Source organism: Triticum urartu, chromosome 3A, assembly GCF_056163025.1.
Source record: "Triticum urartu cultivar PI428250 chromosome 3A, HENAU_Tu73, whole genome shotgun sequence".
Classification (NCBI taxonomy): Eukaryota; Viridiplantae; Streptophyta; class Magnoliopsida; order Poales; family Poaceae; genus Triticum; species Triticum urartu.
Window position 1 is genome coordinate 602,019,747 of NC_141875.1, and position 70,206 is coordinate 602,089,952.

The following is a 70,206-nucleotide window of genomic DNA, read 5'->3' on the forward strand; positions in this document are numbered from 1 at the left end:
GGCTCCGCCTTTGGATTTGGCGACGTGTGGCCCGTTACCAGGCGCACAAACATCGCCGCCTCCCAAACTCCGGCTGCTGGGATGGTGTTGGTGTTCGCGAGCAGCGCCCCGGGTCCTTTCTGCGACCGGTCCGCTGCTCGCCCGCGTCGGGACGGGCTGTCCGGCTTCCGACTGGCCAACTGCCACCGTCGTCTTCTTCTTGGGCGCCATGATGATGAAGAAGCGCCGAACTAACTGCTAAAGCCGATTCTCACAACTGCGCCCCCCTACCTGGCGTGCGAAAGATGTCGGTGGGAACGACACCTATGGGATCACAAGAATCCCTACTGTGGTTAGCGGGGCGCGGGGTCGTGAGAAGAGCGGATCAAACAGATAGCACACGGTTCGTTTATCCAGGTTCGGGCCGCGAGGATGCGTAAAACCCTACTCCTGCTTTGGTGGATTGTATATCTGTGTTCTTGAGCTAGCTATGGGGCGTGAGGAGCTCCAAAAAGCCGAATCCTTCTCCTGGTCGCCTCGGGCCTCCTTTTATAGAAAAAGGGGTTGCCACAGTGGCACACAGGAGGTGGAAAGGGTACAGTGATGCGAGGTTATCCCTCGCATTACATGACAAGGCGCATTTAATGCGTCTTGCTTAGGTGTCCTTGCTTTATCAGGGACGGGGGAGAGACTTGTCTCGCCCGTCGCCGCTCCTCCTTGTGTAGACACGCGCCCTGGCCAGCGATGCCTGCGATGCCACGTAGGTAGGCAGGCAGCTGAGGTGGCGCAGTGGTGGGTCTTCACGAAGATCTGCATGCCGCCACGCAGGTGCCTGCCCAGCTGGTTGGGTCGGCAGCTGCATGCATGCGGTGGTGGAGGTTCAGTCGGCGTGGGCCTAATGGTGGCCCTGCGGGTGTCCTCGGTAAGGGCCTTGCCGGTGCCCCGGCAAGGGTCTTGCCGAGGCGCCTGCTGTCATCCCCGACAAGGCGCTTGCCGGGGGCCTTGTGGTCTTCCTCGGCTGGGATCCCGCCAAGGGTTGTCGTCTCCTTAGTGCGTATCTGATCTTGAATGTCTTCACAAAGATATGCATGCCGCCACGGGGATGTCTCCCGAATCCTTGCCCTTTGGGGCCAGTGGACTCAAGGGTGATTTACTCCATAGGCGTGGGACGAGTCGCCGCGGCAAGGGTCTTGCCGGGGCTGCTAGAACTGTCTCCCGGCAAGGATCTTGCCGGGGGGTCCACTTCGTCCCCTTTGCTCTTCGTGGTCTTGGCCTTGGCGTCATTCTAGTTCTCTTGAGCTTTGGTCTTACCCTGGCTCACCTCCCTTGCCTTGCTTGGTGTGGTGGTGCCCGTGGCTCAGACTGCCCGTGCACAGTTATAGGGGTACAAAAAGTGTACCCCTCTTTTTGTACACCGACATTCGGATACCAAAGATGCCAACGGCAGACAACGTCGTAACAGACCAAAGCACCGCAATAACGGCAATAACACCGAGGATACGGCAATCAATGCCGGATTCAGAGGCTCTAGATCCGGTCAGTGGAAAAAGGCATTTAAAAGAAGTACTCCGGCTCCGTCCAGTTTGGATCGCATACTGGATCGCTCGTGTCAAATCCACGGCACCCCCGACAAGCCAGCCAATCACACCAACAGAGAATCCTGGGTGTTCAAGCAGGCCGGCAAGTTAAATGCCAAAAACAAGGACAAGGGGATGCATAGTGATGACGAGGAGGAGCCTCGGCCGGCGAACACGGGAGGACAAAAGGGGTTCCCCCCACAAGTGAATACGGTGAACATGATATACGCAACCCACATTCCCAAGAGGGAGCGGAAGCATGCACTAAGGGACGTCTATGCGATGGAGCCCGTCGCCCCAAAGTTCAACCCATGGTCTGCTTGCCCGATCACCTTTGATCGCAGGGATCACCCCACTAGTATCTGTCATGGCGGATCAGCCGCACTGGTCCTAGACCCCATCATCGACGGACTTCATCTCACTCGAGTCCTTATGGACGGCGGCAGTAGCCTGAACCTTCTCTATCAGGATACAGTGCGAAAAATGGGTATCGATCCCTTGAGGATCAAACCCACCAAAACCTCCTTTAAGGGTGTCATCCCAGGTGTAGAGGCCCATTGCACGGGCTCAATCACACTAGAAGTAGTCTTCGGATCACCGGACAACTTCCGAAGCAAGGAGTTAATCTTCGACATCGTCCCGTTTCACAGTGGCTGTCATGCACTGCTCGGACGAACTGCATTTGCAAAATTCAATGCAGTACCGCATTACGCATACCTCAAGCTCAAGATGCCAGGACCTCGGGGGGTCATAACAGTGAATGGAAACACAGAACGCTCGCTCCGCACGGAAGAGCACACTGCGGCCCTCGCAGCAGAAGCACAAAGCAGCCTTTCAAGGCAAACCACTAATTCGGTGATGCAGCCCCCGAACTCCTTCAAGCGTGTCCGGAGTAAACTGGAACATGATTGCCTGGCACGTTCAGAGCTCTCCTAGCAATTCAGCCCCCGTCCCAGTCCCAGTCAAGCGACGAAATCCGTGCTGCGCGTACATAATTACGCACTGAAAATACCATGGACATAGGCGGGGGCACGATCAGGGCACGTCCCGCAATGCGGCTTAACTGCCCTCGGGGCTGTATATCTTTATAATTTCTTTTCTCTTTCAGGGCCTAACTCTCTGGAAGTCCTTTCCGGAAGTATGATTGTCGGACACATTACGGGAAGGAACAACCAAGGCTGCAAGAAGCTAAGATGTACACGGGAACCCCCAGGTGGTCTCTCATAATAATACCCGCTTTCTATACACAGCTTGCCCTTGGATAGGACATTTCGAATAGTCCTACTTTCTGCTTATTGCACTACCTGTACCAGTACGCTTCGACGTATTATTTAAATAACAATGCATAGCATAAGTATATTATTGCATTATTCATTCTTTTTTTCTTCCTTTATGTCCATTTGCGACAATCCACACCCGACAATTCGCGTACGGTCAGTACGCCAGGGGCTTTCGTTTACCCCATAATACGGCGCAAGAAGTCCGAACACTTTCGAAAGTGCGGCACCCCGAACTTATAGCATTATATGCATCAGCTCTGAATCATGTCTTGGGTCAATAGTTGGGTTTGCCCGGCTCCCATGCTTTGGTACCTTACATTTCGCTATATCGGCTAAGGTAGCGGTGGGAGAACTACTGCGATTGTGTCCGGGTTCTTCCGGACGAGCACCTCAGTAGAGAAAGCCAAAAACTGACTGTCATGATAAGGCGAGAGACTGGTCGCTGTTCGAGAGGTCTCAAGTCCTTAAAGACTTTTTCCGCTTCGGGCGAGGAGTCGGCCTTGTCTGGCTTAGGCGTGTATAGCGCCCTAAATTCGGCCTTACGAATACCAGGGGCTTCGCCAAAATTTAAAATTGTAGACTTCTATGGTTAAGTGAGAGTGATAAAGCATTATAGTCCGATTGCCTGGTTCATTGCGCTGGACACCTCCCTTGAAGGACCCAAAATTGGGGTAAAGAGTGCTCAGGTTTATCTCGAACACCCCAGTACTAGTTACATGGGGGCAGAAGCCGACGACTGGCCAACTCTCAGATTTTATAAACGGCCGCACAGAAGGTAATATTTTAAATTAAAAAAGCGTCGCATGGCACAAATGAACTCGTTTCATATTACAGGATCACATGAGCATGTTCATTCAAAAATTACATCCTTGGCACATTCATCCGCCACAAGGCGGGAACCCTTCAGGACACTCTCATAGTACATCTCGGGGCAGCGATGCTCCTTGCCCTCCGGCGGCCCCTCCTTCACCAGCTTCACGGCATCCAGCTTCGCCCAGTGCACCTTTGCCGGGGAAAAAGCCCTGCGCGCACCCTCGATGCAGACGGACAGCTTTATGACTTCAAGCCGTGGGCAGGCGTCGACGAGCCGCCTTACCAGACTAAAGTAGCTGCCGGACAGGGGCTCGCCAGGCCACATCCGGACTATAAGGCCCCTCATGGCTTGTTCGGCCGCCTTGTGAAGCTCGACCAACTGCTTCAGCTGGTCGCTCAAGGGCACGGGGTGTTCGGTCCCAGTATACTGAGACCAGAAGAACTTCTCCGTCGAGCTCCCCTCCTCATCTCGGTAAAACTCCGCGACATCCAGTACACTGCGGGGAAGATCTGCAAACGCTTCGGAAGAGCTCCGAACTCGGGTAAGAAAAAGGAAAGTCTCCTTCACGTGCTTGCTTTGCATAATGAATGCCTTACCCGCTGATATCTTCTTCACCGCATCAATCTCCTGGAGGACCTTGTGGGCTTCAGCCTTGGCACTCCGGGCGCTTTCAAGCGCCTGCGCGAGCTCGGGCTCTTGCGTCTTAGAGTCAAGCTCCAAGGACTCGTGTTTTTTGGCGAGAGCCTCGAGCTCCTGCTGCACCTCATCCACTCGGGCTTCTTGTTTCTCCCGCTCAATGCGCTCCTTGGCCTCTTTGTCTTCTGTAAGGGCATATTTATCCCTAAGGTGTTTTGGTGATTGATGACAACGCGTTTGCGGACTAATCGTGTGCCTTGAGTATCCCAGACATTTCATCGCTAGGCACAAGACGGTTGGGTGCCCCTCGAAGACTGTTGAAGACGGCGTCTTTTCTACGTTTCTTTTTGGTGGATTTGAGTCGTAGGAAAGCCGTACTATTAAGAGGGGGTCCATGTTGGAAAGGGTTGGGTGGAATCATCACGTACACGCCTCCTTCTTGTCCCCTCCTTTTTCCCTTGGAGCTTCTTCCGCTTTCTCGCCTCCCTGGTTCTGGCTGCTATGTTGGGTCACGGTAGTACTGCTCCAAGGAAAGTGGTAGTATCGTAGGCACCAGCGGTAGTACCGTGCGGTGGCGCGGTAGTACCGCAGGTGCCCACGGTAGTACTGCTCCCCTGGAGCTGCACTACCACTGCCCACCAAGCTAGTACCGCTCCTTAGCGGTAGTAGGGGCGGATGTAATTTTTTACATCTGCACCTACCGCGGTAGTACCGCTTTCACTCCGCGGTAGTACCGCGCTATGCTGTCAGGCAGTAGTACCGCCCCTCGGCAGTACTACTGTGTCGGGTTTTTGCTTCTTCCGTTTCTTTGCAGAAGTAGTCACGGATGTTTCCTCCCCCTGGCTAGGAGATTTCTGCCTTGCGGTAGTACCGCATGGAGGCACGGTAGTACCGCATGCTCGGAAGTACCGCCCTTAGATCCTGCACGTCAGATCTGACCTTGCTGTCGCTGGGGTTGCGGCTGTACCGCGAGCCTATACGGTAGTACCGCATGGCCGTGCGGTAGTACCGCTTGGTAGCAAGCGGTAGTACCGCTGGCCTGGCGCGATAGTACCGCTGGCCGCGGGCTGGTTGGTGGGTAACGGTTGGATCTTTGTCCTACCTATATAAGGAGTCCCCTTCTTCCCCGTTGACTTATCTCTTCCAACCCTAAGCTCCATTATTGCTCTAAGCTCCATTTTAGCCCGATCTCACTCCCTAGCCAATCAAACTTGTTGATTTGTTCGGGAGTGGTTGAGAAGGCCTCGATCCACACTTCCACCAAGATAAATTTGATTCCCCCCACTAATCCCTTGCGGATCTTGTTACTCTTGGGTGTTTGAGCATCCTAGATGGTTGAGGTCACCGCGAAGCCATAGTCCATTGTGGTGAAGCTTCGTGGTATCGTTGGGAGCCTCCAATTGAGTTGTGGAGATTGCCCCAACCTTGTTTGTAAAGGTTCGGTCGCCGCCTCCAAGGGCACCAATAGTGGAATCGCGGCATCTCGCATTGTGTGAGGGCGTGAGGAGAATACGGTGGCCCTAGTGGCTTCTTGGGGAGCATTGTGCCTCCACACCGCTCCAACGGAGACGTACTTCCTCTCAAAGGGAAGGAACTTCGGCAACACATCCTCGTCTCCACCGTCTCCACTCTTGGTTATCTCGTGCCTTTACTTGTGCAAGATTATTTGTATCATATCACTTGCTTGCTTGTGTTCCTATCCTTGTTGCATCATATAGGTTGCTCACCTAGTTGCATATCTAGGCAACCTACTTTGATGCAAAGTTTAAATTGTTAAAGAAAAGCTAAAAATTGTTAGTTGCCTATTCACCCCCCTCTAGTCAACCATATCGATCCTTTCATCTTTGGCCTCGGACAGCGCCTTCTTCAGGGCCGCCACTTCGGTCGTGGCCCCTGACAAATTCATGATGATCCTATTATTTTACAACCGAACTTATTTTTAAAAGCATAGACAAGGTATTGCTTACCTTTGCTCTCCTCGAGCTGCCTCTTGGTAAGGCTGAGCTCGTTCTCGGACCGCTCCAGGCCCTGCTTTAGTGCAGAGACCTCCGCAGTACGTGCGGCAGCGGCCAGCAGTGAAGCCTGCACATACACATAGATATATTCTGATTATGACTCCTGAGTCATCATTTGATCCTCTATTCAACCTTTCTTCTCGAACACCGAACAGAGCATCAGGGGCTACTATCTATGCGGTAATACTTTCTTATACTTTGATTGCTTACCTCAAAGCCTGTTAGGAGGCTGGCGCAAGCTTCGGTCAGTCCGTTTTTGGCGGACTGAACCTTCTCGATCACCGCACTCATGATAGTGCGGTGCTCCTCGTCGATGGAGGCGCTGCAAAGTGCTTCCAGTAAGTTGTCCGGTGCCTCTGGATGGACAGAGGACACCGGCACGGGCGGCTGGCCCCCCTTAATGGGGGATCACCCGCCGGAGTCCGGAACCACCGAAGATTCCGGTGCAGTGTTCGGCTGGGGGCCGAACCTGGAGCCCATGGGAGTCCGGCTCCCTTTGCGCCCAGGGTCCGGAAGGTCGCCTCGAGGCGCCCCCAGGACTGCCTCCCCTTGGCCCGGTGCCTGTTGAGACAACACCTCGACGTTGTCTGCAGGGCAAGGGGTGGAGGCGGTCGAAAGAGAACCGTTGTTCATATCCGACGAGTCCAACGAACCGCTCGACGAAGATACATCGAGATGAGCTCGGGACGGACTGCATAATCATGTTCAGCATGAGAAGAAGCAATGCAATAAAACATACCATGAATTGCTATGGTGTCCGGATACTTACGACTTCGCCAGGGGCTTGACCCTGAGTAGCCACTCGTCGCCGTTGTAGGCGGCCGTCGTGGAGCAGTCCGGAGGGAGGGTCCTGCCCTTCTTGGACCCTTCGGCCTCCCCGGTTGGGTCGGCCTTCCTTTTCTTGTCTCCCCCGGCTGGGGGGAGAACTTTCCTCTTCCTCCTCCTCATTTTCGTGGGAGGAGGGCGCGTCGGAGTTATCGGACGATGAGTCCGATACAACCTTGCGCGGTTGCGCCGGAGACCCTTTCGGGTCCCCGCGGCCTTCTTCTTGGCCTTCTTCACCGGCACCTCGTAAGGTGCCGGAACCAGCATCTCCGTTAGGAGAGCGTCTGCAGGATCCTCTGGCAGAGGGGCGGGGCAATCGATCTGCTCCGCTGTCTTCACCCAGTCCTGTTAAAGGCATGGAAGGCTTAGATCCCGCATATGATTAAACTGGGGCAAATGGATACCCTGTGAAATATAAAAACTTACCGGATTGGTGCGGCGCTTTGCGCTGAGTCCGCGGTCCTCGGTGAGGGAAGGAGGTACCTCGGCGCCCTTGAAAAGCACCCTCCAGACATCCTCGTGCGTCGTGTCATAGAGCTCTCGCAGCGTCTGGTGCTTGGCCGGGTCGAACTCCCACAAGTTGAATACCCGTTGTTGACACGGGAGAATCCGGCGGAAGAGCATGACCTGGACCATGTTGACGAGCTTGATTTTATTGCTCATCATGTTCTTGATGCAGATCTGGAGTCCGGTCAGCTCTACCGAGGAACCCCAGGACAAGCCCTTCTCTTTCCAGGAGGTGAGCCGTGTGGGGATTCTGGATCGGAATTCGGGGGCCGTCACCCAGTTGGTGTCGCGCAGCTCGGTGATGTAGAACCACCCCGATTGCCACCCCTTTATGGTCTCCACATAGGAGCCTTCAAGCCAGGTGACATTAGGCATCTTTCCCACCATGGCGCCTCCGCACTCCGCTTGCTGGTCGACCACCACCTTCGGTTTGACATTGAAGGTCTTCAGCCACAGGCCGAAATGGGGCTTGATGCGGAAGAAGGCCTCGCACATGACGATAAACGCCGAGATGTTGAGGATTAAATTGGGGGCCAGATCATGAAAATCCAGCCCATAGTAGAAGATGAGCCCGCGGACAAATGGGTGGAGAGGAAATCCTAGTCCGCGGACAAAGTGGTTAAGAAAAACTACCCTCTCATGGGGTTCGGGCGTTGGGATGATCTGCCCTGCATCTGGCAGCCGGTGCGCGATATCCGCGGCCAGATATCCGGCTTCCCGTAACTTTTTGATGTTCTCCTCCGTCACCATCCACTTGCCTCCTACTCCGGACATACTTGGAGTGGTTTGAGAAGAGGAACGCGAGCTTGGGCGCTAGAGCTCGAGTGTGTGGGAATGGATAAGCGAGGAAGAAGAAGGCGTGGGTGAAAAGAGTGAATCTTTGTCCCTTTATAAGGGCAGAGGGGGCGATGCGCCTCCCCACTTGCCTGGTAAAATCGCTTATTCCCCAAGCGCCGTAATTAATGGCACGGTTGGGTTACCCACGTCCGTATTGATGAGAATCCCGTAATAAGGGGAACACGATCTCTGCTTTGATAAGACGTGTCAAGAAAACCGCCTCGCGATATGTGCGGTGCTGGTTGAGAAAAACGGTTCGAATAATGACCGGGCTAGGGCGTAATGTCATGCTATCAAAACGTGTCAGCAGAGTAGATTTGTGGAAATATTATTCTCTCTACGGTGGTATGTGGAACTTGTTTTGCAGAACCGGACACTATCCTTGTGTTCAAAATCTTCCATGGAGTATTCGGAGGAGGAACCCGCCTTGCAATGCCGAAGACAATACTGCGCGCCGGACTCATCGTCATTGAAGTCTGGTTCAGGGGCTACTGAGGGAGTCCTGGATTAGGGGGTCTCCGGACAGCCGGACTATATCCTTTGGCCGGACTATTGGACTATGAAGATACAAGATTGAAGAGTTAGTCCCGTGTCCGTACGGGACTCTCCTTGGTGTGGAAGGCAAGCTAGGCAATACGGATATGTAGATCTCCTCCCTTGTAACCGACTCTGTGTAACCCTAGCCCCCTCTGATGTCTATATAAACCGGAGGGTTTAGTCCGTAGGACAACATACAATCATACCATAGGCTAGCTTCTAGGGTTTAGCCACTACGATCTCATGGTAGATCAACTCTTGTAATACTCATATCATCAAGAACAATCAAGCAGGACGTAGGGTATTACCTCCATCAAGAGGGCCCGAACCTGGGTAAACATCGTGTCCCCTGCCTCTTGTCACCATCCGCCTTAGACGCACAGTTCGGGACCCCCTACCCGAGATCCGCCGGTTTTGACACCGACAGTTTTAGTCCTTTAACTTCTAAAGGATCGGCTAGAGATAGCCTTATGACTTGTTTATTTCAGTTCTTCACAATGTGATACTCTATATGTGCAACTATTTGCCGTGCAGTTCAATTTCATCAATAACAGTTTCAACAATACCACTATGAATTACGATATTTGGTTGTTGTCAAGGATATTGCAGTTAACATGCTTTTTTGTTTTTTTAACAATAACTAGTGTACTTTAGACCTGCACAATACCAATTTGAATGACTATTTGCTTGTTTTTAAATGTTATGCCTGATGCAGTTAACACACCTTTCCACTTCTTGTTTTGCTTAACTAGCGTGCTTAAGCCTGCACACTGAAGTTATCATTTGTAGATTATGTTGTCTACCATGGATATATTTGGTTGATGTTTAGCATGTTGTGCTTAACATGCCTTTATATGTACTCATGCAGGACAATATTGAGAACAATGTTGTTTTCCATTAAGGTTAGTTTCATCGCATTGCTTATATGTACTCACTGTTCAGAATATCGGTAGTTGGTACCATATAGCCTGGGGTTGATAAGGGATTAATCGTCGAATCGGACATTTCACTAAATATATTTGTAACCCATTTATCAGTAGGTTAACTAGGGTCATATTTAATATATCTGAGGCTACATAGCAACATGCATTATACTGAATGACTAAATATGCAATCCCAGGCTACATAGCAACAAGGAAGAGTGTTACCTTAATGTTATGATGATGTCTACATATACATGTAATAAAATCTTATATAATGGGGTGAAGGGAGTGTTGTAGTACATCATTTTTCAATTGTTGTTTAACTTATAATATTAACTTGGTGCTTTTAGGTACATACTCTCTCGTTCCAACACTCCTTCCATCCCATTAGTACAAAGTTAGTACAAAGCTGAGTCATCTATTTTAAAACGGAGGGGGTATATCATTGCCAAAGTTCCACACTTCGACCCTTTCTGGGGCAATGAGATATTCATGAACCAACATCAAGTGAGGAAACTGATAACGATTGTTATTAAAATGGGTCCAAAGACGTCAATCGAACTATTTGTTTATACTTTATGCAAGACAACAGTGAACTGCAAGATGGTAAGTAAGAACCCTGTAGCTTCTTTTTACTGCCTGTAATGAGTTGTGTTAGATGACAATGTCTGAATCTTTTTTTTTTGCAATGGATCCTGAAGCAGTTTACTCAAGATTACCTCTCAAACTACATGATTGGCGGCCGACCATCACAAGGGGTTGGACTAGAGTCTTGCATGCCTTCTGCATCCAGGAGCGCACAATAAGGCCATTTCGATTCACCTTGTTCAGCAATCGGAATGTCTGTCGCCTCTTTCTTTACCATCAGTAATAGTACAAGTATAGAACACTGGTTCATCATTCTTTATTTGGTGCTTATGTAATTCTTAAACATATGTACCTGTGAATCGAATAATGCATTGGTTGTTTGAACCTGGTGGATATGAATAAAGCTATAGCCTACTTTCAAGTTTAAATTAGGTACAATTTTAAATAGCAACAATTAAATTAAGGCGAAATTACGGTGTGCGGGTCATTACGGTGCACACGGTTAATATAGCACAGCGTGTGTGATATACATCATAATCTGACATGGTTCACGGAGAGGAAACGTGTGTAACAATGCACACAGTTGCCGTTTGCAAAGCGTGTGTGATGTCAGACACTATCACATACGGGGCGGGAAAACTAAATGTGTGTGATTGTCTACCTATCGTACACGATTTATAATCATGAACTGTTTGTGATGTGCCAGGCATCGTAAAACTCTCGTGCCTGGAATCTGCCTGAAAAACTCCCGTGCCTGGAATCTGCCTGGTTTTAGGTAAAACCACAAAACTCCGACTGCAACGGCAATGCGAGCACAAATGAGTAGCAAGGATGAAGCATTTGGAATATTCGAGATATCGGAAATGGTTATATAGGGACAACTGTATGCATCAAGGCTCCCTATCCCCGATGGTTTCTGGGTCGTGTGGGGAGGACCCCCCTATCGCCGTCACTCACTAGGCGACGGTTCCAAATGCCCTCGCGAAAAGGGGTTAAAAACCGTTTGTATAGCACCGACGCGTACTAGTGCAGTTCTATTAATTACCATCACATGTTAAGATTTTAAGGTGTATTAAATCACTACATGCAAGGATGAAGAAAAAAATTCACCAATGCATGTAGTTCTTGGCAATTTAGTGGTCATGCATGGATGTGGTGTAATTAATACATCGGTATACACAACTTTTTGAGAAAACGAAAATACAAATTAAGTACTTTTGCAAACTATGAAACTAATTCCACCATTCATCATCTACCTTGTTTGAAGAGATTTTCAAATTAAGCCCTGTAAATCGGAAAGGAGGGAGTATCAAACATTGATTTCTTTACATAGATTTTGGTCTTTAAAGATTGATTGAGGATCACAGTGATTGATTCATTTACATAACAAAATTACTAAATTTGGTAGATAAAAATCGGATAAAATAAATTAGTGGGCTAAAAACTAGTTTAAATAAATTGGTGGGATACAGAAAACCGGTGGGGGGGGGGGGTTTAACCGGAATGGAGGCGACCCTACCAACTCACCATGGCATCAGGTCTGTGCCGATTCTAGTAGTATGCCGAGGAAAAATAAACCTATTGGTCATACAAAATATGAAACATAAAAAAAGGAAACCAAAAAAATGAAAGAAAAAAACGCACGCACGCGTCAAATGGATCGGCCAACTTTGATTATAGTTGATGTTTTGGTAAGATTTGATTTGATTTGGGTATGAGAAGTGGAAGGTGAGGAAAGTTTGGAGTTAGTTGGGATTTTTTTAGATTTGATTTGAATGAGTTAATGCATGAAGTTGTTTTGAGAAAGTGGTCGATTTTGATTGAGTTAATACACGCGTCAAATGGGCCTGCCAAAATTGGTTGCACTTAGCGAAATGACATCTGTAAGACGCTCATGTGCGTAATATAGAGTTTGCCGAGGGGTTAGTGGGAGTGAGGCGAGACTACCAACTCCCCCTTTAGGAGTAGAGATATGAGATATTTAGAGGGCAATCTTAATCAATAGCGCATGATCTGTCTTTTTTTCTTATTGGTGTTGATCCGGTGCGGATCCGGATTGGAAATGAACACTCAACAAGACCAGATTGGAGAGACCAAAGAAACCATATATAACCATGCATGCACGCCTCGCCAAAATCTTGCAGGGAAAAAACTGATTTCTCATCTTATGTCGAAAGAAAGACGTGTTAGAATGGACCACATTCAAAAGCCTTGTGATTGTGTGAGCATTGAGACCGCCGTCGGCGAGGATGGAAAGAAGGATACGTTTTTTAGGGGTATAATGATTCTTGATTCAACCAAGTTCAATGGAATTGTTATAATGTCATGTGGTTGAAAGGATCACACATGTCTTCCTACGCCTAGAGACAAAAATTACCTATACTATCAGCCTTAAAATATCAAGACCTTCTCTTGTACATAGAATCACACTCCAAGAATTCTAACTAACTAGCTCGAATTTCCTTGATGATGACCGCATGCTCCCACCTTAATTTGACTCATGTGGTTGGAAGAAGGATAAGTGGCAGCATAGATGAGATAGCATGTGTTGAAATAAAAGACGTGAATCTATTGGGGCCTTGAGTCATGGTATTGGATCTATTCAGTAAGGTTATTGTGAAATCACTAATTAAAAGTATTCTTTGCAAAGGTTACTTCCACCTTCCCTTGTTGCGACAAATGTCACATTGTATGTGCGTCATTTGTTGCAACATGTGAGTTTTCTTTTTTTTCATAGATTTGCTTATTAAGACCTTTTATCTCTCAAATCGTGCATCCGAATCTCAAACAGTTTTCACCATTAGATCACCTGTGTCAAAATCTTCAAACCTAGATCTCATTTGACAGGTTTTGATGAACTTTTTTTCACGAAAAAGACTGAACGAAAAAACCCGAACCGGAAGCACGTTTTTCCCTTTCCGAAGAGGCACAATCGTGTCTCTCGCGGAAGCAAATTTGTGCCTCTACGAGAAGTAAATCCGTGCCTCTCGCGGAAGGAAAATAACATGTTTTCTTTTTTCCTTTCCGAGAGGTACGACCATGCCTCTCGCGGAAGCAAATCTGTGCCTCCACGAGAAGCGAAAGCAAATCCGCGCCACCACGAAAAGTAAATTCGTGCCTCTCGCTAAAGAAGAAAAACACGTGTTTTTCCTTTTCCGAGAGGCACGGTCGTGCATCTCGCGAAAGTGCCTCCACTAGAAGTAAATCTATACCTCTCACGGAAGGAAAAAAAGAAAAAAAAATCATTTTTACGGAAGCAAATCTGTGCCTTCACAAGAAGTAAATCCATGCCTCTCGTGAAAGGAAAAGAAAAAGAAAACATATTTTTTCACTTTTCAAAAGACACGACTGTGCCTCTCGTGGAAGCAAATCTGTCACAAGAAGTAAATATGTGCCTCCCGCGAAAGAAAAAATGCATTTTTTCACACAAATTATTATTTTTTTATTTTTTTGGTTCTAAAAGCTAAGAAAAACCATGAAAAAACCGAGAAGTCAAAAGAAACAGAAAACAATTATCTAAAAGCCAAAAAAACACGTAAAAATAAAAAATAAAATCCAAAGGAGCGACCAGAGCGCGTCAAAGTGGCGCGCTCCCAGCCCGCCCCCAGTGCCCCTTTTTTTTTTGAGGGGAGGTCTTCTGAAGGAATACTCCTTTTTTTGACACATATGGTAAGCAATCTAAACAATTCAAAAAAAAATTAGGTTTTTTTAAGTTAGCTGCTCTCAGGTTATTGGGTTGAAAGGCGTGCGAAATTTTTGTCTCACATTGCAATGGTTATTGAGTCGAAGGCCCATTAACAAGTACTCCGTCTCTAAAGAAATATAAAAGTACCGGCCGGGCCGAAGCGAGCGAGCAACACCCAAATTCCAGTTACTCTTTTGGTCTTTCCATCGTCTTCCTTAGCCGGCGACTTGCGCGCAGGTTTTCCTCCCTTCCTCGGCGACTTGAGGAGTGTCCAGGTTTCCCCTCCCTCCCTCCCCTCTTTCTTTCTGGCCCTGGATTCGTTTTCGTCGCGTCTTACACGGCTCGCATCTGAATACCGATGGGTCCGAAATTTTTGCAGTAAATCGATTGTTCCAAAATCGTATTGTCAGATAGTGTACTCAGATCGACTGGTATTTTGGGAGCGGCGGCCCTCAGATTAGGTTTTGCACCCAACGTTGAGTACTGGAGTAGTTGTTTGAGATGGGCTTCTCCTAGCAATTACCATTGTACTGTATTCTTCAGGGTCAGTAAAGAAAAACTACTAGTGTTATTAATGTGCACTCTCCTGCTAGCATGCTCTGATGCACTACGGGCATTTGACCCTGCTCAAAGAAAAGTTCATCCTAATGGATTGGATTGGATTGGATGTTAATCAAACTACCGGCAACAAATGTTCAGATGAACCAATTAGTTATGCAAAAAGTTGATTATTTAGAATAATACTCCGTGCTAAGGCAAGCCTCCTTTTTTGCTGGGCTTTTCATGATAACATGATTATTGTAGATCTAACAATTTTACTCCGGTGATGAAAACAAGTGCCCCCGTGGTTTGTGGGCAGGGACCAAGGATTGATCGTCGTTCCATAAAACCTTTTAAGATGACAAGATCCAAGGATATTCAGCTTCACCATCTACCTACAGTAAGTTAATTTCTTGCATCTTTGTTAATGGGCCTTCTTTTTTCAGGCAAGGGTAATAATACTTGTTCCTCACACATTAATTAAGGTAGAAAGAACTGAGACTTGAACATGGGTGCATTACATGGTATTTTTTTGGTGGCTTAACCACATTGATGAGAGCCACTGATTTGTTTTCCAATTCCTTCCGCAGGATGTACTGCGTCGTATACTATCACAATTGACAATGAAAGAAGCCATGCGAATGAGCATACTATCTAAGAAGTGGAGAAGGCTTTGGAAATGCTACCCAAAGTTAGTATTCACCAGAGCCACGATGTGTCGCAGTAACGCCACGACAGGCCCTGCAAAACCCTGGCGGACAAGGTTTATCAGGGGGGTCAACAGCATCCAGCGACAGCTCAAGTCATCCAACCTGAATAAGTTTGTGGTCAAGTTTGCGCTTCGCAAAAGGCACACACCTCACATTGATAGATGGGTCAATTTCTGTGCCTCGTCGATGGCGAAGCATGTTGTTCTCGATTTATGTCCAGGGCCGAAAGGCAGTACCGACACAGATGACAAGTACAGTTTCCCGCTGCATCTTCTCGGCGCCTCGGGTGGTTCTTGCGTGAAGTCTCTTAGTCTGGGGTTCGTCTATTTAGCACTGCCTCCTGATCACCGTGGATTTGCAAACCTTAAGAAGCTCTCTCTGGAAATAGTTCATGTCACAGGGGATCTCGGGCGCCTGCTCCCAAAATGCGCTGTTCTTGAGTGGCTAAGCCTCACCAGGTGTAGACTGGACGAGCTAAGCATAGGTGAGGAACTGAGCAGGCTCCGTTGTTTGCAGGTCAAGTACTGTATGCTGCAGAAGCTGCATGTCCGAGCTCCAAACCTCGCCATGTTTGTGTTCGCTGGTCGTGTGATACCTATATTGCTTGGTGAATCTGTGAAGATTTCAGAGGCGACGGTCGACTTGGTCACATCCTCGGACTGCTTCAATTACGTCTTCACTGATCTTGTCGATGCTCTTTCGCATATTCCGTCCCTCTCCATAGGCTTCCGAATTGAAACCAAGGTTTGTTCGTTAAATACTGGAAGGTGCCTGCCTTCGTGATCCAGCTTCCATTTCTTTGTGCTTTATGAGCAAGCCATTGGCTCATTCTTGTTTCACTGCTGCCATGCTTGTCTTACAGGTGATAAATTTTGTGAAAAATCGGACCATGCTCACAAATCTGAGACGTCTGGTCCTGAAAATCGATATTGTTGGGTCGCCGGAAGTCACTGGTGGGATTCTTCGTTTGGCCTATCTGTTGGAGTTAGCCCCTGCTTTGGAAGAGTTAGTACTCCATGTAAGTGATCTCACATTACCATGGAAAATTCTAAAATGATCTTGGGTGCATTTGGTCAGAAAACAAATGGAAGTTTGGATATTTTTGTGTGTGGAATAGATAATGCTAGATGTATAGTATTGAGGAACTGTCGGTGCATGTGCAATGTTTTGTGCAAATATTGGCAGGGGGCAATTTCGGTCCTAGATTTACTACCTGCATCGGCGAATTACTTTATATACATATTTGTGTTGCACGCCAATGTGCTGCAACTTGATGAGTTTTTCACATTGGAAATGCATGGTATTCATATTTTCTTAGTAATAGATAGAAGTGGATGGTTAGTCGATAATTCTCTGAGGCTGGGTTCATCTACTCCCTGTGAACAGTAAAATCATTAGAAATGGCCAAAATAATCCTGATTTTTTTTGTGGTGCAAGATGATTGAGTGCGTGATACCCGTGCCAAATTTTGTGAAGTTCGGACATTTGAAGAGCCCGTGGCAAAAAAGACAAAATGACCTCCGAACAATGTAGAATTCAAACTTTGTCAGAGGCCTGATTTTTTTTTCCTGAGAGCTCTTCAAATCTCGAAACCATATCAAATTTGGCACAGACATCACGCACTCAAGCATGTTTCACCACAAAAAAAAAGAAATTTATATATTTTTTATATATTTCTAATGAATTTCATGTTCACTCCTGGGCATCTAAGCCGGGGAGCCAAAACGCTGCTTCTCTGGTTAGTATATTATATTATTTCCATGCTCGAATCTCAACAAGGTATCATATTGTGAGATTCTTTTGTCTAGATGAACCTAGATTCACCGTCAGATTTCTCAAAAATATATCCATTACTATGCTCTAGGTTGCATATTGGAGACTGTTTATTTGTCTAAAACGACATACAAAAAAGGAACTATACATCTATGAATTTTTCCTGAAATTTTCTACACCCTAAATGTGCTAGTATTGAATTGTCTAGGACTCTTGGGTGCATGGAATAGATTTTGTTTTTCCGTCATCCACCTTCCGCTATATAAATTTCTCAAACTTGTCGCCCTTTTGCCATTTTCTTCTTTGCGTTTTTCATGAACCACATATGGGATGCCAAACACTTAATCAGTTTTGTTGGCTCTAAATAGAATACTTTTCTGGTTAAGTATGTCTTAACACACCAATACAATCATGCAGATGCATTGTTTTGACTCGGCAATCTATGGTGAACCAAGAGAAGATGCCTACCAGCCACATCCTCACCGTCATCTCAAGACTATCAAAATGACGGGGTTCTATGGATTACTTGGTCAGGTTGAGCTAGCACTCTACCTTCTTCGGAATGCGACTTCTCTCGAGCGTATGATCATAGATCCGGTGGTGAGGAATAATTGGCCTATTCCACCCATGGGTGGAGCAAAGCAAGATATAGACCGGGGCACGTCGATTGCCCTCAATAAACTTTCGAGGCAAGAGTTCAGAAAGGTCCTTGACATTCTGTATTAAGGGGATATGAAACTATGTTGCAGGTGTATTTTAAATTATTTGTTTTAAGGAAGGAGAGATGCCAATAGATGTTTTTTTTTTTGAAAGGAGATGCCAATAGATGTTTGTTTGAAGGAAGGAGCTCAGGAAATGCCGTCCTTACCATCTGTCAGAGAAATAGGAAACTGAATCACAGCTGTCTATCTTGTGTTTATTAGACTAGATGGTAGGAGGGATACTTGCTAATGCTAAGCCATGGACAAAGTCTGCATGATGTCATCATCATATAAGTAATAAGGGCATCTCCAACGTTGGTCCGTGGACACCGGTGCCGGAGGCCTCCATCCAATGTTGACCGCATACATTTCAGCAATTTTTTAATGAAATTCGTGCAAACAATACGGATTTCGTATAAATCAGACGACATTCATGCAGACACAATGGATTTTCATTGTATTTAGAACATACAAAAAATCGTTTCAACCCTAAACCTATCCTACGACGGTCGCCGGCGTCCAAGCCCTTGTTATTCCCTTCCTTGGACCGCCTCCTTCATCCGTCGTCTCCATGAGCACCGGCGATAAGACTGGTGAAATGAAGCTGCAGTCTCCGGCGAGGAGTAGAACATGGGAGATGGACCTGCCCACATGGGACATAAGGACATGTCGCCTCCCATGCCATACTCACCATCAGAGCAGTCCGCGCCTTGTTCGTCGCCAGTGGACGTGAGGTCCACGATGAAAATGGTGGGCCAGTGCTCTCGTCGTCCCATCGGGCCGCCCGAAAGTTTGTCGGTGGCGCGTAGGAGCGTTGTTCTCGTCAGCAATCGCCTGTAGTTGTGCCTCCGCGGCGGCCGCTTCCTGGCGAGCGGCTGCTTGAGCGCGGGCGGCCTCGTAGCACGCTGCTCTGCAACAAAGTTAGGGTTCGCCCGCCACGACCTCCTCGCTCGTGCGCTCACCGTCTATTTGGCCCTCTGCCATTCGGTGCTGCTCTAGGAGGAATATGTTGTGCCGTTGTTTCTCCTGCGTCTTCTGGAACGCCGACATAGGCGCCAGCGCAGCCTGCTCCTCCACCATGACGGCATTGAAGTGTGTCTGCACCTGCTCCATGGTGAAGCCGGCATGCACAGACGCGGGCTCTGGTGCGGTGCCATCGGACCCCGTCTCCATCGTGGGGTCGTTCTCGTTGTCGGAGACCTCGGGCGAGCTGGCCGGCATGAAATGAACTATTAATAATGTCCTCCAGGCCGATCAAAGATCTCCCAAATTTCCTTTGAGTTTACATCTGAAAAGGCAGGTGAACTTTTGAAAATTGACATCTGAGCACGGGCACTTTCTGACTGTTAATTTGAAGTTAAAAAAAACAAATTTGTATGGCTTGAAAAATTCCAAAATTTTGTGTGCATGCACGTGCAGCAGTGCAATATAACGTGCCAAAATTTCACTAATATACGTGCTTGCATGTGAGAGATACAAAAACGACAAAATACATGCAAATTTGAGGCCAGTTTTTTTTCGCTTTTGGACTGAAATTTTGTCTCTTTCGTGCAGCGTACAATACAACGTTTTCTCCGAACGAAATTCCACACATATGTAGACCACATGCATGCGTATTCATGTAAAAAGATTCAAAATAAAATGCTCCGTTGCCCCATGTTCTGAAACTCCGTTTGAGTGAACTTTGTGTAAAGATGAAAAGAGAGAGCAGAGAGAATAATAGATGAACAGTTATTCTATTGATTGAAGATTGGGGTATTTATACCCAGTTTACAAGGCGGTTACAAAAGGAGGCAGTTGCCAAAAGTGGCACTGACATAGCAGTGATTAATAGTTAATTAACCTAATTAATTAATTCCTAACACTCCCCCTAATCAATGCTTGTCTTTGTGAATATACATCATCTTGGTAGACTCCTCCTAGTATGTATTTGCCTTGAACGTTCATTATCTTCATCTTGGAAGTCTCCTCCAAAAACCCTGTGGGAAAAATATGAGGAGAATAGTGCAAATATGTTGCTAAAACTCCTTTAAACCCGGTGGAAAAAATAATAAGGAGAAAATGATGCAACATATAATGATTATTGTCTCTTGATAACTCATATGAGAAAAACCCTTGAAGAAGGAGAAAAATCATCGATGAGCTTAGAGAACAATTAATATGTCTTGAGTACTTTCTTTAAAAACCCCGATAGGGAAAATAGAAAGTATGACATGCCTCATTAGAAACTGTTATGAGAAACTTTGAGAGAAAACTCATAAGGGAAAAGAGTGCGATTATATATGCCATCGAAAACTCCTTTAAAACCCAATGGGAAAAATATAAGGAGAAAATGATATGACATATATGAACACTTGTATCTATATTGTCTCATTAAAAACCTTTTATGAGAAATCATTAGGAAAAACTCATGAAGGGAAAAAGAGTACAATATATGTAATCTGATGTTTGTTAAGAGGTTATACTTTAGGAGATTACTGCCCTTGAACTTTGCAAATCTGGAGGATGTCTCATATCAATTACATTGACATGATCATGACATTATGAATAGTATGTCGGTTTTTCCAATATTTTGTTTGCAAACTGTTTCATCACTTTTCTATAATTTATGAGGATAAGTGATCTCGAGCAATGTGCTTTGTGATATTGCTCTTCATATAACATGTATGTATTGAGTAATACAAGTGGTAGCATCTTGATAAATCAAGTTATGTTACTCTGATGAATCTCAACCACATGGTTTTGCGTGTGGTTAATCATTCTGCTAAGCCAACCATATTTGCAATGCCTTTAGATAAAGTAATTATGTTAGAATGGTAAATGGAAGTAGCCATTAAATTCTATTTATATGACTTCCATAAGAAGGCTATTCCATCAAATTCAGTCATTGATATGGCTTTGTTGGGATCAAGTAAAGAGCCAATATCATATATCATATCATGGTCCAATCTTGGTTTTCCTGATGGAATTGTCCAAGATTTATTGTGAACTTGGGATATAACTCAATATTCCTCATATCGACCATATACGTTTTGTTGGTGTGATATATCCACATTGAACTTCTCATATATGTTTTGGATATATGTAGACTGATATGTATTCTTGAGAGATTGCTCAAGTTGTAAACTTAAGCTAAATTTGGCTTAATCCAAATTTTCCGCCTTGAGATGATTTTGTGTATGTTTAGGTCTTGTATAGACATTGATGATGAAGTCATTGATATACACTAAGTGATATAAGGAAATCAAATTTTGGGATTCCCTTATTAACACACAAGCAATCATCATTCTTTGAGTAATCCTTTTGAAGAAAGAACTCATTTAGTCGGTAGTACCATATGATTTCCAACTATTTCAAGTCATAGAGTGACTTGTGAAGTTTTACACAAAACTTGTTGCGATTTGTGTTTGGATTCGGAAGTTTTAGCCCTTCAGGGACTTCAATAGAGATATCCGAAATGAGCGACTCATATGAGTATGTAGCCACTTCATCCATCAACTGCATGGATAATATTTTTTTATTGCCAACGATATTTAGTATCGAAACATAATTCCACTCATACCAAGAGGGTATGTTACATCGTAATCGATGTCGGGTCTCTGCGGGAACCCTTTTGCTACAAGCCTCGCTTTCTCACCACCTCATTGACTTTGTCTATGAATGAGAAGTTTTTAGTATTTCATGTGGAAGATACTTATGAGGAGTAGGTATTACTGCAGTAAATACCACTCGTTTGCAGAGCGAGTGCTATTCTTCATTACTTGCTTCCTTTTATGTGAACCAATATGAGTGCAAGAGGCACTCTACCATGGATTTTGGTTCTGGGCCCAAAAGGTTTTAGCAGTTTGATAAGAAATATATGTCGACAAATGTAGTCTTTAGTTTATATGATTCTGATGGAATCATTGAAGTTTGTGGATTAAATATTTACTCCTTTTTAGCTCCTTGTGATTTCCTACAACAAATGGAGTCAAGGTGTTTCGATGTCCCGGCACCAAAACATTTGTGCACATTTGTGCCGGGCATTGGATGATGAGCATCCAGTGAGGTGTCTTTCAACTTGATGTTGAATTACATTTACTAGTTGAGGATGTGATTTCCTCTGTTTCCGCGGAAGCATATGAGAAGTTATATCTCGTATTGTCAGATTTTCTCCCCCTCTTGCTCTCATTTGGGGAGAAGAGTGATTTATCAGGTACCTCCACTCTTCTGACACTTTACTGCAGGAATATAGAATCTAGTAACACCTTGTCATCAGTAAATGTATGTGGCAGATTTGCAATGTGTTGCAAATATATGATTCTCTAAACTTCTAGTTCAGATTCTTTGAATACGTGGATATAAGGATTGAATGTCAATAACATTTCTAATTTATTTCTCGGCATCCTTTGTGGTACTTATCTCCCCATAATGTCAAAAAATATCCTTATTGCTGATACAATCAGCTTACGGGCTATGAATAATTTTGATTGACGATTAAATTGTTATTCCTCACATAGATCCCTAATTTTTGTGAGTGCCCATTGATGTACGCTGGAGTGGTGATATCGGTATGTAACCGAATTATCGCAGATGGGAAATACTTTGTTGATTTCCACGTAATAACTACAAGGGGAAAGTAGTATGACATGCAATCGGTATGATTTAGATCATACTTACGGTGTGTAAGGTCGTATGTGTCCAGCAAGAGGCTGGTAAGTTTACAATTCTTTAAAAGTGGTCATGTAATTCATTTAACTCTCTTTGATAAGAAATTTAGCTAAACCATTCTGGGTATGCACAGAAAATACTTAATGCAAAAAAATGTTCATTGAATGCGTTCAACAACATTGTTCATTCAAATGGGTTTATAGATCCTGTTTTCAGGAGAATTTACTCTTACTTTGATAAGTTGAGCAATTTATTTAGTAAGATCATGCATGGTTGTGTGTGATAAGAGACACTTAAAAACATTTTATGAATGTGTATATGAGTACCATGAAGTGTCTAAATCACCCTAGATAATGGATTAACGTTCCACACATATTTTTGAATGTGTTCAAGAAAGAATAAGTGGCTCATTTAGAATTTTAAGGTGAGAGCTCCTTAAAACAAATTTCCCCTATGGCACATGTGGTGCACATATAATCTGATGATATGGGAAATATTTTGCAACTTGTTAAGTTGTGACCAACCGAATTGTCAACAATTTTCTAATCATCCCCAAACCAGGATGGCTAAGGCTATCAAGCCTAATATTTAATTTATTGATGCTTAGAAAATCATTGTGTACGTAGCAATATTGAGTATGAATTCAAACATACATTCAAATTTATAGAATATTGTATCCAAGGGATATGATATTGGACATTTTACTACATGTAGTACTACAAGTATAGGCTAATAATATGTTGGGATAATTAGGAGATTACCTGAGGTCTCCGATATTACTGAATGCAAATGAGTTCATCCTCCATTTTCTACACTAGATTTTGGTCCTCCTTCTGATGAAGATTCCGAGAACAATCCTTTTCCAGAATTTGGTTATTATTTGCAAATTTTCAAATTTATCCCATTGAACTTATTGTCCTTTTAATAAATTTGTGGTGTGTTTTGACCATATGTTTGAGGGTTTGGTAATCATAGATACAATATTTATATAACCACACATTTGACAAACTTGAGGGTTGTCTTTTGATCATCTTAAAATGACCGATTCCTATTAAGAGATAATTTTGTCTTTAGTTGTCTATTAGCCTCCACTTTACTTCGAATCCCTCATGGTTCGATTTTGTGACCACTAACTTGCATAGTGTTCAAGGTACTAACAAGAATTTTAAATTATGGTATATCACCTATTGGGTGAATCTGATGATTTTAAGAAAATTCATGTTTCTTGATCATAAAAATGGTAGTACCATCTTAAGAGGAGGTAAAGTGCATTAAGGGCTTTTCAACTGAATCTGTATATAGGGAAAATTTGATCAAGGGATCTCAACTTGAAGTTGAATAAGTAACAGAGTTGTTAGCTGCGATAGACTTGAGGTTTTTGAATAAATATTTATCCATTATATACTTAGTTTGAGAACTAAGTGAAGTTGGTGACATATAAAATGCATATGTGCATATTTAGCTATCAATAGAATAGTCATGTGTTACATGAAATGATCACGCATTATTTAATTTACTTCTTGGAGTAGGAGTAAATAATTTTAGTGAACAACAACAATTGCTTCAGAGGAGCATTTTCTTTTAGATAGCTGATGCTATACACTCATATGTGTAGACCTCAATTTATATAGGATAACACTTTGAAGATAAATCACCAGATGCGGTGTAGATCTCGTAGTAATAGAAAAACATAGTCCGACTTTTGTCAGTAGATGTTTATATCTCTATTACCTTATGTTATGCTATATTTTGGAAAATCACTTTGAAGGTAGTCATATGTCATGACGACATGATGTAGACCTCACAGTAGTAATGGATAATCTAGAAAATTTTGCAGTAGATGTCATCAATACCTTGTGATTCACAAATAATTTTTTTTTGGGTAGTCACATTTAATATTTCGAAGAGCACGTTGAAGGTAGTCATCTTATGAAATCACAAGATGTAGACCTCACAGTAATGATGGATAATCTGCAAACCATGCAGTAGATGCCATCAATACCTTGTGATTCACAAATAAATTTTATACTAGTCATGTTGAGTATGACATTTCATGATACTTCTCTTTTCTTGTCAAGATGTGCAAGACATTTTGTGACACAGTTGTTGCACTAATAATGTTCTAGAAAATAGGTCTAGAATATTCATTCATAAGATCAAAATGTAATGCAGAAGAACCTGAGGGTATATATTACACTACTGACAATGACCTGACCATAGGTTTATGTACAGGCATAAAAACTTTTATGCTTGAACAGACATTTGACAGAAATCTGCAAAAAGAAATGTTAAGCCTGAGGGATTAACAAGAAGCGCAGGGCCTTTCGATTAATAATAAATACAGAAAGGAGGGAAACGCAAAACTGCGTAAGGATAAGGTTTCCCCAAATCCACATCCCGTGCGTGTGTGGATAGGAGTCAATTTCTTTCCTTCCTGTGCCTGCGTGGAATGGATTGGAATCAATTGATTCCTTCCTGTACGTGTGTTCTGGCCATGGTTACCGATGATGCCGCGTGCAGTGCGTTCCGACTGATGGTTGGGTTGCGTCTTGCGCCCCGTGGGCTGCCTCCGCCCGGGTTGGGGACCGCACTGCCGCGTGCCGGTCGATGATCACCGTCGCGTTGCCGCGACACATCGCGTTTGCTCCCGTCCTGTGCCGGCCGGGGGCCATCTCCATCGCGCTGCAGGGAGTGGGCCGTGCTACAGCGCGCGCTCCGGCCGATTGCCACCTGTGCCATCGGCTTGGGAGCCGCGTCCGAGGGAGGGCTGCGCGCCGCGCCGTGGTCGTGCTCCGCCTGAGGGAGGAGCGCCGCATCGGATGCTGCTTCGGAGAGGTGGAGGACGCCGTCCTCGCCAAACGTCGAGGTACGCTCGCTGGGGCTTCTTCCCTTCTTTTCTCTGTTTTCTCTGGATGTTTTGTTGCTGATAGTTGCGATGGGCGACGAGATCGTCATAGTGGACGATGAAGAGAGAAAAAAATGCGAAGAACAAGTTTGTTGGAGTTTGTTCCTCATCTTCTAGCCTTGTTCTTGATTCTGATTCTTCTTTTCTTCTTGATTGAGAATTCCTTCCTCTTTCTGTTTGAGTAGCGATCAATCCATCTCACCACGAGCATACGCCGGATGAAGCAATTTGCAAAAACAATACTTGTTATTAGATCCTTGATTGATTGCAAGAAGACAAAAACAAATAGAAGAATCTCCTGATCCAGTTTTCCTCTTTTGCAGAAGCATGTCTATTGATTCCTGCCATGGAAGGGTTGTGGTTGATCGAATCGGCAGCGACTGAAATTCTCCTATGCTGAAGCCGTGCGCGCTGGATGGAGTCGACATCGCGAGTACAGGGGCAGACGTTGGCGCCGCCGTGACTAATGTCGCCATCCGCGCCAAGACTCAATGCTGCAGTCCGCCGCGCGAGATAAGGCCGGCAGCGCTGGGAATCGCGCGAGGCGTCGAGGAGGTCTGGCCTAATCGCTCTGTTAGGGCAAGGTGCTGATAGCGTGTAAAGATGAAAAGAGAGAGAAGAGAGAATAATAGATGAACAGTTATTCTATTGATTGAAGATTGGGGTATTTATACCCAGTTTACAAGGCGGTTACAAAAGGAGGCAGTTGCCAAAAATGGCACCGACATAGCAGTGATTAATAGTTAATTAACCTAATTAATTAATTCCTAACACTTTGTACTACTGCCGGTTGGGACCGACTTGGCGGCCTTTGCTTGCCACGCAAAGAACGGCGGGAGCTGATGACCGGGCCTCTCGGCGCGCGCGGATCCAGACGCGAAACCAGGAGGGCCCCGCCCCCGCGGCCTAATTGCTTACCCGGCAGCAGCAGCCACCACGGCCACACACGCACCCGCGCCCGCCGCTCCCCAGAAACAAGCACGGCCGCAGCACAGCCAGCGTTCACTGACCACTGTGCTGCTCAGCTGCCGCCCAGGCACTCTGCTCCCGAGGAACGCGCCAGGCGCCGGCGCCGCCATGGAAGCCGCGGCGGCGGCCGTGGCGTGCCGAGGAGGCGTGGTGCTCGCGCGGGCACGTCCCGGCCACCGGGCCCGGCGCCACGGCGTAGGCGCGGGACCCGCCACCCGACGGAGGTTCCTCGTTGTGGCGTCGCCCGGAGAAACCCCCTCCGCGCCCTCGCGCAGCGCCGTGGCGATCGCGCAGGAGGTAATTTGCTCCGAAATTCTTGCGCCAGTGCCTCACTGGCTCTGCTCTGCTCTGCTCCCGCGCAATCACGCCAGCTCTTCTCACATACGATATCCGTCGGCTCGGCGCAGATCGCGCAGGCTGCCGACGAGGACGTCGCCTCCGTCAGAGTTGTGCTGATGATGGCCTTCGGCCCAGCCTCGCCCGCAGTCCCGCCGCCCACCGACGGTGAGCTCCACATGCCACAAATCTGGTGTGATTTATGGCGATCAGGAGACCCATTTTGACTGCCTAGTGCCTACCGTCGCCAGGTCATGCGAGCACGGTGCGCGTCACGTTCGTGCTGGAGAAGAAGTGCGCGTTCGGGCAGCGGTTCCTGGTCGTCGGCGACGACCCGGCGCTCGGCCTCTGGGACCCGGCCAAGGCGACGGCCCTGGACTGGTCGGAAGGCCACGTCTGGACGGCGAGGGCGGTAATCTCCCCTCCCCTCCCAAGTCCCAGCCAGTCACTCACATTCTTTCACTCTCACCGTCTTTGGTCTGGGCTAGGATCTGCCAGCGAACAGGCTGGTCGAGTTCAAGTTCTTGCTGCAGGACCCCTCCGGCCACGTCCGCTGGCAGCACGGCGGCAACAGGGCTCTGCAGGTAACCGAGGCCTCGAGCGCACTGGTCGTGTACGAAGACTGGGACGACGCCGGGTGCCAGGAAGTGTCGGAGGCGGCATTACACCTGCCGATCGGAGCGGAGGGGACCGACGCGCTGCTGCTGGCAGATGATGGCCGGACCGATGTCGACGATCAGGCGACCTACGAGGGCTTCATGCATGCCGAGAAGGCACGTGCGGCTGCAGAAGCTTCTCTGCACGCGGACACGATGTGGCTAAACGGAGCGAACCGGCCACAGGTGAAATGGATTCCCCCAACTCTCATTTCGTTGATATATGATCATAAGACTGCTTCATCCTAGCTGCAGTTTACCTTGCAGAAAGATGAGAGGATTCCAGAGGTGCTTCGCAGGAGAGCAAACATGGCGGCAGCACAAAACGGCGGCCTTGCTTCTGCCGGAAAAGACGGCGACGACATCATCTTGTACGAGGAAGATGCGAACAGGCCGGCCAGTATGTTCGAAAACGACATGGTCTGGATCAGGAAAGCCCTCCAGGGGTTGCTCCGGAACCTTGGCTTCCACATCGGCACAACAAAAACATGAAAAATAAGATCCTGTGTACGGTACAGATCATATAATGTTTCTTACTGTATTTGAGAACCATTTTTCCTTTTCACGATGCGTGCAACCCCGAAGGAATGAGATTGCCCGGAGCTGCAACGCAAACAGTCGCTGCACGCTGTTGCCGGTAGGAACTCCTCCAATGGAAGCTGTTAATACTGTTATCAGCGGTTTCGACTTCTTATCTACTTATTTCAAACAAGGAGCAGATGCGATTGCTATTCCGTCATGAGTATAGCTAGAAGTAATACTGAATATAGAAAATTGCGGCATTTCGGCACCCATATGGTTATTGTAAAACAGAACAAGGGCGATTTCGTAGGCGTACAATCATGGTCTAGTAACATGTACTCGTGTCTATCCTTGTAAGGGCGTGGACAATGGTTGATAAAATAGTAAGTATTATCCTACGTCTGTCACATAATATATATGGCAATGAAATATGTTGTACAATGAATTATCTCTGTCTTATCATTAGTAACTAGATATACCTAAATATGAAGACCAATCACCTATGGTTTGATGGTTATGACTTATGAGGGTGGTTGTACCCCGGCTCATCAAGAGTCAAACTTTAGCTTTATCATATGTGTGTCTCGTAAATGAGGAATATTGTTTCGGATCTCATGGTGGTGACTTCATCAATTTCAAGACTCGTCTACTTATAGAGGTAGAATGTGTGTGTCTTTTTATAAGGATGAGTGTATGTGCATGTATATGACAGTTGTACTGTGCTTCTAAAAGAAAATACTCGGACATGTAGTGACAAATATTGTTGCTAAGAGATCGTCCTTTAACTACTAAAAGAAAACAAGCATTTTCTTCTAGGTTTTTTATCCTTCACCGCAGTGTTTATCCTACCTGACATTCACCTCAACGTGACATTTGTAATATAGTAGTGTAGATATTATTATCCTAATGAGAGGTGCTTAGAGAAATAAATCATTTTTCTCTCAAGCATCGATACTTATTTATAGAGAACAGGTGCCTAATCAAGAGATGAGCACTAGTGCTTGAAAAACAATTTATTTTTCTAAGCGCCTTAGATTGTAAGGAGCTTAGACCAAGTTTGCCTCCTGTGCGATCCAAAATCAGCACAAGCACGACCGACAGAGAACATCACCACCGCTTATGAACATATAAACTTTGAAATCAGCACGAGCATTCCAGTTTCAATGCCCCTGAACAATTTACAAGCAACCGCATCCATCAGGCAAACAGTTACTATTCACGACTAATCCTACATTCCTACCTGTTTACAGCCAACTACGCCAGCATCCTACCGAGATGACTACGGCTGCAGTTGTAGTTGCCCGGAGGCAAAATAGTCTCCGAGAAGATTCTCCGGCGAAGGTGGTCACAAGATTCGACGGAGCACCACGTCCCGCTCTCCGTAATGCCACTTCCAAAAGTTGCCTATCCGAAGGCTAAAGGTGTGCTAATGGCTGAGGGATTGATTCCACATTCCACTTTCTTTCAACTCATTTGGTTGGGGCCAGAGGGTGAAGAAATCAACTGTTGCATCTACAACAAATATAGAAACAGCAGAATTTGTAAGACGGCACTGTTATTTCGAAAACAATAGCATCTCAGAAAGGAAAACTGGTTCTAGCACTAAAACTAAGTACTACACACTGAAACAAATGCTAGGTTAACTCAAAAAAAAAAGAAATGCTAGGTATCCAGAGCATGCTGTTCTATGAACAATAATTACCTTATTGGTCTCAAATGCTTCTTAATCTGTGGGTCAGTGGTTGTTTTCAAGAACCTCAGCGCCTCTTCTGCCGCCTGAAACAACATAATGTCCCAAAAAACAGGGGATAACTTTTTGTTAGAAGATGAGAAAGTCACCGCACTTAACCTAGTATAGTGGAGCACAAGAAAATAAACTAGATGAGCCATCCATTCGTGCAATATGCCATCATCTAAACGTACTAGTGAGTAGTGACTGAACCATTTGTGGAGTGGGCCCCCAATAACTGTGCATACACTAAAATTCTAGGTACTCCCTCCGTTCCTAAATATAAGTCTTTTTAGAGATTCAACTAGATGGACTACATACGGAGCAAAATGAATGAATCTACACTTCAAATGCATCTATATACATCCGTATATGATTCATAGTGAAATCTTTACAAAGATTTATACTCCCTCCGTTCCAAAATAGATGACTCAACTTTGTAGGGAGTAGAAGGTTGTAAATATTTCAATCTACTCCCAACTTATACCAGGTTTTATGTCCAACAACAGAATGTCATCTAGACATATGCATACAATGCACAATCTTTGAAATACTGCAGATGTCATATTGTGCCATATCAGTGCATTGTCTGATGCAAAAATACTTTAAAATGGCAAGGGCACAAAAGCATAAAAAAGCCATGAACAAAAAGGGCAGACCACTAGGAAGTATGGTACCTGAAGCTTCGCGAAATCTTTGTTCACACCAATACCATTCCCAAGAATCTGTCCCGCTAGTTCAACCTTCAAAATATTAACAACTGCAATGTTAGCTGCATTAACAAGCTCACAGAAGGTACATACAAATGCTTATTAGAGACTATCAAAATCAATTTGGTTTACTATAGACTCACTGGGAAGTATAATTTTCAAGTAAGGATTAAAATATTTAAAGTTTGCAGGCATGGCAATCAGGTGGAACCAACAAATAAAAAGCAGTATAAGCCAGGTTGAAAGAAAGTTGGAATCTGAAACCGGTTTGGTCCAACTTTGAAGACACCAGTTTGTTTCAGTGAAAAGGTCTTCGGCCTTCTGGCTTATACTGCAACCCTTTAGCAGACCCAGCGGATCATTTACCAATACTGGCAGCACCCACCGGCGTCCAGCCAAAGACAGGTACTGGGCACAGCCGCACAGATGAGAACTGGTCACAACTGTAACACTCAGGTACATTGCAGTATAAGCCAGAAGGCTGACGACTATTCTTGTAGAACTTTATAATAGCGAGAATATATTAAGCTATTAAAGTTAGTAACCTGGAAATGGTATTCTTCATTGGTTGCTGAGCCAGGATTCCGGACTTGATCTCGAAATACTACATGTTGATCCTCCAAGCACTAGAGGCAGTGAAAGCACATTAGAATTCAATGAGGCAAAGAATAAGAGTACATCACATTTAGAAGGTACAGTACATCAGAAATTGAAATATCAGGTGTAGCATCATGTCTTACAAGTTCTCTAATAAGACTTAATACAGAGGGCAACCTATCCACATTTGAATGATCCTTCTGTTCTGATTTACTTCCAGATGGTTCTTGCATGGCAGTATCACCATCTGAATCCAGATCGTCTTCCAGAAAGCCATTTCCATTCCTAGAAGACTTGCTTGTGTCTTTGTTAAGAACTCCAGCGATAGGAGCAACATATGACAAGTAATTGCCTACATGTCAGTCAGTTCAGAGAATTTAGGAGAAAGCAAATTTCTAGTCAATGAACTAGAACAAAGAAATATTCAGTGTATTGCACTATGGAACATTGAACTCATCGTACTGGTTCAAGTAGGTTGCCAAACTACAAAAATGTTCGTTTGCATCACCAAAAACATTCAAGTGAATGATGAATCAATGAAGGTCATTTAATAATGCCAGCCTGCTTATAACAATGAAATGCAGTGCAACCAAGCCAAAAGACACACAGGGCATTCCAACACAGAAATAACACTAAAATAATCCACATAGTGGACGGGTCAGGCTGCAAATACCTCCCTCCCCACATGTCTGTCCATGGTTAAATTAAGAGATATGTATCGCTTAGTAGACCCAAAGTCACCAACAGACACCAACAACTTTTTCCCACCCGAAGCGCAGGAACCTGTCGGTGAATATGAAACTGGTGATGGAAATCCGGGAACCCCCAGCCAAGTTGGGTGTTTTGCAACCACCTCCAACATTAATGCATCATAAGCAGGCCCAACCTTCCATATCAACCAGATGTGAGGTGAGAGCAATGGGTCTGGCTTTGTCATGTCCAGAGGTTCGCCACATGTGAGATGAGAGCGATGTGTCTGGCTTTGTCGTGTCCGGAGGTAGGCACGATGATGAGGCAAGGGACAGGGGAGTTCGTGCGGGGCACAGGGTTTGGAGATGCAGCGGAGTCAGCACAACGATAGGGGGGAGGGGGGCTCGAGAAGAAATTGGATTGAGATTAGGATAATCCACTGACAAATATATAAGCATCAGAGTACCTCCGTGTGCCAGTGGCATTGTCATATCATCATCCTAACCGGATTGGCTATTAATTGGCCTTCAAATATTCACTTAAACACCTTTTGTGGCCTAAACATGCATAGCGGGAGTATGGTCACCTGGTTGGATCAATGTCAATGTGACAGGTCTGCTGACCTCCAGCGTGATTTACTCGCAAATTTTGTATGCAAAATGCTCAAAAGTAAGCAGTCATTGTTTTTACTGGAAAATCAATACATGAATTGTAATGCAAAGCTGAAAAGTGAACATGCTAGGACCTGTCTATGCTACTAGTGAATGATAACCCAGTCTGCCTTCATTCACCAGAAGAATGAATGATGCTTGCGCAGCTCTCTAGCAGTTACTGACTATAAAATTAGTTTGGTGCCCATGCTGGTGGTGTTAAGATGCAGGAATATTTTCTTATGGTGGTATTAAGATATATAGAGTTCATTTTCCATGTCCCTACGCATTCATGTTAGCAAGACCAAGGTGGATGGCTCATTAGAAATAGCCAAATGTGGTAATTGGTTTATTAGTGAAGGATTGCTTGGAAATTAACTGAGCTGTGTGTGTGTCCACAACTACTCCCTCCGTTCCAAATTACTCGTCGCAGAAATGGATGTATCTAGAACTAAAATACATCTAGATACATCCATATCTGCGACAAGTAATTTGGAACGGAGGGAGTACCATTTTTGGTAATCTTGAAATATGCAAGGGACATGCACCCATTTACCAGTATTGAGCACAAACAATGAAACTCATCACCAGCTTTTCATTATGTTGCATAGGAGTGCAATTTGTACACTTGGTTTGCACTCTGGAAGACAGGTTAATGTGCATGTGCACCAGATATCCTGAATGATGAATAAGTCAAGATCTCCCTACAGGATGTTTTCCATAGAAGCAGTAGAGCAAAGGACATCATTTTAGTCATTTTACTTTCTCAGGTACACTCTCCAACAATAGAAGTTGAATGAATGCAAAGATAGCAATAGGGAAAATAAAATGATTCTTGTGCTGACAAGCTTGCATAATTCAAGACGTAAAGAATATACACTCACTTTGCAAATTTTGGAGAGCTTTTTCAGCAGCTTGTACTTGAGCTTCATCTCTTGTTTTTCCAATGCCATTTCCAATTTTTTCATTACTAAATAGAACCTGGAGAAGCGCATGTACAATGAAGGTGAAAGAATTAAGCAGAAATTTGGCAACATTGCTTATATAAGTCTTAAGACAGCAAGCGGACAAAGAAAGCTAATTGAGTTCCTGTCAAATTAAAAAGCTAATTCAGAGCAGCTCTAAAATAAGGTGGAATCTAGAACAGATAGTCTAAGTAGTTCATTCACCAGCATCTACTCACTCCATGTATGTAGGGCAGATTAGGTTCCACTAGGAAAAGTCTTCACAGACTCCATCAATACATGGTTCATATTATACAAAATCACAATGACCAGTAAGTACTTTTGAAAACAAATCTAATGATACCAATTTTGTGTCATAAAACCACATATTAACAAAGTAATTCTTGGTCAAAGACTCGACTTACTGAAACCTAATATGCCCTACATAAAGGAGTGGAGGGAGCAGTATTGAACATCTGGATGATCATCAGATCATCATGAACCAAACCACTACAATAAAATTAAGGTTTGAGTATTAAGGTAATATAGCCCATTATCTTCTGAATGGATATTTGTCACTGTCTGGGCTCTTGAGTACAGATTCAAATCAGGTTGTTGGCAAAATAAATTGGTATTACTGTAATCAGTTACAAATGCGAAACACCAACCTCAACAGAAAATTGTGTAATTTTGCTGGTGCTTACAGTAGACCTAAACTCCACCTATATGAAGCAAGAGCAGGGAATTAATTCAAAAGTCAAGAACAGGAAAACCAAACCTACACCAAAACATTAAGGAAACAGCAAACCTTCGAATTGCATAGTCGTCCAATTTCTTGCAATACCGTGACAAACAAAGAAGGGACAATTGCCATTGAGCCCCCATTGGGTTGCACATTTGAACTGCCTAGAGTTCCCCGGATTGCCACTCGTGCATCATCTACACCAAAAGGTTGGCATAGATTCCATTTCAGAATGTATGCAGTGAAATAAGGTACTAATTCCATTTCAGAATGTAGATTGTATTTTGACTATCCAAGTATGAGCTTTGACCATTAGAAAATACTCCCTCCGTCTCAAAATAAGTGACTCAACTTTAGTATAAAGTTAGTACAAACTTGAGTCACTTATTTTGGGACGGAGGGAGTACCTTTGAAGATGAGTCCTATAGTATCAATTTCTTGTAACATAGCCCACATATTATTGGATTAGTTAGTGGTTAAAGTTTGAATTTGGGTAGTCAAAATACACCTTACATATTGAAATGGAGTGATAACAGAACTACTTGAAATGCATAATGATTGGTATGAAAGACAGATGAGCAGATTCCTTAATATGCTTAACAAGATGGCTCTGAACTTGTACATGCACTCCTTTCTTTTTCATTCTTAATAAAATGTTATTGTGGGTTCCATTCCTGGTTCCTAAAAACTAAATTACTAACTGAAGTCACAACTCCTAAATTTGAGTAAATATAAATATAAGACAATATTTAACTGACCATTTGACAGTACAGTAGTCTTCCCTTGGCAAGAAAATGTATATCCTCAAAATGAAAATACCAGACTAATACAAGACGAGGAAAGGCCAGCAAGAAAAAGGTCCAAAGGCAAGTGACCAAAATAAATACAGTATTAGAAGTACCTGATGGACGGATTGATGACGATATCTGTTTTTGGTCCCCCTGATATGCCTGAAATAACATTTCACGTTCATCCTTAAAAGTTCATTCCAAATTAAGAGCTTAATAAGGGCCATTAGTCCAGTTTGGACTAATGTTCTTAAATAAATAAATATGGTCCAAGCTCAAGCCAAAGTAGGGCTTACTTTATTTTCGAATGTCACAAAAGGTAGGTTTTATTGATAATTAAGCAAGCAGCATTCGAGCAATCATATGATGCCACAGAACAGTGCTTACCCATAGCAAATATGGCATCATTAGCCCATTTGCTGTAAGTAGAAGAACAAGAAAAGGTTTCCTATCAAACCAATTAAAGCAGAAACATCGCATCAAAGCTTACCCGCCCATTCAATCTCTTCTCTACTTCAGCTCCACTCATACCCTCAGGTATAGGGGCAGGATCTTTATTGCTTGGTGGAAAATTAGGGTCCTGGAAAGGAATTAGCAGACAAGCATAAAGCTTCAAACGACATAAATGCTATACATATACGACATGAAAGTATCAAGAAGATTACCTCGGAGACTAAGTAGTCACCGACATCTGGAGCATAGGGAAGATCCAGTAACTCATTTTCGTACAACAGTTCAAATACTTTCTTCAGTAGATTTTCATCAAATTCCCTTTTTTATCAAAACAGAGATAATATTAAAGCTGTAAGTATGATATCATCAGAATGCATAGATTGTATCTCAATAACGATTTATACCAACCTGAAGAAACCACCACGAACATTGCAAGCAACATTTCTCGCAACACAGAGCACTGGAACAGCGTTTGCCATCTAAGATATGCAAGGAAATACACACATCATTCCAGCACAGCAATAATGTTCAACAGAGAACATGTAAGCAACAAAAGAAATACCTCGGCTTGTGGGGCATAGTATGGAGCATAGGCAGGGACGACATGAACTCGATGCTGATCTTTCTCATCCCAAACTTGCAGCCTATCATCAATCACCATGGCCATCTTTGGATGGCATCCTCCTTCTCTAAAAACATGCTGCAGGGACTTCTTGGAACCTGTCAATGAGTAAGATAAGTGGCTAAGCAGGTGAAATTATAACAAACATGATCAAGAACTGAACCTGAGGCTATAGGAAGTAAAGATTGTACCGTTCCATCCACACAATGGTGGAAACTAGCAGTTTCACTGGAAACAAGAATGCAGACAATGTAGCACTAACAAATGGAACTACTCAAGATTACTTTATTTGAGTTCATAACTTATAACCGTACAAATAAAATACAATACAACTGAAGCAAGCAAACTAAACACACAACTGAAGCAAGCAAACTAAACACAACTATATGTACACACAACTTTGCGTTTCTGCAAATCAAGTAGTAGCACCATCATTCTAACAATCAACATTTTGGAAATCATTATGCAGAATTTCTTGGTACTTCTAAAAATACAAGGCATACATTCGGATTGGGCATTTTACAATGACTAGATTGTGTTAACGATGATGTTTATAGAACCGAGCAATGCTGAGACAGTAGAGCACTGCACAATAGCTCGAAAAATTAAATTTCAAACTCTTGAAAACTCACCTGCTTTTACACATACTACACGATCTGAAAGATTATTCAAGCTGATCAAATTGGCTTCTGGATCAAGAAGTCTCCATATCTCAAGAGCATAATCTCTTTCAGCCATTGTACACACATAGACCTCAAATCTTTTGCGTCCCTTGGCAGTTAGGTAACTTCTCAAATCCTCCCAGGCAGGCCTTAGCTTCACAAAAACACTGGTATCGCGAATCTACGTGCAATAACATTGAAATGGGTATGAGGATTAGTAAAAGGAAAACAAAGTGCAAAACGCTGAGGCAACTAAAAGAATAAAATCTAATCAATGTCTTTATTCTGATGCATCAGAATATAAAAGTTTGTGGAGAAATTAATGTCAACCCCATATCTATATCAATATTTACAGACCCAAAGGGGCAAGATCCAACTAATCTCGGCCATCAATTCATGTGAATCCGACGACCAAGATTGCTTCAATGGTGAGCGCTCAGCATATTTAGCGCGCAACAAATATTATACCAAATATCAATATTAGCAATAATCACATAATTATCATATAATTAATATCTTACCTAATATCAGCACGCAATTAAATTCTACCAAACATCCCTCAAAAATATATTCTACCAGATATGAACGTGCATTGCACGTACGCACTTACTGTTTTAATCAAGAGCCCATATCATGAGAGCCAAGTAATATGCAAACTTCAATAATAGAACATAAAGTTTTTTTTTGCTGAAGACTGCATATATAAAGAGCATAATGTGTTTGCTATCTAGATTCTAGGTCAAAGGCCTAACATTATAGGTTGCCTAAAACTCGTGCTGCTTAGTATACTTGTTACCATCCCTCAGGTTGTTAACTCATTGCTATATTTACCGAATATGCAACACATCCTGCATACAAAGAGTGTTGCAATTTTTGCACCCAAACAGTTCGTACATGCCTAAACACATACTACCTCCATTCCAAAATATATGACGTTAAACGTCATATACTTTGGAATGCAGGAAGTAAATAATGAACTTGAGCATGCACACTTTTACTCAGAAGATCAAATACTGCAGCAATTTTACAATACATATACAAACAAATTAATGCTAGAAATCATCCATGGCCTCACAATCGAACATAAAAAGTCAGGTTGTACCAGACAAATGGGAACCCATCTATATACTCCCTCCTTCACATATTAATTGACGCTGAAATGGATGTACCTATACGTATTTCACTGCTAGATACATCCATTTCAGTGTCAATTAATATGGGACGGAGGGAGTATCATTTTCTCCAACCATGGCATAGGTTAGAATGTAAATATATTCTTCTGGATAAACTGTAAACCTCAATGGCCATCCCACCCCACCCAGAAGAAAAAACAGCAGCAAAAATTGAGTGATATACGAGCAGCAGAACAGATACTACCTACCAAGGTTAACTAATTCGTACCTCTGGATTGATGCGGGTCAGAATAGCATTCCTCTCGGGCAACCTGATTACAGGCCGAACAAGACGCTCCTGGACACCAGGCATAGGCTGAACCTCCTCCTTCTGGGTGCCAACAATTCTGCCATTGTCTGTAACAGTGTCTGTGTCAATGAACTCCTTGAGAAGCTCCCTGTCCTCAATATACCGCTTGATTTCTGCAGACATCCCCGCTACCCTGACAGGGTCATCCTCAATGTCCATCCTACGGGAAAGCATCTCGATCCGGCTCTCAAAGGACCTCATCGTGTTAGCAACGATGAGGGTCTCATCAAGATCAAACACAATAGCAAGGCAGCGGAGGTTGAGCATCCCCACGGACGCTGCATAGAGCCCAGCCCGCACAGAGCAGCACCAGAAGCACGGCACCTTCTCCACCTTGCTCGGCATTGCCACCAGGTGCAGCTCCTCGTCTCCGACCACCACCACCGCGCTCTACACAACCAAAAGGAGGACAGGATTTTACAAACCCTCTCCCAAATCTACCTAACGAAATTGTACACCCTAAATAATGTGGAAAATGCTTCAATCCCTAGTAAACGACCGGCGATTCAGTAATAATGGAGTAAATAACATTCAGCGGTTGGTCGCTGATTTCGCTTCGATTTGAAATGGGCGTGAAGGGCAGGCATACTCGTTGTTTGTACGAAACGAAACCGTGGGGGGCGAGGCGAGGCGAGGCAAACCTTGTACTCGTTGAAGCAGGTGAGGTAGAGGCGGTGGAGGCTGGGGTGGGGAGGGAGCGGCCTGGCCTGGAGCTTGCAGCGCACGGAGAAGGGCGCGATGGTCTGCAGGATGGCGAGGGGCGGGCAGCGCTCGCTGGCCGGCGAGAGGTGGCTGATGCGGATCTCGTTGCTGGGGAAGGGCAGGGCGCCCTCGGGCCCGGGCTTGATCGGGAAGACGTCCGCCTCGCCGAGGAACACGTCGCCGTGGAACATCCGCATGCTGGCGGCCCTGCCGGGCGGGGCCGCCGTCGCGGAGGCGGAGGCGCCGGGCACGGGCAGCAGCGGGGAGGGGCGGAGCATCGCCGTCGCGGCGCGCGGGGCGGGGAATCGGAGGGGCCGGGGAGCGGGTGGGGGCAGGGGGAATGGAGAGTGTGAGAAGCCCACGCCCGGCGTGTGCGCGCCCCCGCTTCGCCTCGGCGGACGCTGAGCCGCGGGTTTTGGCGTTTGGGGGGGAGGGGGCGGAGGGGAACTGGGCGAGGGGTGTCTCTGGGTGCGCTTATATAGAAGTTTCGGGGGCCGGGGGGAAGGAGGAGGGTTCCGCCCGCTCGGTCCGGCCGCCGGGTCTGGGTCTGGCTCCGGTCGCTCGGACCGGGTCGGGTCGCGTCGCGCGCCGAGCCTGGGCGGGGGAGGGACGTCACTGTGTGGGCTTTGCGGTGCCGCGTGGGAGCCACTGGGACTGCCTCGCTTTCTTCTGACTTGATGCACGCGGGCCATGCCCCTGCCTAACGGGACTCTTATCTAGCATGTGTCCTTTTTTCTCGAATGTTTTTTCTTCCTTTTTATCCTCTCTGTTTCTTTTTCTCGTTACTTTTTATCCGTCGGTTTCGTAGCGGACAGAGGAATCATGCGGCGGTGGATAACGAGGCCGGGCCTTTTGGGCCGGCCGGAAATTGGGCGGATGATAGCCAGTTGACATAAGATGATGAAACCCTCCACGAGTTGTCGCCACGTCTCGTCTCGTGAACATCCTGCTAGAGTTGTCCAGGCACCGTTGCTGTTGGTGTGGAGTTAGGCCAACTCCACCGCGCGATCCCAAACGAACGTCCGTTTTGTCCGGATTCTGTCTATTTGGGTAGCGATTTGGGGTCGTGTTCGGGTGTGTCCTGGGATGCGGTGGCCGTGCGCCCACCGCACGGACGCATCCTTTTGCCCTATCCTGTTCGTCAGGGCCCAAAATGTCCAAATTTTCATCAAAACTAGTTTACAACCCAAATATTTATCTGAACATTAAAATAGTTTTACAACCCAATTAAAATTGTCTTTAATAAAATATTTTTACAACCAAATCGAAATTGTCTTGACTAAACATAAAATGGACCAATACATCTATTGGTTGCCAATGTGATCCCACACGTGCTCAACCAAGTCATTTTGAAGATTCAAATGAGAGTGCCAATCACGCATCTCACGATGGAATTGAGCAAACTGTTCAAATGTGGTCGGGTCTTGGTGCAGGGGCTCAATATTTTCACCTTGATAGTCAAATCCTTGGTCGAAGATACTCTCATCACGCTCGTCCTCAAAGATCATGTTGTGCATGATCACACAAGCAGTCATCACCTGCCAAAACTTTCTTTCATCCCATGACAGTGCAGGGTTTCGAACGATACCCCACCGGGATTGAAGCACACCAAAAGCACGTTCCACATCCTTTCTAACACTCTTGCATTTGAGCAAATCTCTTTCTCTTCTCACCTTGGGGTTTCGAGATTATCTTCACAAAAGTTGACTACTGAGGATATATACCATCTGCTAGATAATATCTCTTGTTGTAATGGTGGCCGTTGATCTCAAAGTTGACAGGTGGGGAGTGGCCTTCTGCAAGCCTCACGAAGACTGGAGAACGCTGCAGCACGTTAATATCATTGTGAGAACCTGTCATGCCGAAGAAAGAATGTCATATCCAAAGATCCTGTGATGCCACCGCTTCTAATATGACAGTGCACGCCTTGACATGCCCTTTGTACTGGCCCTGCCAAGCATATTCCACTCCCAGTGCATACAATCTATGCTGCCAAGCATGCCTGGAAAGCCTCTAGTTGCGTTGGTCGCCAACAATCTCTCTGTATCAGCGGCAGTTGGCTGCCTCAAGTACTCTGGGCCAAACACCTCGATCACAGCCTGGCAAAACTTGTACATTGACATCAGACATGTTGTCTCACTCATACGCACATACTCATCCACCAGATTGCCTGGAATTCCATATGCAAGCATGCGGATGGCCGCGGTGCATTTCTGGTAAGAGGAGAATCCAAGCTTGCCAAGGGCATCCGTCTTGCACTCGAAGTATGGGTCATGAGCAACCACTCCCTCTCGGATACGATTGAACACATGTCTTGTCATTCGAAAACGGCGACGGAATTTATCCGGCTTGAAGAGCGGGGTGTTGGCAAAGTAATCGGCATAGAGCAGGGCGTGCCCTCTCTCCCTGTTGCGGTTCAGGTTGGGAGCACGGCCAGGGAGTGACCCCCTGTACCGAGGAAGCTGCCGTTGAATGTGGTCGTGAACGACCAGTGCAGCCACCACAATATCTTCATCATCCGACGACGAATCGTCCGATGAACAAAGAAAGTGATGGAAGAAAAACTCGTCTCCACTATCCATACCTTTGTGGGCAAAATGCCGAACACCTTGCGGGCGTGGTGGCGAAGATCACCTCGACGCAGCAGGGGTGGTTGCCAGCCGGCTACTGGCCGCTGTGGAGCTCTCGTCGGGAGCTGCCGAGGACGCCGTGCTACGTCGCTGGCGGTCATGTTCCCTCTGCGGCCGGCAAATACGTCGACGGCCAAACCTCCGATCGACGGCCAAAACTACGGCCACAGCACGGGCGTGGTGGCGGCCATGTCGAGAAGTGGTTTGGTAGGGACGGCCGGAGGCTGCGCGGTGAGGAGACGACCGGAGAATAGCGGCGGCGCCGGCGGCGGGGCGGGGCGAGAGAGAGAGGGTGAAAGCGTTTGGGAACGGAGGGACTACTAGTGTCCTCGACAAACGGGCCAGGGGGACAAGGGCGTGCGTCCAAGCCGTCCGCGCGCGTCCGTTTCACCCCAAACCGAGCGCAAGTTTGGGCCGGGGATGGATCGAAAACGGATGGAATCCGGACATTTGTCTGCGCTGGGCTGTGCTATTCGTCCATTTTACCCCAAACGGACGGGGGCGGACAAGATAGGGTCGCGCGGTGGAGTTGGCCTTACAGACTTACAGTGCTGCGCTGTTGATCTTCGCTACAGTCCAATACACTGCCAATCCGCAAAAAAGCAAAATACGGTGGCAGTCCAATATTGGTGTGACTGCTCGTACCGCGAGTCGAGGGCGAAACTGCACGGAAAGAGCCATGGGGCAACAACGATTACCTGAGCGGAGGGAGAGGTGGTCTACTCCAGGCTGGATCGCTTAGCTGGTCTGATCAGTGACGAAATTCTTTGGAGCCAAACAATCAGTTGTTTCATTTTTCTGCGTGTGACTCGTGACTGGACCCGGTGAGTGGCCAGTGATTGGCAATACTACCAAGTTTTATGAATAGCAGCCGTGCAGTTCGGAATGGCACCATCATGCGGCATGTCGTTGAATGCTCGGGCCCACCGTGCCAGTGATACAGCCACGCAGGCTCGTCATGGAGATGTGCGCGGAGCTCACAAGGTAGCAGGCATCGAATGCCAAGGACGCACGCGAATTCAGTTCAGTTTCTAGTTTCTACACGCCTTGGTGCTACACGGTACGAACTCGTCAGAACTGATCATCTGAGGGCAAATAGAGTAGATGAACTGCAAAAAAACAGAGCAAGAGGGGGAATATGAGCACAAAAACCGAGGCTGGGGTTACAAGTTATGAGGAGAGGTGAAATTCCGAGTGTCAGAAAAATAATACATTAGTGAGACTGGCTAGAAAAGTACAAATTCTACACCCGAAAATAATAACATGATCAACCGTTTCATTTTTCTAGTCATGTTATTCTTGGGTGTATTGACCTGTTTTTGTTTTGCTGCAAACTAGTATGTCTAACGAGTTGGGCGTTTCGGTGCCTAGGCTTATCTGCATCCGATTAGAAAAAAATTTGTAAAAAATTTGTAAAAAATTCAAAAAAATTCAAAAAAATTCAAAAAAAATTATGCGGTAGACAATTTGATGCGTGGGACCCGCTCCAAATGTCGAGTCATTTGGATATCTGAGCAGCTCTCTGCAAAAAAGACAAATCGGACCAAAACAATACATAAACAGTAAACATTTTTACAGACCCCCAATTTGTGTTTTCTGTTGAGATCTTCTTAGATGTCCAAATGATTTGAAAATCGGAGCGGACATCACGCATCAAATTTTCTACCACACAAGAATTTTTGTAGTATTTGTTTTGATTTTTTTGTCAGTGCGGGTGTAGATGAGCTCGGGCGTAGAGATGGATTTTCGATGTCTAACCATATTTCCAAATGATTATAAATAATAACATGATTTTGGACTTCGTGTCACGACAACGTAAAGTGCGTGCATGACTGTTGCACTTTGAGATTGCCCATAAACATGTCGTAAATTCTCTATACAAAAAAACATCTAACCTAATTTAGAATGATACTACTTACAATTGCCTAAGGGTGTGATAGCGGCATGGCGCATTTTCGGTGGCCACCGCTCTTGCGCGCCATGTGCCTTCATAGGCCCTGCACCTAGTCTTTCCTTATTCTCTTCGAAAGAATCTGGTCTTCTTCCCCCTCAGACCCTTGTGTGCTTCTTCCTCAACTCTTCTTCTTCTCACTCACCTCTCTTCTTGCATCCATGTTAAATGTGATATCGAAGTAAACAAGTGACGTTGCAAGGCTATGCCGATGTCAGCCCCCCCCCCACCCACGCACACACAACCACCTCGGGGCCACCATTGTTACAACCCGCTACTCGTTAGTTCAGTTTCTAGACACCTTGATACCAACTCACTAGAACTGATGTAAGGGCATATTTACCCCTGAATGGTTTTTGGTGATTGATGACAATGCATTTGCGGACTAATCGTGTGCATTGAGCATTTCAGATATCTCATGTTTAGGCACAAGACGATTCGTTACCCCCCGGAGTCTAGTGAAGACAGAGTTTTCCCTACGTTTTCTTTCGGTGGATTTGAGTCGTAGGAAAGTCGTACTATTACGAGGGGGTCCGATTTGGAAAGGTTTGGGTGGAATCATCACGTACATGTATGTTCCTTTTGCACCACCTTTCCTTTGCATCTTTGGAGCAACTACTGTTTATCCGTGTCTCTGCAAAATGAAGGACTCCTAGTGATTGTTGTGTTGTGGCATGCGTTAGTACTGCTCATGGGAGCTGTAGTACCGTAGAGGCCCACGGTAGTACCGGTTGGGGTCGCGGTAGTACCGCAGGCCCTTGCGGTAGTACCGCTCCCCGGGCGCGGTAGTACCGTGGCCTCGGGCCGAGCACAGTAGCACGAGCGGAAGTAGGGGAGGATGTAATTTTTTACATTCGCGCCCTACGTGATAGTACCGCTCCCTGTATGCGGTACCGTATCGGAGTTTTGCACAGACTGATACTCAGCGGAAGTAGCCACAAATGTATTTTTATTCGTCCGTGCCTTCCCGGCCCAGACAAACCCTGCCTTGCGGTGGTACCGCAAGGGCGAGCGGTAGTACCACTCCGGCGTTTCTACCGCTCTTTGCTTCAACGCAACAGGGTTGGTCTAGCTCCTGTCGTGCAAGCGGTAGTACCATTGTGCCCCACGGTAGTACCGCGGGCCCTTGCGGTAGTGCCGCATGTCTGGTGCGGTAGTACCGCATGTCGCTGGCCGGGTAAATGGGTGGCGGTTGGATTTTTCCTATCGCTACATAAGGAGAGTCTTTTTCTCCGAGTAGTCTACCTCTTCCATCTGCAAGCTCCATTGTTGTTCTAAGCTCCATTTTCGCCCGATCTCTCTCCCTGGCCAATCAAACTTGTTGATTCTATAGGAATTGGTTGAGAAGGCCTCGATCTACACTTCCACCAAGAGAAATTTGATCCCCCCCCACTAATCTCTTGCGGATCTTGTTACTCTTGGGTGTTTGAGCACCCTAGACGGTTGAGGTCACCGTGGAGCCATAGTCCATTGTGGTGAAGCTTCGTGGTGTCGTTGGAAGCCTCCAATTAAGTTGTGGAGATTGCCCCAACCTTGTTTGTAAAGGTTCGGTCGCCGCCTCCAAGGGCACCAATAGCGGAATCACGACATCTCGCATTGTGTGAGGGCGTGAGGAGAATACGGTGGCCCTAGTGGCTTCTTGGGGAGCATTGTGCCTCCACACCGCTCCAACGGAGACGCACTTCCTCTCAAAGGGAAGGAACTTCGGTAACACATCCTTGTCTCCACCGGCTCCACTCTTGGTTATCTCGTACCTTTACTTGTGCAAGCTTATATTGTGTTGCATCCCTTGCTTGCTTGTGTGCTTGTTGTTGTTGCATCATATAGGTTGCCCACCTAGTTGCATATCTAGACAACCTACTTTGATGCAAAGTTTAAATTGGTAAAGAAAAGCTAAAAATTCTTAGTTGCCTGTTCACCCCCCCCCTCTAGTCAACTATATCGATTCTTTCAATTGGTATCAGAGCCTCGTCTCTTTATTAAGGACTTTGCCGTCCGAAGAGTATGGTTGACACCATACACGGTGGGGAGGAGCACCCCGGTGTGATTCCGTACTCGTCTATGGCCGATGGGGGTTCCTCGGTCTCTCGTGAGGAGTTCAATGCGGCTTTGGACACATTGAAAACCTCCATGACGACCGAGGTTGAAAGCATATTCAACAAGTTTTTAGAAGGACTTAAATTATCCACCGCATCAATGAAAGTGGGAGATCCCGCTAACAAGGTGACGGATGCTAACTCCGACAAGGGGGAAGCTATGAGTGACAAAGTTCCTTTATCTAGTGGTAGAAGTGGAAATTGCATCTTTGCCCATGTTGAACCTCCACTTACTTATGGAGGACCGGTTCCCTCCACTCATTTGAATCATGTTGGTCCTCCTCCCAAGTTTGTGAAAAATGAAGGTTTTGCCTCTTGGGTCTATCGCTTTAAACATCATTTAAATCATAGTTCTACTAACCTTTAGAGAATTATTGAGCAAGGTTTCTATCCTCATGACCCAAGCAACTTCACTCCTAGAGAAGCCGCGAATCATCAATTCAACGAGTTCGCTCTTTGCATTCTCCAAGAGGCCATCCCTCCCGAAGATATTGCGCATCTCCGACCTTTCATCGTGGCCAAGGAAGCATGGCAACATGTTGTTTCCATTCACAAGGGAAGCGCAAGCATTCAACGCTCCAACTATGAAGTGGTTCAAGATCAAGCCGATGAGTTTGCAATGAATGAAGATGAAGAACCTCGTGAGCTTTACCGGAGATTAACCACTCTTGCGGTCTCACTCCGAGATCATGGGAGCAAGGATACGGATGACAATTGGATCAAGCGCAAATTTCTCAAGACCATGATGCCCTTCCACAAGGCCATGTCCTTTGTCATCCGTCAAAGGCCGGACTTCCACACCTTGTCCTCAAGTGAAGTGTTGGATGAGTTTGTGGCAATGAGAATCTTGGACAAGACCACCGACAATGCGGTGTTGCATTCTCAACGTGCAAAGAAGCCCAACCTTGCCTTTAAGGCCAAGGCTAGTGTGGAAAAAGAGGATGAAGAGGAAGAAGGGGAGAGTAAGCCCGAAGATACAAAATATGTTTATCATGAGCACATGGCTCTCGCTTTAAGGCAATTTTGGAGCAAGAAGAACTCAAGGCCCAACTTCAACAAGAACAACTCAAGTGGCTCCAGGGGCAAGCAACGTGTGCGTACATGCTATAATTGTGGCAATGTGAGCCACTTTGTTGCGGAGTGTCCATATGAGAAGAGGGAAGACAATGGTGGCAAGCTCATCCGAAAAGACAAGGCCAAGTCCTTCCCCAACAAGAACAACTTCACCAAGAAGACTCCTCCCAAGGGGTTGGTGGCACAAGAAGAGTACAATGAGGATGATGATGATGATGATGAACATGGTGAGTCGGTTGCCATGGCCTCCGTTGCCATTGCGACAACTCCACGGGTGTCCCTCTTCGACTCACCCAATGAGAACATCACCGCCAAGTGCCTCATGGCTAAAGCCACCAACAAGGTAACCTCCAACATAAAAACTACCATCATTACTAATCCCTCTTTGACGGATTGCATTGATGAAAGTGAGGGGTACAATGAGGAAGAAAATGAATTTGAGTCTTTTATGAGTAAGCTTAAAGGTAAATCCAAGAAGCACTTTGTTGCTCTCTTGGAACAACTTGGTGAAACCAATGACATGATCGAGGCTCACGAAGACAACATCTCTAAGATGGAGGGACATAGTCGTGACTATGCCGGTGAGATATTGGATCTCTCTAGTGCTCTTGAGGAAGAGCGTGGTCATCGTTTGGCTCTTGAGGAGTCTGTAACGCCCCGAGACCGATGCGCCAGGTGTCTTCCAGTTATTCGCCTGCCAAGTTTCATCGCATTCGGAGTCTGTTTGATGCCCCAACCGATAACTATAGCGAAAATATAGTCGGTCAAATCGTCGGACGTTTTCGGTCTCCGAAAACTGTTGCCGGGCTGCCCTCTCTTCCCTCCTACACAGCCCACCTAGTTCCCCCTCTATCCGGAACCATCCGATGTTGATTGAACGGTCCGAAAACAGTTAAAAACCCCTCTCCTAGACCCCTATCTATAAATAGATGCCCATCCTTGCATTTCTGTCAAAACCCTAGTCTAAACCTACCCCTAGACCCTCCCCTAACCTCTCAGCTAAATCTGAGAATGGGTGGGTAACCAAACCAAACCTGAACTGAACCCACGTGATGATGTTTTGGAAACTGAACCAAACTAACCCCACGTAATTGGCATTGGCACCCAGCCCAAACTAAACCACATGACAAATTCCCCAAAAACAAACTAACCCATTCTAGAAACTATGGTTTTAGCCTATGGTTCTATATCAGTTCCCCACCCATACATGTACAACTCAATATATGTACGATCCTGCACTTCACTGCTAAAACATAGCACCAGCTTAATAACATATACAGACATTGCACTTGACACCTTACATATTCTACACTACCAACACTTAAATTGATGAACAATTGACAGCTTCATAACATGAACACTTGACAGCTTCATAACATGTACAAAACACAGATTCTGAAGCACAAATGTTACACTTGATAGCTTACACATTCTGCACTACCAGCACTTGAAGTACATAGCTAATAACAAACGGAGCTGAATTAAGGCTGATAATGGATTCCAAGCCGGGATTGTGTTACGCCATCTGCCAAAGATGGATGTCACTAAGTTCTCAAAGAGGTAGTAGTCAGCTTGTACCTTGATCTGAAAAGACACAATTTTTAGAACTATGAGTCTGGATCACTAGTTGCTCATGCCATGCTCCAGCTTCTCCCAGGTTTGAGAACATCTCAAGCATGGATGTGATTCTTTAGCCTTTTCTAGTAAAATAAAGAACGGATACCAAAGAGGTGCCACTAACTTGTGCAACATCACAAAAACGTAGACTTATAAACATAAAAATTTGCTTGTCCCATTACAAAATGTCAACTTGTGTCTAGCATTTTATCGATGATCAGGATTTTCTAAAGAGCCAACTTGGCCACCAACTTCGAAACTTCACTAGCCATTGCATATATATATATATATGGATGATCAGGATTATATTTTTACCTTTCATTGGTTCAAAACTTTTAGCTGCGTCCTTACTGTCCATCTCCTGCAAATGAAACAAAATATTAATTTAAAGGCATATCAACACTTCTATACTACTTCTATACTGTAGGTTTTATATATCCCATTCTACACAAGTAGTAGAACCAAAATGTAAGCGGTTAACTCACCCTCCTTTGGTTTGAACAACCAATCTTTAGCACAATTAAGCACTTCTAGCATATCAGGGTTCAAAGAGCTTCTCTTGTCGCCGAGTATCCTCTTACCACAACTGAAGGCTGATTCAGATGCCACTGTGCTCAAAGGAATTGCAAGAAGTCACGGGCCATAGATGCCAATATAGGAAACTTTTCGCCATGCCTCTTCCACCAACCCAAGACATCAAAGTCATCACCGACCTTCTCGGATGCTTCTTCCAAGTATGCATCAAGCTCGGATTTGTGTACACGTGACCTCCGACGAGACTTGTGCTGGGCAAACTCTTCTTCCAACTTCCTTTTCCCTGCAACAGGTGATCCAATAATGGTATTGCCTTGACTAGAAGGTGTCGAGTGTGCAGTGCTTGTTGCTGCAAGTAGCTCATATTCCTTGACATACTTTCTCACCCATTCTAAAGCAATCTCCACTTGTTTTGTAATTTGCTCCCCGTCGGTAGACAACTTGCAATAGAAGAAATCCAAGTAATCTTCTTTCCTCCTTGGATCCAGGAATGTAGCAATGACAAGTGCATGGTTAAACTCAATGCCCTTGCTTTTTCTACGACGGTTAGGATCTGCATTGTCCTTCTCCTCGGGATCCCAATATTTATCAAGCTTCGTTTGCATCACTGCCGCCAATTCCTTCAACACATCAGAGGTCTGCCAACCCGGGTCTTTCAATGCATGGCGAATAGAAAGCACAACTGGCAGAAACTTATGTGAAGTTGGCTTCCTATGAGCTGAAACAATCAAAGTAAGCTCTTCAAAAGCTTTTAGAAACTCACAAATAGCTTTTGCCTTCTCCCATTCCTCCTCACTTGGAGAATCTATCATCTTTCTGTTGGCATAACTAGTGAGAACAGATTTGTACGTCAATGCTTCTACAAGCATTTTCCAGGTTGAGTTCCATCTGGTTGGTGTATCAATAGAGATGCCTTTCTTTGCACGTAGACCCATCCCACTTGCAATTGTATTGAAATCTTGAAGTCTTGAAGGAGAAGAGTCAATATACTTCATCAGCTCACGTATCATGTCAATAGCTTCATGGATTATTTTCATTCCATCCTGAACCAAGATATTAAGAATGTGCGCACAACACCTGACATGCAAATGTTGACCTTCAAGGAGAAGCTCATGTTTGTGATATTTTATCAACTCCTCACATGCATTAGTATTATTGCTGGCATTATCTAGTGTCAAAGTGAATAATTTGCCTCTTATGCCCCATTCTGTTAAGCAACGAACTATTTCTTCCTCTATCGCATAGCCTGTGTGGGGATACTTCACTTCTGCGAAACTTATGGTCGTCTTCTTGTAGTTGAATTCTGCATTGATATAATGGGCGGTGATGCACATGTAGCCCAAGTCCTGTGATGATGTCCACATGTCAGATGTTAAGCAAATGCGAGAATCCAAATTTTGTAGCTCTACTTCAATATCTTTCTTCATTCCCTTATACATCTTCACTGCATCATCATGAATTGTGTGACAACCCTTGATTTGAAACGTTGGCTGCATTGAGTCAATCCATGGCTGGAGGTGGGGATCTTCAAACTTAAGAAAGGGGATCTCAGCATGGACGCAATACTTCACCATGAGTTCACGACAAACTTTTTCATCAAACACAAACAGACCTTTGGATGTTTTTCTTTCATGGTCAACAAAAACCTCTTCCTGCAAGCATCCGGAATTAATCAGCAAGCCTCTGCAATATGGGTCCTCAAACTGCTTGTCCCAAACTTGGTGTGAAGTTGCACTCCACAGTATTTGCACACAGCCTTGAGATCACCCTCTACGAGAACCAGATCTGCTTCATAATGCTCCCATGCCTTGGACCTTCTAGCATGTGGTACTTGACTCGTATCCTCATCCATGGAATCAGCACTCTCCGAACCCTCTGATGTAGACATGCCTCAAATTACTAGTGAGTAATTACTACAGTGACTGATCGATCGGTCGAGTGGTCTGGGTTGGTGTGTTTTTCCTGTCCTTGGTGCGTGGCCTGTGAATGCAGATGCAAGGTGCAAGCAGGTTAATACTAGTACTAGTAGCAGTAAAAGTCACTATTCCTAACAAAGAAATTTGTAATTGTGAACTAAGCTTTACCATCTAATGATTAAATTGCATATCTTACAGTCTTGCTAATATTTCTTACTGAGAAAATCCCATTACAGAATACTCTGTGCTACTCTGTTCTAGTCTTAGTACAGATACATACACTCCATGCAATGAGAAACTTGAGCAAGGGAAATAGTCGAACCAAAACATAATTCCTGCTCTAGAGATTGACCAATATCGCTACAAAGTTTCTCAAAAAGAATATCGGGAAACCAAAACATTGGACACTGTACTCGCCTGAGCGGGAGAATTCCCTCACTTCTACATATTGCAACGAGTGTCAAATAGAAGGATGATTCAGTACAGATATGGGATCTAAACTGAGAAGCAACTAGCGCCAAATACTTGAACAAATGAAAGCCGGATTCAGAAGAGTAGTACAATCTAATCTGGGAAGCAACGAGTGTCAAATATTTGAAGTTGTCCCGTTAGAGACCCTGCAGATGTCTTAAAGCGCCACATATTTTGGTCCTATTGTCCCTGTATTTGAATGCAATTTTGTTCCTACTGAGAATTTTGGTGCTAATACAAACTCCTGTAATCCTAAGCTGCAACTTAAAAATGCTACTTATATCATCAAAGCTCTTCACAAGGAAGAACAAACTGCATCTCATACACTTGCTGCCGTGTCCATCAAAATTGCATTCAAATAAATTTGCAAACTATTGTAATGGACAGATGCAAACTGAAACTGAACCCGAACCGAACATGTACAGAGAACAAATTGAAGTGGTTCGTGCGTTGTTGCTGTAGACGAGGAGGGGACGGGCACCTAAACTGTTGTTGCAGACCTGTTTGCTGCTGTTGTTGCTGCAGACGAGGAGGGGGCGGGCACCTTGCCGCCGGAGCACCTTGGAGGAGCAAGAGGAGGACCAGGACCTTGCCACAGGAGGAGCAGAACCTGGTCAAAAGAGAAGAAACAGGCCGGTCAGAGAGAGAGAGAGAGAGAGAGAGAGAGCTACCTGCCGGCGGAGGGAAGGTGGCGCGGCGGAGACGGCCCGGCGACCTCAACCCTAGCGGGCGGGGAGGGGCAGCGGCACTGATGGGCGGGCCAGCTCTGGGTAGCTCATGCTGTGCCGAGGAGGGGACGGCGCCGGAGGGTGACGGCGAGGCGGCGACGCGAGGAAGGGGCGGCGAGGGGGAAGAGACAGGGGGCGGGCGGGCGGCGACACGGGGGAAAAGACAAGGGGCAGTGCATGGGTTGGGTTGAGGAGTAGTCGAAGGCAACGAACCAATACAACGAACCGGGTTGTACCCACAGTTTGTAGCCCATAATACATTAGACGGTTTCAGCCCATAACCAGCTAACCCAAACTGGTTTCCCTCCAAACCCAAACCAAACCGAACTTAAGAAAGCTTCAGCCCAATAAAACCTAAACCAATCAAGCCCATAATAAAAAACCAAACCGTTTAAACCAGTTTTTCTAAAACCACTCCCAGATTTACTCTCAGCCGCCAGCCACCTACCCCCCTCCTCAATTTCCACAGCCACCCTCTCCCCCGCCGCCACTTGGCGCCTACTCCACCACCAACCGCCATGGCCCGTGAAGCCCATCCGGGGCCCGCTCAGGCCCGGATCTCACCACCATCGCCCGTACGCCGCTCCCGAGCTCCTCCCGCTCGATCTGGGCATCCCCGCGCCGGACGAACCTCCTCCTCCTTGAACGCCATCGTCGGGGCATTACAACACTCCACCACTACAAGAGGATCTCGTCCCGAGATCTAGGATGGCATCGGGGGAAACGAAAGAGGAAGGGGAAGAGGTAAAACTAAGTTGCTTCTTTGACAAATGAGTGAAACCAAAGAACCTTGCGAGGTTGAACAAATTGAAAGAAAGAATGCAACGAAGATGAACAAATTTGAGAACACTCTGTTAGAAAAGAGGAACAAGGAACATTACTAGAACCTTGTAGGTTGAAAGGCATAAGAAGAGGGTTGCAATGGACAAGAAGTACATGCAAGCACTCCGGATCAAACGTGATGTACAAGGAACGATAAAGATCAATTACGACAACACTCCGGTTGGAAATGGAAGGTGAAGAATATGAGCTTGGCAAAATAAAAGCACTTGGATGAGACTCGGTTAGAAGAGGAATGATAGACACAACACTCCGGTTAAAACAAGATAGAGAAGGAATAAGAATGATATAATTTGGACAGCACTCCAACTGTAAATGGAAAGAATTGAACATGAACTTGATAAGATGAGAGGATACTTGAAAAGAGGACACGACACTCCGGTTGAATGGCTAAGTTAGAAAATCATACGATCTTGGCAAAAATGAGGTGATGGGATGAAGAGAGCAACAATACAATGCCTCCGGAACGAAGGAATAGAAGTTGGACCGTTGTAAAGAAAAGAATTGAGAAGAAAATGATATCATCTACCACAATTGAATTTGAAGGCATCCTTAGGAGAAGGGTCGAACGGAGTTGTTGGAAAACCAACAACGAAAAGAGTAAGCTTGTTGTGGGCTTATGGAAAACATCTTGAAATTATGAGGTGAAATTCTGCCACTAATGGAAACAATAGATTGGATTGATATCAACAAGGAGACGAGAAGCTTATTTCGCCGGAAGGATAAGTGAAGAACTTGGGTCATTTATAAGCACCATAAATAGCAACAATCCTTGGGGAAGGCTTTAGGTGAAATATAACCCAAGATAACTCCAATGAAGAGATTGATGGGTTGCAAAGGCTCTCATGAACGAATAGAAAATGATGGGTTTAAAATATGTCATTCCAGACAACTTGTGAATCATGAAACATGAAGGAAATTATCAAAAGTGACATAACACCACCTCAAAAGATGAGATATGAAAGAATTGCACCTCGGAATGCGAGATGAAGAATGCTTGAACTCCTCAAAACAAGACATGTGTTGAACACCACGTTTATTTTAGAGTAAAGCTTGACGGATCTTAACTCCGAGAGGAATCTTGAAGAACAATTGAAGAATTAAAAGAATCCTTGACGAACCACCATGTAGAGGCTCCATGAAGAACTTCGGTAATAAAAGAATGATCAAAAAGAAGTAAAGGATGAAAAGAATAAGATTTAAGCCTTGCAATGATTAGATGGAGCTTCGTGATGATATAATTGAGAGATCTTTGAACTCCGGGAAAGAACAAATGAATTGATATGATAACGAAGGAAGAGAACTCTTGAACGAACCACCATAATAATTGAAAATGAAAGAAGATACATGAGAGAATTTAGATACAAGAGAACGAAGGGATCAAGAACTGATTAGAGGATATTTGAACGATGCACCGGTAAGATTTGGAGAACGAGAGTTGAAAGCTGGAATGAATAATATTTGAAAATATGGCCTTCGTAGGAAAGAAATGGGAACAACTCATGAAATGCTCTGGATGGGTGAAAAGAATTCTCACAATCGAAAACAACTATGAGAGGATGGCAACAAGCTAGAATCACGAGTCTTTGAGAGAACGGATAAGATTTGGAGGAAAAACTCTTCTTCGGTCTTCAACTGTCGAGAATGACGATAAGAAACACCACCATGAATTTTTGAGACACTCCAGAATGAAGAATAGAAAGGTTGTGTCAACGATGAAAAGGATTTGACAGATCTTGGAGAAAAACATTTGACTGATGACAGTTCATACTTACGTCATACTTTGAAAGGAATTCAAAAATAACTTCGGAAAATTAGAAGAGTCAGGTAAGATCCTGGGAAAAGACCTGTGGATTAGGGCCCACTCAAAAGAAACGCCGTTGAATGATTACTTGAAAAGGAGATTGCACCGGTTGAGTTAAGTAGCTTGTATGAGATAACATCCTTGAAAGAGCTTGAACAAAAGCAGAGTGGAAACACGAATCTTTGAGATATCTTGAGCACTCCGGAACAATTGAATAGCGAGAACTGGATGATTAAGAGGTGCACCGACATGAGAAAGCATTAGAACCGAGAAAAGGATATGATCGGCAAAGCTTGAATTAAATCCACCGGAGAAGAAAACGAGTGAAGAGTGACGAACTTGAGGCTTCCTTAGTATCTTCATGAGAATCACCGGATAAGAACATTGAGGAAAGAATGAAGAAACTTCACATCCATAAGATGGATACTTGATTTAGAAATCCGAGTCCTTGGAGGAAAAGGGTGGAAGGGCGGGAAAACAAAGGCAACTTGGGACGGATGAAACTAATAACGTTGAGCAGACTTTGAGTTGATCTTGCGGATGTTGAAAATGAGCAGATCCACTTGAAGAGGAGCACACCGGTTGAGAAGAAATTGAGATGACAAACTTGATGATCAAGAAGGATTAATATTCCCGTAGAAATATGAGAACACCATTTAGGAAAAGGTATGGATTCAGCACTTGACATTGAAGCAACTCGAATACCACAAACCAAAACAAAACAAAGGATTTGGCTTGCAGAATAAGCCGGAAACAAACATATGATAGATCCCATATCGTATCATGTATCTGTTGGAAAGATATTCTAGGAGCTACTAGAATTCCCACTTATAAACTCCTGAAACTTTTTGGTTATGCAATCAGGTGTTGGGGATACAGGGGAAGCATAATATCTCACCCAAACTAACAAATCCTACATCCAGCTGTATCCATCCTTCAACACATAACCAAGAAACCTTCGGAAATCATTTACCTCAACCTTCGAAAAAGCATCCGTTATACGAGTTATGGAAATACTCCCGAACTCCCACCCCAGTACTGGGTGGCGTCGAGGTTATCTCACCAACAACCACATAAAAGAGATTTTCGATGTCGGCGAACTCAGGTATTCCAGAACTGCAACGATAAAATTGTGACGACAACACCTCGGAGCTCAACTCCCCGGGACACTTCCACAACCCCTAAATGTCAGGAGGCACCAAGAACAATGTTCTCGCCACAAGACTATCAAAACGATTCCAAAATACCCGCGTGATCTTAAAAAAATCATGAAATTTGAGGAGAGGGAAGTCAAAACTTCTACGTCAGGAGGCCTCACCAGAGCAACGTAGGGACTGAGGAGTAAAAAGAATCCTACTCTCCGATATATATAATCCTAAGACTCAAAACATTTTGTTCTAGACTCAACAACGTCAGTGATTCGATCAAGCAGGGGGCTCCTAAGTCGGGGATGACTCCGATTACCAACTTGTAACACCCATAATGCGGCTATATCTCCCACGTGTCGGGGCACGACTTAGAGGCATAGCCGCATGGTAAGCTTGTCGCAAGAGGGGTAATCTTCACACATCCCATGTACTGAATAAGAAAGGGATAAAGAGTTGTCTTACAATCGCCACTTCACACAATACATAAATAGATCATACATCATCCAGAAAACAATCAAGGTCCGACTATAGAACCAAAATAAAAGAAGACAACCCTGAGGGAGTCCTGGATTAGGGGGTATCCGGACAGCCGAATTATATCCTTTGGCCGGACTGTTGGACTATGAAGATACAAGATTGAATACTTCGTCCTGTGTCCGGATAGGACTCTACTTGGCGTGGAAGGCAAGCTAGGCAATACGGATATGTATATCTCCTCCTTTGTAACCGACCTTGTGTAACCCTAGCCCCTCCACGTGTCTATATAAACCGGAGGGTTTTAGTCCGAAGGACAACAAACAATCATACCATAGGCTAGCTTTTAGGGTTTAGCCTCTCCGATCTCGTGGTGGATCAACTCTTGTAATACTCACATCATCAAGAATAAATCAAGCAGGACGTAGGGTTTTACCTCCATCAAGAGGGCCCGAACCTGGGTAAAACATCGTGTCCCCTGCTTCCTGTTACCATCCGCCTCAGACGCATAGTTCGGGACCCCCTACACGAGATCCGCCGGTTTTGACACCGACATTGGTGCTTTCATTGAGAGTTCCTCTATGTCATCGCCGTTAGGCTTGATGGCTCCTACGATCATCGATAGCGATGCAGACCAGGGTGAGACTTTTCTCCCCGGACAGATCTTTGTGTTCGGCGGCTTCGAACTGCGGGCCAACTCGCTTGGCCATCTGGAGCAGATCAAAAGTTACGCCCCTGGCCACCAGGTCAGGTTTGGAAGCTTAAACTACATGGTCGATATCCGCGGAGACTTGATCTTCGATGGATTCGAGCCCCTGCCTTGTGCGCCACGCGGTCACAATGAGTACGATTTAGCTCTACCATCGGACCGTATTCAGGAGATCGTGCCGGCAGCCGCTCCGAGCCTCAATTCGGAGCCAGTTGCGCCATCCATGGACGGGTGGATAGACCCTGTCACGGAGGCCGTATCCTCAGCGGCGATCGAGCCGAATATTGACCTTACCCTTCATGAGAGCCGTATTGCCAAATTGTCGGATCCTTCTCCGGCCACGGACTCCGAACCGCCTGCGCCCGTTCCTGTCGAATCCGATTGGGCGCCGATCATGGAGTTTACCTCCGCGGATATTTTTTAGCACTCGCCCTTTGGCGACATACTGAACTCATTAAGGTCTCTCTCCTTGTCAGGAGAGTCCTGGCCGAACTACGTCCGGCAGGATTGGGATGCGGATGACGAAGAAATTCGCCGCCCACCCACCACCCACTTAATAGCCACTGTCGACGACTTAACCGACATGCTCGACTTCAACTCTGAAGACATTGACGGTATGGACGACGATGCGGGAGACGAAGAGGAACCACTGCCCACAGGGCACTGGACAGCCACCTCATCATACGATATATACATGGTGGACACACCCAAAGAAGGCAATGGCGACGAGACAACAGAGGATGACCCCTCCAAGAAGCAACCCAAGCACCGGTGTCAGCGGCGCCGCTCTAAGTCCCGCCAAGGCAAAAGTGGTGATACTGGCACCGGAGATAATAGCACTCCGGACAGTGCCGAAGACAACAACAATCCCCTCCAGCAAGATTTAGAGCAGGAGGATGGAGGAGCCAGCCCTCCTGAGAGAGCGGCAGATGGAGAGGCGGAGGATGATAATTACATGCCTCCCTCTGAAGACGAGGCAAGCCTCGACGATGACGAATTCGTTGTGCCAGAGGATCCCGTCGAACAAGAGCGCTTCAAGCGCCGGCTTATAGCCACGGCAAATAGCCTTAAGAAAAAGCAGCAGCAGCTTCAAGCTGATCAAGATTTGCTAGCTGACAGATGGACTGAAGTCCTAGCGGTCGAGGAATATAAACTCGAACGCCCCTCCAAGAGTTACCCAAAGTGCAGGTTGCTACCCCAACTGGAGGAGGAAGCACCGAAACCTACATCCCCGGCGTATGACACGGCTGATCGGCCACCTCGTGGCTGCAACAGAGAGACATTCCAGCCAAAAGCTCAGCCCGCACCCCGACGCCATTCAAATAAAAAGGCATGGGGAAATACGCCAGACCTGCGAGATTTATTGGAGGACAAAGCAAAACATGCAAGATCAATCTACGGATCACGAGGGCGCGCCACTATGCGAGACGATAATCGTCACGCCGGATACAGTAAAATTAAGTCCGGCCGGGCCGAACACAGCGGGCAAGACTCATTCGAGCTGTGTTGCGACATAGCCCAGTACAGAGGCGCCGCACACCCCCTATGCTTCACAGACGAAGTAATGGATCATCAAATCCCAGAGGGTTTCAAACCCGCAAATATAGAATCATACGACGGCACAACAGATCCTGCGGTATGGATAGAGGATTTCCTCCTGCATATCCACATGGCCCGCAGTGATGATCTACACGCCATTAAATACCTCCCACTCAAGCTCAAAGGACCAGCTCAGCATTGGCTCAATAGCTTGCCAGCAGAGTCCATTGGCTGTTGGGAGGATCTGGAAGCCGCATTCCTTGACAACTTCCAGGGCACTTACGTGCGACCACCAGATGCTGATGACTTGAGCCACATAATTCAGCAACTAGAGGAATCGGCCAGGCAATTCTGGACACGGTTCCTAACAAAGAAAAATCAAATCGTCGACTGTCCATATGCAGAGGCCCTAGCAGCTTTTAAGCACAACATCCGCGACGAGTGGCTCGCCCGGCACCTTGGTCAGGAAAAGCCAAAATCTATGGCAGCCCTCACGACACTCATGACCCGCTTTTGTGTGGGAGAAGACAGGTGGCTGGCTCGCAGCAATAACATATCAAAGAACCATGGTACTTTGGATACCAAGGATGGCAATGGCAGGTCACGTCGCAAGAAACATAAGCGCCGCATTAACAGCGACAATACCGAGGATACGACAGTCAATGCCGGATTCAAAGGCTCTAAACCCGATCAGCGGAAAAAGCCATTCAAAAGAAGCACTTCGGGCCCGTCCAATTTGTACCGTATACTCGATCGCTCATGCCAAATACACGGCACCCCCGACAAGCCAGCCAACCACACCAACAGGGATTGTTGGGTGTTCAAGCAGGCCGGCAAGATAAATGCCAAACACAAAGATAAGGGGTCACATAGCAATGACGAGGAGGAGCCCCGATAGCCGAACACCGGAGGACAGAAGAGGTTCCCCCCACAAGTACAGACGGTGAACATGATATACGCAACCCACATCCCCAAGAGGGAGCGGAAGTGTGCGCTCAGGGACGTATATGCGCTGGAGCCAGTCGCCCCAAAGTTCAACCCATGGTCTTCCTGCCCGATCACCTTCGACCGTAGGGACCACCCCGTTAGTATCCATCATGGCGGATTCGCCGCATTGGTCTTAGACCCAATCATTGACAGATTTCACCTCACTAGAGTCCTTATGGATGGCGGCAGCAGCCTGAACCTGCTTTATCAGGACACAGTGCGCAAAATGGGTATAGACCCCTCAAGGATAAAACCCACTAAAACGACCTTTAAAGGCATCATACCAGGTGTAGAGGCCCATTGCACAGGCTCAGTCACACTGGAAGTGGTCTTCGGATCCCCGGATAACTTCCGAAGCGAAGAGTTAATCTTCGACATAGTCCCGTTCCGCAGTGGCTACCATGCACTGCTCGGGTGAACCGCATTTGCGAGATTCAATGCGGTACCGCATTACGCATATCTCAAGCTCAAGATGCCAGGACCTCGGGCGGTCATCACAGTCAATGGAAACACAGAGCGCTCTCTCCGAATGGAGGAGCACACTGGGGCCCTCGCAGCAGAAGCGCAAAGCAGCCTCTTAAGGCAATCCACTAGTTCGGCGATTAAGGACCCGGGCACCTTCAAGCACGCCCGGAGTAATCGGCAACAGGACCGCCTGGCATGTTCCGAGCTCGCATAGCAATGCGGCCCCCACCCCGGTCCCAGCCAAACGGCGAAATCCGTGCCACGCGTACATAATTATGCATTAAAAATACCATGGGCATAGGCGGGGAGGGGGGCACGACTGCGGCACGCTCCAAGTCGCGGCTTAAACCGCACTAGGGGCTTCCCGCTTTGTTATTTTTCTCTTTCAGGACTTTAATCTCTGGAAACCCTGTCCGGCAGCATGATTGCCGAACACATGATGCAACAACCAAGGAGGCAGAAAGCTACGTCACACCACGAAACTCCCAAGTGGATTATGATAACGAGTGAAATATTTGCTTTAATACTATTCCTCAGCTTGCCCTTGGAAGGGACATGTCAAACAGTCCTACTTTTTGCTTATCGCACTACTTGTATCATTCTGCTTTAACGCACCTTTTTGAATAAACAATGCATAGCATTAAGACTATTATTGCATTCTTCCTTTATATATATATATATATATATATATATATATATATATATGTTCATTCACGACATCTAGCATACGTACACTCTGGTACGACTAATACGCTAGGGGCTTAAGCATACCCCATAATGCGGCGTGAGAAGTCTGAACACTTTCGACAGTGCGACACCCTGAACTTATAGCATTATATGCATCAGCTCCGAATCATGTCTTGGGTCAATAGTTGGGTTTGTCCGGCTCCCATGTTTTGGTGCCTTACGTTCCGCTATATCGGTTAAGGTAGCACTGGGAGAACTACTGCGATTGTGCCCTGGTTCTGCTGGGCTAAGCACCTTAGTAGAGAAAGCTAAAACTGACTGTCATGATAAGGCGAGAGACTGGTCGCTGTTCGAGAGGTTTCGAGTCCCTAAAGACTTATGCCGCTTAGAGCGAGGAGTCGGCCCTGTCCGGCTTAAGGCGTGTATTGCGCCCCGAATTCGGCCTTCCGAATACTAGGGGCTTCACCGAAATTTAAAATTATAGAATTCTATGGCTAAGTGAGAGTGATAACGCATTATAGTCCGATTGCCTTGTTCGTTGCGCTGAGCACCTCCCTCGAAGGACCCAAAAAATGGGAACAAGAGTGCTCAGGTTTATCCCGAACACCCCAGCACTCGTGGTGTGGGGGCAGAAGCCGACGACTAGCCATCTCTCAGATTTGATAAATAGCCGAACAGAAGGTAATATTTTAAATTCAAACAAGCGTTGCATAGCGCATATGAACAAGTTTTCATAATACAGGATTACACGAGCAAGTTTACTCAAATATTACATCTTTTGTACACTCGTTCGCTACGAGACGGGCACCCTTCAGGACACCCTCATAGTACATCTCGGGGTGGCGATGCTCCTTGCCCTGCGGCGGCCCTTCCTTCACCAGCTTCACGGCGTCCATCTTGGCCCAGTGCACCTTCGGACATGCGAAAGCCCGGTGTGCACCTTCGATGCAGACGGACCACTTGATGACTTCCAGCCGTGGTCAGGCATCCACAAGCTGCCTCACCAGGCCGAAGTAGCTGTTGGGAAGGGCATCGCCAGGCCACATCCGAACTATAAAGCCCTTCATGGCCTGTTCGACCGCCTTGTGCAGCTCGACCAGTTGCTTCAGCTGGTCGCTCAGAGGCATCGGGTGTTCGGTCCCAGTATACTGAGACCAGAACAGCTTCTCCGTTGAGCTTCTCTCCTCGGCCTGGTAAAACTGTGCGGCATCTGACACGCTGCGGGGCAAATCCGCGAATGCTCCTGGAGAGCTTCGGATTCGGGTAAGTAACAAGTAATTTACTTTCACATGCTTGCTTTGCATATAGAATGCCTTACCCGCTGCTATCTTCTTCATCACATCAATGTCCTGGAGGGCCTTTTGGGCTTTGGCCTTGGCACTCTTTGCACTCTCAAGGGCCGCGGCAAGCTCGGACTCTCGCGTCTTCAAGTCAAGCTCCAACGCCTCATGCTTTGCCACGAGAGAGTGGAGCTCTTGCCGCACCTCGCCCACCCGTGCCTCTTGTTTTTCCCGCTCGGTGCGCTCCTGGGCCGCTTTGTTTTCGGCCTCGGATAGCGCTTGCTTTAGGGTCGCCACCTCGGTCGTGGCCCCTGGCAAAGTTACGATGATCCTGTCATTTTGCAATTGCATTCTTTTTATATATATCCATAGACTAGGTACTACTTACCTTTGTTCTCCTCGAGCTGCCTCTTGGCAAGGCCGAGCTCTTCCTTGGACCCTTCGAGGTCCTGCTTCAGTGTGGCGACCTCCGCAGTCAGTGCGGCAGAGGCCAGCAACGAAGCCTGCATACGCATATAGACATACTTATATTAGACTCCTGCGATATTGTTTGATCCTATGTTCGACTTTTCTTTGTGAACACCGAACAGAGCATCAGGGGCTATTTGTCTATGCGGTAATATTTTTCCTATATTTCAAATACTTACCTCAAAGCCTGTTAGAAGGCTAGCACAGGCTTCAGTCAGTCCGCCCTTGGCGGACTGAACCTTCTGGATCACCGCACTCATAATAGTGTGGTGCTCTTCGTCGATGGAAGCGCTGCGAAGTGCTCCCAGCAGATTGTCCGGTGCCCCTGGATGGGCAGAGGTCACCGGCACAGGCGTCATGCCCCTTTTGGAAGGAGGCCGCCTGCCTGAGTCCGGAACCACTGGGGGTTCCGGCGCGGTGTTCGGCTGAGGGCCGAACTCGGAGCCCTCGGGAGCCTTACTCCCTCTGCTCCTGGAGTCCGGAAGGTCGCCTTGAGGCGCCTCCGGGATTGTCTCCCCTCTACCCGGTGCCTCTTGAGACAATACCTCGGCATTGTCTGTAGGGCACGGGGAGGTGGCAGTCGGAAGTGGATCGCTATCCATATCCGACGAGTCCAAGGAGCCGCCCGACGAAGATACGTCGATACGGGCTTGGGGCGGTCTGCATAATCATATTCTGCGTTAGGGGAAGCAGTGCGACGAAGGTATGCTATGAGTTACTCTGGTATCCGAATACTTACGACTTTGCCAGGGGCTTGGCCCTGAGCAGCCACTCGTCTTCGCCTTCGGCGGCGGTGGTGGAGTAGTCCGGAAGGAGGGTTCTCCCCTTCTTGGACCCTTCGCCCCCCGGTCGGGGCGGCCTTCCTTTTCTTGTCTCCCCGACTGAAGGGGGAGCATCTACATCTTCCTCCTCATCTTCGGGGAGGTGTGCGTCGCGGAGTTATCGGACGATGAGTCCGATAACACCTGGTGTCAGGAACTCTTTTGGGTTCCCTTGGCCTTCTTGGTCTTCTCCGGCACCTTGTAAGGAGCCGGAGTCAGCATCTCCGTCAGGAGAGCGTCCACAGTGTCTTCGGGCAGAGGGGCCGGACAGTTAATCTACCCCGACGTCTCCACCCAGTCCTGTCAAAGGCATGGAGCTCAGACCCCGCACATGGTTAAGCTAGGGGAAATAAATATCCTACCAGATGTATAGAACTCACCGAATGCGCTAGGCGCTTTGTGCTTAGCCTACGGTCCTCGGTGAGAGAGGGAGGGACCTCGACGCCCTTGAACAGCACCCTCCAGACGTCCTTGTGCGTCATGTCGAAGAGCTCGCTCAGAGTCTGGTGCTGGGCCGGGTTGAACTCCCACAAGTTGAAATCCCGTTGTTGACACGGGAGGATCCGGCGGATGAGCATGACCCAGACTATGTTGACAAGCTTGAGCTTCTTGCTTGCCATATTCCGGATACATTTCTGGAGTCCGTCCAGCTCCACCGATGAACCCCAGGATAGGCCCTTCTCTTTCCAGGAGGTGAGCTGATATGTCTCCAATGTATCTATAATTTTTGATTGCTCCATGCTATATTATCTACTGTTTTGGACTATATTGGGCTTTATTTTCCACTTTTATATTATTTTTTGGGACTAACCTATTAACCGGAGGCCCAGCCCAGAATTGCTGTTTTTTGCCTATTTCAGTGTTTTGGAGAAACAGAATATCAAACGGAGTCCAAACAGAATAAAATCTTCGGGAATGTGATTTTCTCACCGAACGTGATCCAGGAGACTTGGACCCTACTCCAGGGAGTCAAATAGGAGGTCACGAGGGTGGGGGCGCCCCCCCTAGGGCGCACCCCCTGCCTCGTGGGCCCTCGGTGCTCCACCGATGTACTTCTTCCTCCTATATATACACACGTACCCCCAAACGATTAGAACAGGAGCCAAAAACCTAATTCCACCACTGCAACTTTCTGTATCCACGAGATCCCATCTTGGGGCCTGTTCCGGAGCTCCGCCGGAAGAGGGCCGTCATCACGGAGGGCTTCTACATCATCCTAGCCCCTCCTATGAAGTGTGAGTAGTTTACCTCAGACCTTCGGGTCCATAGTTAGTACCTAGATGGCTTCTTCTCTCTCTTTGAATCTCAATACAAAGTTCTCCCTCTCTCTTGTGGAGATCTATTCGATGTGATCTTCCTTTTGCGGTGTGTTTGTTGAGACCGATGAATTGTGGGTTTATGATCAAGTCTATCTATGAATAATATTTGAATCTTCTCTGAATTCTTTTATGTATGATTGGTTATCTTTGCAAGTCTCTTCGAATTATCCGTTTGGTTTGGCCAACTAGATTGGTAGTTCTTGCCATGAGAGAAGTGCTTAGCTTTGGGTTCGATCTTGCGGTGTCCTTACCCAGTGACAGAAGGGGCAGCAAGGCACGTATTGTATCGTTGCCATCGAGGATAACAAGATGGGGTTTATTTCATATTGGATGAATTTATCTCTCTACATCATGTCATCTTGCTTAAGGCGTTACTCTGTTTTTAACTTAATACTCTAGATGCATGTTGGATAGCGGTCGATGAGTGGAGTAATAGTAGTAGATGCAGAATCGTTTCGATCTACTTGTCACGGATGTGATGCCTATATACATGATCATGCCTAGATATTCTCATAACTATGCTCAATTCTGTCAATTGCTCAACAGTAATTTGTTCACCCACCGTAGAATACTTATGCTCTTGAGAGAAGCCACTAGTGAAACCTATGGCCCCCGGGTCTATTCTCATCATATCAATCTCCATCACTTTAATCTTGCTTTGCCTTTTACTTTGCTTTTACTTTTTACTTTGCATCTTTATACCAAAAATACCAAAATTATTATATCTATCAAATCTCACTCTCGTAAGTGACTGTGAAGGGATTGACAACCCCTAATCGCGTTGGTTGCGAGTAGCTATCGCTTTGTGCAGGTACGAGGGACTTGAGCGTGGCCTCCTACTGGATTGATACCTTGGTTCTTAAAAACTGAGGGAAATACTTACGCTACTCTGCTGCATCATCCCTTCCTCTTCGGGGAAAACCAATGCAAGCTCAAGACGTAGCAAGAAGGATTTCTGGCACCGTTGCCGGGGAGTCTACGCAAAAAGTCAACATACCAAGTACCCATCACAATCCCTATCTCTCACATTACATTATTTGCCATTTGCCTATCGTTTTCCTCTCCCCCACTTCACCCTTGCCATTTTATTCGCCCTCTCTCTCTCTATCCTCCCTCTCTATTTGCCTCTTTTGCCCGCTTGCTTTTTGTTTGCTTGTGTGTTAGATTGCTTGTTTGTCGCGATGGCTCAAGATACTACCAAATTGTGTGACTTCACCAATACCAATAATAATGATTTCCTTAGCACTCCGATTGCTCCTCTTACCAATGCTGAATCTTATGAAATTAATTCTGCTTTGTTGAATCTTGTTATGAAAGATCAATTCGCCGGCCTTCCTAGTGAAGATGCCGTTACTCATCTGAATAGCTTCGTTGATTTATGTGATATGCAAAAGAAAAAAGATGTCAATAATGATGTCGTTAAATTGAAGCTATTTCCTTTTTCGGTTAGAGATCGTGCTAAAGCTTGGTTTTCGTCTTTGCCTAAGAATAGTATTGATTCATGGAACAAGTGCAAAGATGCTTTTATCTCTAAGTATTTTCCTCCTGCTAAGATCATCTCTATTAGAAACGATATTATGAACTTTAAACAACTTGATCATGAACATGTTGCACAAGCTTGGGAGAGAATGAAATTAATGATACGTAATTGCCCTACTCATGGTTTGAATTTGTGGATGATCATACAAATTTTTTATGCCGGATTGAATTTTGCTTCTATAAATATTTTAGATTCGGCCGCGGGAGGCACTTTTATGGAAATCACTTTAGGAGATGCTACTAAACTCCTAGATAATATTATGGTTAATTATTCTCAATGGCATACTGAAAGATCTTCTAATAAAAAGGTGCATGCGATAGAGGAAATTAATGTGTTGAGTGGAAAGATGGATGAACTTATGAAATTATTTGCTACTAAGAGTGTTTCTTCTGATCCTAATGATATGCCTTTGTCTACTTTGATTGAGAATAACAATGAGTCTATGGATGTGAATTTTGTTGGTAGGAATAATTTTGGTAACAACGCTTATAGAGGGAATTTTAATCCTAGGCCATATCCTAGTAATCCTTCTCATAATTATGGGAATTCCTACAACAACTCTTATGGAAATTATAATAAGATGCCCTCTGAATTTGAGAATAGTGTTAAAGAGTTTATGAATTCACAAAAGAATTTTAATGCTTTGCTTGAAGAGAAATTTCTTAAAGTTGATGATTTGGCTAGGAACGTTAATAGAATTTCTCTTGAGGTTGATTCTTTAAAGCTTAGATCTATTCCTCCTAAACATGATATCAATGAGTCTCTCAAAGCCATGAGAATTTCCATTGATGAGTGCAAGGAAAGAACCGCTAGGATGCGTGCTTCCAAAGATGCCTTTATTAAAGCGTGTTCCTCCAATTCCTATGAAAATCAAGGTGAAGATCTAAAAGTTATTGATGTGTCCCCTATTAAATCTTTGTTTTGCAATATGAATCTTGATGAAACTGAATATGATCTTCCTTTACCTAGAAGGGGTTCTAAAAATTCGGAGTATTTAGATCTTAATGATGAAATTGATGAAAGTGGGATTAAAAGAAATAAAAATCTAGATGTTGCTAAACCCACTATATTGGATTTCAAGGAATTTAATTATGAAATTTGATCTTTAATTGATTGTATTTCCTTGTTGCAATCCGTGCTAAATTCTCCGCATGCTTATAGTCAAAATAAAGCCTTCACCGAACATATTGTTGATGCCTTGATGCAATCTTATGAAGAAAAACTTGAGTTGAAAGTTTCTATCCCTAGAAAACTCTATGATGAGTGGGAACCAACTATTAAAATTAAAATTAAATATCATGAGTTTTATGCTTTGTGTGATTTGGGTGCTAGTGTCTCTACTATTCCCAAAACTTTGTGTAATTTACTAGATTTCCGCGTTTTTGATGATTGCTCTCTAAACTTGCATCTTGTGGATTCCACTATTAAGAAACCTATGGGAAGGATTAATGATGTTCTTATTGTTGCAAATAGGAATTATGTGCCCATAGATTTCATTGTTCTTGATATAGATTGCAATCCTTCTTGCCCTATTATTCTTGGTAGAACTTTCCTTAGAACGGTTGGTGCGATTATTGATATAAAGGAAGGGAATATTAGATTTCAATTTCCATTAAAAAAGGGCATGGAACACTTTCCAAGAAAGAAAATAAAATTACCATATGAAACTATCATGAGAGCCACTTATGGATTGCCTACCAAAGATGGCAATACTTAGATCTATCCTCGCTTTTATGCCTAGCTAGGGGCGTTAAACGATATTGCTTGTTGGGAGGCAACCCAATTTTATTTTTATTCCTTGATTTTTGCTCCTGTTTAGTAATAAATAAATTATCTAGCCTCTGTTTTGGTTGTGTTTTTTGTGTTTAATTAGTGTTTGTGCCAAGTAGAACTGTTGGGAAGACTTGGGGAAAGTCTTGTTGAACTTGCTGTAAAAAACAGAAACTTTAGCGCTCACGAGAACTGTTGTCATTTTTATTTGAAGAGTGATATTTAGTTAATTATTTTTTAAGATGTTTAATAGATAAATTCCTCACGTCTAGAAATTTATTTTAGAATTTTTGCGGTTCTAGATCTTGCGCTAGCTACAGATTACTACAGACTGTTCTGTTTTTGACAGATTCTGTTTTTCGTGTGTTGTTTGCTTATTTTGATGAATCTATGGCTAGTAAAATAGTTTATAATCCATAGAGAAGTTGGAATACAGTAGGTTTAACACCAATATGAATTAATAATGATTTCATTACAGTACTTGAAGTGGTCTTTTGTTTTCTTTCGCTAACGGAGCTCACGAGTTTTCTATTTTGAGTTTTGTGTTGTGAAGTTTTCAAGTTTTGGGTGAATTCTTTTGATGGATCATGGAACAAGGAGTGGCAAGAGCCTAAGCTTGGTGATGCCCATGGCACCCCCAAGATAATCCAAGGACACCAAAAAGTCAAAGCTTGGGGATGCCCCGGAAGGCATCCCCTCTTTCGTCCACTTCCATCGGTAATTTACTTGGAGCTATATTTTTATTCACCAACATGTTATGTGTTTTGCTTGGAGCGTCTTGTATTATTTGTGTCTTTGTGTCTTAGTATGCCACAATCATCCTTGCTGTACACACCTTTTGAGAGAGCCATACATGAATTAAAATTTGATAGAATACTCTATGTGCTTCACTTATATCTTTTGAGCTAAGTAGTTTTGCTCTATGTGCTTCACTTATATCTTTTGAGCTATGTAGTTTTGCTCTATGTGCTTCACTTATATCTTTTGAGCATTATAATTTTGCTCTATGTGCTTCACTTATATCTTTTGAGCGTTATAATTTTGCTCTATGTGCTTCACTTAGATCTTTTAGAGCACGGTGGTGGATTTGTTTTAAAGAAACTATTGATCTCTCATGCTTCACTTACATTATTTTGAGAGTCTCTTAATAGTATGGTAATTTGCTTAATAATAATATGCTTGGTATTCAAGATTTGCGAAACTTTCTTTTGAGTGTGTTGAATACTAAGAAAATATTGAAGCATGATAATTGTTTTGAGATATGGAGGTGATAATATTAAAGTCATGCTAGTTGAGTAGTTGTGAATTTAAAGAATACTTGTGTTAAAGTTTATGATTCCCGTAGCATGCACGTATGGTGAACCGTTATGTGATGAAGTCGAAGAATGATTTATTTATTTATTGTCTTCCTTATGAGTGGCGGTCGGGGACGAGCGATGGTCTTTTCCTACCTATCTATCCCCCTAGGAGCATGCGCGTAATACTTTGCTTTGACAACTTCTAGATTTTTGCAATAAGTATATGAGTTCTTTATGACTAATGTTGAGTCCATGGATTATACGCACTCTCACCCTTCCACCTTTGCTAGCCTCTCTAATACCGCGCACCTTTTGCCGGTATCATACACCTACCATATACCTTCCTCAAAACAGCCACCATACCTACCTATTATGGCATTTCCATAGCCATTCCGAGATATATTGCCATGCAATTTTCCACCATCTAGTTCATCATGACATATTCATCATTGTCATATTTCTTAGCATGATCATGTAGTTGACATAGTACTTGTGGCAAAGCCACCGTTCATAATTTTTTCATACTTGTCACTCTTGATTCATTGCATATCCCAGTACACCGCCGGAAGCATCCATATAAAGTCATACTTTGTTTTAGAACCGAGTTGTAATCATTGAGTTGTAAATAAATAAAAGTGTGATGATCATCATTCAATAGATCATTGTCCCAAAAAAAGGGAGAAAGGCCAAAGAAAAAAAAGAAGGCCCCAAAAAATAAAAAATAAAAAGGGGCAATGCTACTATCCTTTTACCACACTTGTGCTTCAAAATAGCACCATGATCTTCATAGTAGAGAGTCTCTCATGTTATCACTTTCATATACTAGTGGGAATTTTACATTATAGAACTTGGCTTGTATATTCCAATGATAGGCTTCCTCAAAATTGCCCTAGGTCTTCGTGAGCAAGCAAGTTGGATGCACACCCACTTAGTTTCTTTTGTTGAGCTTTCATACATTTATAGCTCTAGTGCATCCGTTGCATGGCAATCCCTACTCATTCACATTGATATCTATTGATGGGAATCTCCATAGCCCGTTGATACGCCTAGTTGATGTGAGACTATCTTCCCCTCCTTTTTGTCTTCTCCACAACCACCATTCTATTCCACCTATAGTGCTATATCCATGGCTCACGCTCATGTATTGCGTAAAGATTGAAAAAGTTTTGAAAAAGTTAGAGTATGAAACAATTGCTTGGCTTGTCATCGAGGTTGTGCATGATTTAAATACTTTGTGTGGTGAAGATGGAGCATAGCCAGACTATATGATTTTGTAGGGATAACTTTCTTTGGCCATGTTATTT

The 70,206-nt window shown here is 45.3% G+C and overlaps 5 protein-coding genes and 1 pseudogene across 14 annotated transcripts; 3 read left to right on the forward strand and 3 right to left on the reverse strand.

Moving 5' to 3' along the window:
• The first annotated feature begins 14,364 nt into the window (after positions 1-14,364).
• Positions 14,365-18,177, forward strand: LOC125545326 (F-box protein At5g03100). Of its 4 annotated transcripts, none has more exons than XM_048709233.2 (5): positions 14,365-14,478; positions 15,008-15,143; positions 15,334-16,197; positions 16,316-16,471; positions 17,644-18,177. In XM_048709233.2, the coding sequence occupies exons 2-5, from the start codon at positions 15,030-15,032 to the stop codon at positions 17,950-17,952; spliced, it is 1,443 nt and encodes a 480-aa protein (XP_048565190.2). In that variant the 5' UTR covers positions 14,365-14,478; positions 15,008-15,029; the 3' UTR covers positions 17,953-18,177. The 4 variants fall into 4 exon arrangements, with proteins under 4 accessions (XP_048565190.2, XP_048565192.2, XP_048565191.2 ...); XM_048709235.2 differs by having other exon boundaries at positions 14,379-14,478; positions 15,041-15,143; XM_048709234.2 differs by having other exon boundaries at positions 14,385-14,478; positions 14,583-15,143.
• Positions 18,178-24,847: 6,670 nt separating this feature from the next.
• Positions 24,848-26,153, forward strand: LOC125545329 (uncharacterized). The gene is made up of 2 exons (XM_048709241.2): positions 24,848-25,443; positions 25,806-26,153. Exons 1-2 carry the CDS (start codon positions 25,185-25,187, stop codon positions 25,880-25,882), a joined length of 336 nt encoding a protein of 111 aa, XP_048565198.2. The 5' UTR covers positions 24,848-25,184; the 3' UTR covers positions 25,883-26,153.
• Positions 26,154-26,338: 185 nt separating this feature from the next.
• LOC125545328 (uncharacterized) lies at positions 26,339-28,177 on the forward strand. 2 transcript variants are annotated; one of them, XM_048709239.2, is made up of 5 exons: positions 26,339-26,748; positions 26,859-26,955; positions 27,039-27,199; positions 27,276-27,629; positions 27,699-28,177. In XM_048709239.2, the coding sequence occupies exons 1-5, from the start codon at positions 26,560-26,562 to the stop codon at positions 27,933-27,935; spliced, it is 1,038 nt and encodes a 345-aa protein (XP_048565196.2). In that variant the 5' UTR covers positions 26,339-26,559; the 3' UTR covers positions 27,936-28,177. The 2 variants fall into 2 exon arrangements, with proteins under 2 accessions (XP_048565196.2, XP_048565197.2); XM_048709240.2 differs by having other exon boundaries at positions 26,419-26,748; positions 27,711-28,177.
• An 890-nt stretch (positions 28,178-29,067) lies between these two features.
• Positions 29,068-39,179, reverse strand: LOC125545327 (RNA polymerase II C-terminal domain phosphatase-like 2). Of its 6 annotated transcripts, none has more exons than XM_048709236.2 (16): positions 38,676-39,179; positions 37,954-38,424; positions 36,523-36,733; positions 35,831-35,988; positions 35,677-35,747; positions 35,481-35,586; positions 35,306-35,395; positions 34,929-34,977; positions 34,094-34,224; positions 33,954-34,007; positions 33,226-33,322; positions 31,145-31,353; positions 30,950-31,030; positions 30,372-30,437; positions 29,668-29,741; positions 29,068-29,477 (listed from the first exon to the last, which is right to left on the reverse strand). In XM_048709236.2, exons 1-16 carry the CDS (start codon positions 39,012-39,014, stop codon positions 29,465-29,467), a joined length of 2,220 nt encoding a protein of 739 aa, XP_048565193.2. In that variant the 5' UTR covers positions 39,015-39,179; the 3' UTR covers positions 29,068-29,464. The 6 variants fall into 6 exon arrangements, 4 of the variants coding, with proteins under 4 accessions (XP_048565193.2, XP_087369642.1, XP_087369641.1 ...); XR_015598642.1 differs by lacking the exon at positions 29,068-29,477 and adding an exon at positions 30,683-30,847 and having other exon boundaries at positions 29,669-29,741; XR_015598641.1 differs by lacking the exon at positions 29,068-29,477 and adding an exon at positions 30,683-30,837 and having other exon boundaries at positions 29,676-29,741.
• A 1,264-nt stretch (positions 39,180-40,443) lies between these two features.
• On the reverse strand, positions 40,444-41,318 carry LOC147980732 (uncharacterized). The gene is made up of 2 exons (XM_087515732.1): positions 40,682-41,318; positions 40,444-40,589 (listed from the first exon to the last, which is right to left on the reverse strand). The coding sequence occupies exons 1-2, from the start codon at positions 41,316-41,318 to the stop codon at positions 40,444-40,446; spliced, it is 783 nt and encodes a 260-aa protein (XP_087371858.1).
• Positions 41,319-48,451: 7,133 nt separating this feature from the next.
• On the reverse strand, positions 48,452-52,405 carry LOC147980733 (zinc finger BED domain-containing protein RICESLEEPER 2-like; annotated as a pseudogene).
• Between the last annotated feature and the right edge of the window lie 17,801 nt (positions 52,406-70,206).

What these genes read in the sequence shown, in the direction of transcription:
- LOC125545327 (XM_048709236.2), bottom strand. Translation starts at nt 39,014, where the DNA reads ATGCTCCGCCCCTCCCCGCTGCTGCCCGTGCCCGGCGCCTCCGCCTCC. An exon ending in AGAAGAGATTGAATGGGCGG is followed by an intron (nt 34,978 to 35,305) that starts GTAAGCTTTGAT and finishes ATGTTATTTCAG; the next exon opens with GCATATCAGGGGGACCAAAA. An exon ending in TAAGTCTTATTAGAGAACTT is followed by an intron (nt 31,031 to 31,144) that starts GTAAGACATGAT and finishes CACTGCCTCTAG; the next exon opens with TGCTTGGAGGATCAACATGT.
- LOC125545329 (XM_048709241.2), top strand. Translation starts at nt 25,185, where the DNA reads ATGATCACCGTCGCGTTGCCGCGACACATCGCGTTTGCTCCCGTCCTG. An exon ending in CGTCCTCGCCAAACGTCGAG is followed by an intron (nt 25,444 to 25,805) that starts GTACGCTCGCTG and finishes CCTCTTTTGCAG; the next exon opens with AAGCATGTCTATTGATTCCT.
- LOC125545328 (XM_048709239.2), top strand. Translation starts at nt 26,560, where the DNA reads ATGGAAGCCGCGGCGGCGGCCGTGGCGTGCCGAGGAGGCGTGGTGCTC. An exon ending in ACGTCTGGACGGCGAGGGCG is followed by an intron (nt 27,200 to 27,275) that starts GTAATCTCCCCT and finishes GGTCTGGGCTAG; the next exon opens with GATCTGCCAGCGAACAGGCT. An exon ending in ACGGAGCGAACCGGCCACAG is followed by an intron (nt 27,630 to 27,698) that starts GTGAAATGGATT and finishes TCCTAGCTGCAG; the next exon opens with TTTACCTTGCAGAAAGATGA.
- LOC147980732 (XM_087515732.1), bottom strand. Translation starts at nt 41,318, where the DNA reads ATGGATAGTGGAGACGAGTTTTTCTTCCATCACTTTCTTTGTTCATCG. An exon ending in GAATATGCTTGGCAGGGCCA is followed by an intron (nt 40,590 to 40,681) that starts GTACAAAGGGCA and finishes TCGGCATGACAG; the next exon opens with GTTCTCACAATGATATTAAC.
- LOC125545326 (XM_048709233.2), top strand. Translation starts at nt 15,030, where the DNA reads ATGAAAACAAGTGCCCCCGTGGTTTGTGGGCAGGGACCAAGGATTGAT. An exon ending in AGCTTCACCATCTACCTACA is followed by an intron (nt 15,144 to 15,333) that starts GTAAGTTAATTT and finishes TTCCTTCCGCAG; the next exon opens with GATGTACTGCGTCGTATACT. An exon ending in GCTTCCGAATTGAAACCAAG is followed by an intron (nt 16,198 to 16,315) that starts GTTTGTTCGTTA and finishes CTTGTCTTACAG; the next exon opens with GTGATAAATTTTGTGAAAAA.